The sequence below is a fragment of the Pagrus pagrus genome (genome assembly GCF_965226575.1).
Source record: "Pagrus pagrus genome assembly, contig: HAP1_SCAFFOLD_47, whole genome shotgun sequence".
In the NCBI taxonomy this organism is placed as follows: domain Eukaryota; kingdom Metazoa; phylum Chordata; class Actinopteri; order Spariformes; family Sparidae; genus Pagrus; species Pagrus pagrus.
In genome coordinates this window covers 6,195-77,022 of record NW_028175416.1, presented here as the reverse complement: position 1 = coordinate 77,022, position 70,828 = coordinate 6,195, and the positions used below count along the sequence as shown (strand labels likewise).

The window sequence follows — 70,828 nt, the reverse complement described above, 5'->3', positions numbered from 1 at the left end:
TGGTCTGTGGATGGTGGCCAGAGGAGAGGCTGACTGTGGCCCCGATTCCCTTACAGAAGGCTTGCCACACCTTTGAGACGAATTGGGGACCACGGTCAGACACAATGTCTGAGGGAATTCCATGCAGGCGAACAACATGGAGGGTGAGGAGGTCTGCAGTCTCTACAGCGGAAGGAAGCTTGGGGAGTGGAATAAAGTGGACAGCCTTAGAGAACCGGTCAACCACAGTCAGGATGGTATTATTGCCCTGGGATACCGAGAGCCCTGTAACAAAGTCCATACCTATGTGGGACCATGGCCGAGTGGGGACGGGGAGTGGTTAAAGCAGGCCCGCTGGAGGACGATGGGAAGCCTTGCTCCGGGCGCAGACGGTGCAGGCAGCTACAAACTCCTTAACATCCTTGTTGAGGGAGGGCCACCAGAATCTGCGGCTGATGAATTCTGCTGTTCGGCGTTCCCCTGGGTGGCAGGCAATGTGACTGGAGTGACCCCACTCCAACACTTGTGGGCAGACAGAGGTGGGAACGAACAGTCTGTTTCGGGGTCCATTGCCCGGATCAGGCTGGGTTCGCTGGGCCCGCCTTACCATGGAGTCGATAGGCCAGGTGACTACACCCACGACTCGGGTGGGGGAAAGGATGGTGTTCGGCACCTCTTGGACCTCAGGTAGTTCCCCAGTGACCTGACGGGAGAGAGCATCAGCCCTGATGTTCTTGGAACCCGGGCGGTAACTAAGGGCAAAATCAAACCGGCTGAAAAATAGGGCCCAGCGGGCCTATCTGGAGTTAAGCCTCTTTGCTGTCCTTAAGTAGGTCAGATTCTTGTGGTCTGACCACACTATGAATGGCAGCTTCGCTCCCTCCAACCAGTGTCTCCACTCTTTCAGTGCATCATGGACCGCCAGTAGCTCCTTATTACCCACGTCGTAGTTCCACTCAGCGGGGTTGTAGGCACAAGGATGCACTCTCTGGTCCCCCTCAGACCGTTGAGAGAGAACTGCCCCGATGCCCGTATCCGAGGCATCTACTTCGACGACAAACTGCCTTGTTGGGTTGGGGTAGACCAGCACAGGAGCTGAAACGAACAGGCTCTTAAGCTTACAGAAAGCTGCCTCCGCCTCCGCTGTCCAGGAGAAAGGAGTGAAAGGGGAAGTGAGGGAATTGAGAGGGGCTGCTAGTTGACTGAAACCCTTGATGAACCTGCAGACGAAGCCAGCAAACCCCAGGAAACGCCTTAGCTGAGTTCGGTCGTTGGGACGTGGCCATTCCTCTACTGCCTTGACCTTGGCAGGATCCACCCGGGTCTGTCCATTCTCCAGTACATTGCCCAGGTACGTAACAGAGTCAGAGTGGAACACACATTTTTCAGCCTTGACGTACAGGCAATTCTCCAACAGCCGCTGAAGAACCAGGCGGATATGCTGGTGGTGTTCCTCCAAAGACTTGGAGAAGACGAGGATGTCGTCCAGGTACACCACCGCAAAGATGTTAAGCATGTCTCTCAGCACGTCGTTCACAAGGGCTTGGAAAACGGCCGGGGCATTGGACAGGCCAAACGGCATACTCGAAGTGGCCAAGATGGGTGTTGAAGGCCGTTTTCCATTCGTCGCCCTCCCTGATCCGGACTAAGTGGTAGGCGTTTCGGAGGTCAAGCTTCTTGAAAACTTTGGCATGAGTAAGTGGCTCGAGGGTGGAGCTGATAAGGGGAAGAGGATATTTATTCTTCAAAGTGAGTTTGTTTAGCCCACGGTAATCAATACATGGTCTCAGGCCGCCATCCTTTTTAGCCACAAAGAAAAAGCCTGCTGCAAGGGGGGAAGACGAGGGTCTGATGATGCCTGAATGCAGGGATTCCGCAATGTAGTTGCGCATTGCTTCCTTCTCTGGAAGAGAGATGTTGTAAAGCCGTCCCTTCAGGAAGGGGGTCCCAGGTAGGAGATTGATGGCACAATCATACGGCCGGTGAGGGGGAAGCGACATAGCCCTGTCCTAACTAAACACTGGGGCAAGATCATGATACTCGGGGGGAACACCTGTGAGGTCTGGGGGAGAGGGCACCGCTTGGGAACCACAGGGCGGGGACAGTGCGGAACGCAGGCAGGTTGCATGGCAGGTAGTGCTCTATCCCAGGATCCGGCCGGAGGCCCAGGAGATATGGGGCTCATGCTTCTCCAACCAAGGTCGACCCAACACCAAGGCATGTAGAACAAAGAAACAGATTGACTCGGTGTGATTACCTGAAAGGGTGAGCATGAGGGGCCTGGTAGAATAGGAGATAGCGCCTAATGGACGTCCGTCTATGGCCTGGGGGAACAACGAGTGGTCCAAGGGAACCAAGGGGACACCTGCTTGGCGAGCAAAGGAAACGTCCATGAGGCACTCATCCGCACCAGAATCAATGAGGGCACTGACAGAAAGTGTCTCTGTGCCCCAGGCCAGCGTAGCAGGGAAGAGGCGGTTGGGATTCTTCTTGGGCTGGTGGAAAATAGTCTTGCTCACCAGTATAGCCCCTACCAGCGAGCAGGATCTTTTGGGCGAGTGGGGCAAGAGCGAATGAAATGACCTGACTCACCACAGTAGAGACACAGCCTGTTGTTCAGTCTCTGTTCTCTCTCCTCTGGTGTGAGTCGTGATCAGCCAAAGGAGCTGGGGAACGCAGAGGTGAAGGAGGGGGCTCAGCTCGGCTAGCAGAGAACAGAGTTGGAACCTCCGTAGCTGGGTGGTGGGAGGGTTGGCGAGGAGAGCCTCAATGGGCTCTGTCTGCGCGACGTTCCTGAAGCCGGGAGTCCATTAGGAGGGCCAGGGATATTAAGTCGTTGAGGGTTTCAGGGCAGTCACGGACAACGAGATCCTTGATGGCATCACTCAGCCCCTTGCGATAAACACTGAGAAGGGCATTGGTGTCCCATCGGCTCTCCGCTGCCAGGATTCGGAACTCCAGGGTATACTGAGCCACAGAGCGAGACCCCTGACGGATTACCAGCAAACGACTGGCGGCGTCCTTCCCGTCTACAGGGTGATCGAACACTGCCTGAAACTCCCTCTTAAACTGTGCGTAGTCAGTAGCAAGAGAAAGGTTGCCTTCAACTGCAGCTATAGCCCAACTGAGAGCCTCATCAATCAGAAGAGACATGACCAAGGCAATCCTAGACCCATCGGAAGAATATCTAGACGGCTGATGAGTGAAAAGTAACTCACATTGAGCGAGGAAACCCCGACAGTGGATGAAGTCTCCGTCGAACGGCCTAGGGCTGACCAAGTTGGGCTCAGTTTGGGGGTGCGACTGGGCTGGGGAGGCCGCTGAACCCGCCGCTGCAATGGGAGGGCTGGGACTGGTGTTGGCGATGGGAGCTGGAAGTCCGCTGACCGGTGTTCGGGCTGTAAGGGTATCCAGGGATTTCTGAATGTCGGCCAACGCTCCGGAGATGGCGCTCACTTGGGTGGAAAGGGACGCCACAGTTCCTACTGTGGAACGGGAGGCACTTTCAAGCACTGCTATCTGACTTTGCACAGTGAGAAAGGCCTTCTTCAACTCCTGCTGCAGCTCGGCAAGGTCACGGGCCTGTTTGGCAATCAAACCTCCTAAATCTGCAGGAGTCTGGTTCCCTGCCCCTGGGGACCCGGCTTGGCTCATGGTGACTTGAACGTTCTGTTAGGCTCTAAAGTTACAGTAGCCAAATGTGCCAGGTACCCCAGAGACAAAGACACAGAACCGTGCTTCAAGTTTAACAACTTTATTAAACAACTTTACGTGGGAGTGGAGCAGAGGAGGGAGAGATTGGGTATCCAGGGAGAGGAGAGAGGGTGGAGGGTCCACGTGGTGGTTAGGTGAGGGTGAAGGTGAGGGGCCTGGAAGGCATGGACGGAGCGAGGAGACACTGGTTTTAACGGAGGGAGCCTGGAACAAACAAAGAGGAGAACAGGATTAGCAAAGATATACAATACAGTCTATTCGAAGATTTACGAGTGCTGCTAGTACACAGCCGGCTAACCTGACCACAATAGTCGACGTTCAAGCAACGGGCGCCCCCTCTCAGCCTCCTCTAATACTCAGGCAGAGTAGATGATGATGTGGAACAGCTGGGCTGCTCGTCGTCATCATTGCCAGCACCTGTGCTGGGCTGACTGGCTGCTGGCTGCTGGGCAACAGCATAAGCTGTATTTGACTGAAAAAAGGTCTTTCACTTCTTTTCTAGCCTGAAGTGGTTGAATTTGGATCTTCTTTATGGCAAACGAGGCTTTACCTGGAATTTAATTCATTAAGGGTGAAAACTGGCTCATGTCAATTTTCAGCGTGTCAGACCGAGAAAGTCGCTTTTTTTGCACTTACAGTAGCATAGATGCGCCCACTGGATGCGCCCACTGCTATGGCCCTGCCTGATCGTGGATGCGCCTACTGCTATGGCCCTGCCTGATCGTGGATGCGCCTACTGCCATGACCCTGCCTGACACCCACCACTACTGTCGCTAATATTAGTCACATCTCTGTTACATACGTTCCACTACTATTATTGTAATGCATTACTACATACCATCCTTACCATTAATCACTACTACTGTTATCACTAGTAATCACATTTCCATGTGCATTTCATTATTATTGCTGTAATACATCTTTATGTACTTTCACTCCTGTCAACCATCGCTTATAATTGAATACATTGTGATCTCGTTGATCTGCTCTGTACATGCGACATCTATTGCACGTCTGTCCGTCCTGGGAGAGGGATCCCTCCTCTGTGGCTCTCCCTGAGGTTTCTTCCGCATTTTTTTTGCCTGTTAAAAGGTCCTTTTTTGGGGGGGCAAGTTTTTCCTCACTCGAATCGAGGGTCGAAGGACAGAGGGTGTCGTCTCTGTACAGATTGTAAAGCCCTCTGAGGCAAACTGTGATTTGTGAATTTGGGCTATACAAATAAAATGTTATTTGATTTGATTTTTGATTTGCATAAGCTGTATTTGACTGAAAAAAGGTCTTTCACTTAAGTTTTCTAGCCTGAAGTGGTTGAATTTGGATCTTCTTTATGGCAAACGAGGCTTTGTATTTCTACTGTGTATTTCTATTGTCTGCTCTATATTTCTGAAGTGTATTTCTACTGTGATGTGTATTTCTACTGTGTATTTCTATTGTCTGCTCTGTATTTCTAAAGTGTATTTTGACTCTGCGCTGTGTATTTCTACTGTGTGCTGTGTACTTCTACTGTGTAATTCTATTGTGATGTGTATTTCTACTGTGTATTTAGACTGTGTGCTATGTATTTCTAGTGTATTTGTACTGTGTGTTGTGTATTTGTACCGTGTATTTCTATTGTGATGTGTATTTCTACTGTGATGTGTATTTCTACTGTGTATTTCTATTGTGATGTGTACTTCTACTGTGGTGTGTATTTCTACTGTGTATTTCAACTGTGTGCTATGTATTTCTAGTGTATTTGCACTGTGTGCTGTGTATTTCTACTGTGTATTTGCATTGTGTGCTGTGTATTTCTACTGTGTATTTCTACTGTGTTGTGTATTTCTACTGTGTATTTCTATTGTGATGTGTATTTCTACTGTGATGTGTATTTCTACTGTGTATTTCAACTGTGTGCTATGTATTTCTAGTGTGTATTTGCACTGTGTGCTGTGTATTTCTACTGTGTATTTCTATTGTCTGATCTGTATTTGTACTGTGTGCTGTGTATTTCTACTGTGTATTTCTATTGTGATGTGTATTTCTACTGTAATGTGTATTTCTACTGTGTATTTCTATTGTGATGTGTATTTGTACTGTGATGTCTATTTCTACTGTGTATTTCTATTGTCTGCTCTGTATTTCTTAAGTGTATTTGGACTCTGTGCTGTGTATTTCTACTGTGTACTTCAACTGTGTGCTATGTATTTCTAGTCTATGTGCACTGTGTGCTGTGTATTTCTAAAGTGTATTTCGACTGTGATGTGTATTTCCATTGTGATGTGTATTTCTACTGTGTATTTCTACTGTCTGCTCTGTATTTATACTGTGATGTGTATTTCTACTGTGTATTTCTATTGTCTGCTCTGTATTTCTAAAGTGTATTTCAACTCTGTGCTGTGTATTTCTACTGTTTATTTCTATTGTTGGCTCTGTATTTCTACTGTGTATTTTGACTGTGTGCTATGTATTTCTATAGTATTTGTACTGTGTGCTGTGTATTTCTACTGTGATGTGTATTTCTACTGTGATCTATATTTCTACTGTGTATTTCTACTGTGATGTGTATTTCTACTGTGTATTTCTACAGTATATTTGGACATTGTGATGTGTATTTCTCCAATGTATTTCTACTGTCTGCTATGTATTTCTAGTGTATTTCTACTGTGTGCTGTGTATTTCTACTGTGTATTTCTACTGTGTGCTGTGTATTTCTACTGTGTATTTCTCTTGTCTGCTCTGTATTTCTAATGTGTATTTCGACTGTGTGCTGTGTATTTCTACTGTGTATTTCTACTGTGATGTGTATTTCTACTGTGTATTTTGACTGTGTGCTGTGTATTTCTACTGTGCATTTCTTTTTTCTTGTGATGAAATTTTTATTTTATTTTCCAAACTTTGAAAAAGGCAGTGCATTTTAATAACAAATACAAAACATGATGACAGACATAAGAATGAGAAAACCACAATAGTAAAAAAAAAAAAAAAAAACAACATATAAAATAACCACCCCACCCGCCCACCACCACCACCACCCCTGGGCCCCCCAGAACCAAAAGCTACTAGCAAATTAGGTGGCTAGATCCGCTCCTTTAGTTTCCCTGCCACTGAGACCCACAGCTCAATCTCGGATTCCTTGACTCCAATCACACGAGCAGTGGACAACTCCAGGTAAGTAATATCAAGAAATGTGAGGATCCAATTGTTCACTGATAGCTTATCGGGGTGTTTCTACCTCATAGCTACTAATTTCTTAGCTGCAGTAAGGCCAGCAAAAATAAGTCTTTTCTGCTGTCCAGATGTTGAAAACTGAGATAAATCATTCAGGAGTAAAGTAGTTATTGACACCGGAATTGTCAAAGAAAAAATATTTGATAAGTGAGAAGATACACGGCTCCAAAAACTAGCGACAGGAGGGCATTGCCAGAACATGTGAAGAAATGTACCAGGAGCCCCGAGGGAACACAGGGTGCACCGGGAGTCAGCCACCAGACCCATTAAGTGCAATCTTCGTGGGGTTAGGTAAGTTCTATGAGCATAATTCAGGTGGATTTGTTGGTGATTTGGATTACGTGAAGTCAACAAAATGTCAGACCAAACCGTGTCCCAATCAAAATCACTTCTCCACTGTTTGTCTAAGAGCAGGTCCTTGTAAGAGGACTTCAGTAGAAAAGTATAAAAAGTAGAGACAAAGCCCCGGGAGGTTCCTCTGCTCGTAACAAGTTTGTGAAAGGGGTGTTGTTTCAGTGGCTAACCCCACGGGACTCCATAGGCCTTAAGCAGTGGTGGACAGTAACGAAGTAAATTTACTTGAGTACTGTACTTAAGTACAGTTTTTGAGTATCTGTACTTTACTTGAGTATTATTTTGGGGGGATACTTTTACTTTCACTCCACTACATTTGAAGGACAAATATTGTACTTTTTACTCCACTACATTTCTATTAATGCTCTCGTTACTCGCTACTTTTGATCTTACGTCAGCTGATGATTTTTTTTTTTTTGTGCAAAATTCAGAGAAAATAAACTGTTTCTGCTGATTCGCGTATGGTTTGTCTTAGCTGTATTGCCGTACCTGTACTACGTCATGAGCACCCGTGGCCTTATCTCAAACCCATGTTTCAAAAACACAAAAACTGATTCGTTTCAGTTTAAATGTTGGTTGTGCTTACCGCGGAGCAATTATATCACGGACTACAAAGACTCGTCTTCCAACCGGAAAAAGCACGTCGCGGTATGTAAAGTAGCTACTAACGTTAGCTAACTTAATGTTTGTGAAAGAGAGAGTGTGTGTGTGTGTGTGTATGTGTGTGTGTGCGCGCACGCGCATGTGTGTGTGTGTGTGTGTGTGAGAGAGAGAGAGAGAGAGAGAGAGTGGGTGTGCACGCGTTAGTGAGGTGCGGCTGTCTTTGATGTGGGTTATCCGGCTCATTTTTGGCTGTGATGTATGATATAAGTAAAGTAAACTAGCCAATAAGTTGTTTATCTGTAAATGTCAATATCAGTTCTTGTAGTGCCTACATCTACATCTTTTTTTATGTAGAGAAAGCATGGATGTCAGATGCAAAAATATACTGAACTGACCGCAGCTGTCTGCAATATATTTCATGTGTTGATGAATGCAGCTGAGTCTGTGTTCTGAGGCTTCTTGCCTTTATTTGCTTATTTTTGAGCTATAAACACGTCTGTAGCAGAATCGCATCAGTGTATTGTATAATGACATTAAGCTACTTTCCTTTCCTGTATTTCCTGAGATATTTTTTAAATACTTTTACTTAAGTAATTTTTTAAACAAATACTTTAGTACTTTTACTTAAGTAATATTTTGACTAAGCTACTTTTACTTGTATTGGAGTAATATTTGACAAGGAGTATCTGTACTTTTACTCAAGTAGTGAAGTTGTGTACTCTGTCCACCTCTGGCCTTAAGTGCCGCCCTAAGCTGAAGATAAAAAAAGAAAGATGAGCCTGGCAGGTCATAACAGTCTTTCAGATCCTGAAATGAGCGAAGACCAGTATCATTATAAACATCCCCTAAGGTGTGAATGCCTTTCTTCTCCCACTGAGAAAAAGTAATGGGCCTCTGTCTTATCACAATTTGGTTGTTATTAAATACTGTGTATTTCTACTGTGCATTTCAACTGTGTGCTATGTATTTCTAGTGTATTTGCACTGTGTGCTGTGTATTTCTACTGTGTATTTCTACTGTGATGTGTATTTCCATTGTGATATGTAATTCTACTGTGTATTTTGACTGTGCTATGTATTTCTAGTGTATTTGTACTGTGTGCTGTGTATTTCTACCCTGTATTTCTATTGTGATGTGTATTTCTCTTGTCTGCTCTGTATTTCTACTGTGTATTTCGACTGTGCTGTGTATTTCTAGTGCATTTGTACTGTGTGCTGTGTATTTCTACTGTGTATTTCTACTGTGATGCGTATTTCTACTGTGTATTTCGACTGTGTGCTATGTATTTCTAGTGTATTTCTACTGTTTGCTATGTATTTCTACTGTGTATTTCTATTGTGATGTGTATTTCTACTGTGTATTTCTACTGTGAGTTGTATTTCTCTGTGTATGTCTATTGTCTCCTCCTTTTTTCTACTGTGTATTTTGACTGTGTGCTATGTATTTCTTGTGTATTTGCACTGTGTGCTGTGTATTTCTTCTGTGTGTTTCTACAGTGATGTGTATTTCTACTGTGTATTTCTATTGTGATGTGCATTTCTACTGTGTATTTCTATTGTGATGTGTATTTCTACTGTGACATGTATTTCCACTGTGTATTTCTATTGTCTGCTCTGTATTACTACTGTGATGTGTATTTCTACTGTGTATTTCTATTATCTGCTCTGTATTTCTAAAGTGTATTTCAACTCTGTGCTGTGTATTTCTACTGTTTATTTCTATTGTTGGCTCTGTATTTCTACTGTGTATTTCTCTTGTCTGCTCTGTATTTCTACTGTGTATTTCGACTGTGCTGTGTATTTCTAGTGCATTTGTACTGTGTGCTGTGTATTTCTACTGTGTATTTCTACTGTGATGCGTATTTCTACTGTGTATTTCGACTGTGTGATATGTATTTCTAGTGTATTTCTACTGTTTGCTGTGTATTTCTACTGTGTATTTCTATTGTGATGTGTATTTCTACTATGTATTTCTACTGTGATTTGTATTTCTCTGTGTATGTCTATTGTCTCCTCCTTTTTTCTACTGTGTATTTCTATTGTGATGTGTATTTCTACTGTATATTTCGACTGTGTCCTATGCATTTCTAGTGTATTTGTACTGTGTGCTGTGTATTTCTACTGTGTATTTCTATTGTGATGTGCATTTCTACTGTGTATTTCTATTGTGATGTGTATTTCTACTGTGACGTGTATTTCCACTGTGTATTTCTATTGTCTGCTCTGTATTACTACTGTGATGTGTATTTCTACTGTGTATTTCTATTATCTGCTCTGTATTTCTAAAGTGTATTTCAACTCTGTGCTGTGTATTTCTACTGTGTATTTCTACTGTTTATTTCTATTGTTGGCTCTGTATTTCTACTGTGTATTTCTCTTGTCTGCTCTGTGTATTTCGACTGTGCTGTGTATTTCTAGTGCATTTGTACTGTGTGCTGTGTATTTCTACTGTGTATTTCTACTGTGATGCGTATTTCTACTGTGTATTTCGACTGTGTGCTATGTATTTCTAGTGTATTTCTACTGTTTGCTGTGTATTTCTACTGTGTATTTCTATTGTGATGTGTATTTCTACTGTGTATTTCTACTGTGATTTGTATTTCTCTGTGTATATCTATTGTCTCCTCCTTTTTTCTACTGTGTATTTCGACTGTGTGCTATGTATTTCTTGTGTATTTGCACTGTGTGCTGTGTATTTCTTCTGTGTTTCTACATGATGTGTATTTCTACTGTGTATTTCTATTGTGATGTGTATTTCTACTGTGATGTGTATTTCTACTGTGTATTTCTATTGTGTATTTCTATTGTGATGTGTATTTCTACTGTGATGTGTATTTCCACTGTGTATTTCTATTGTCTGCTGTGTATTTCTACTGTCTGCTGTGTATTTCTACTGTGTATGTCTATTGTGATGTGTATTTCTACTGTATATTTCGACTGTGTCCTATGTATTTCTAGTGTATTTGTACTGTGTGCTGTGTGTTTCTACTGTGTATTTCTATTGTGATGTGTATTTCTACTGTCTATTTCTACTGTGATTTGTATTTCTCTGTGTATATCTATTGTGTCCTCCTTTTTTCTACTGTGTATTTTGACTGTGTGCTATGTATTTCTTGTGTATTTGCGCTGCGTGCTGTGTATTTCTTCTGTGTGTTTCTACAGTGATGTGTATTTCTACTGTGTATTTCTATTGTGATGTGTATTTCTACTGTGATGTGTATTTCTACTGTGTATTTCTATTGTGTATTTCTATTGTGATGTGTATTTCTACTGTGATGTGTATTTCCACTGTGTATTTCTATTGTCTGCTCTGTATTTCTACTGTCTGCTGTGTATTTCTACTGTGTATTTCTATTGTGCTGTGTATTTCTACTGTGTATTTCTATTGTGATATGTATTTCTACTGTGTATTTCTATTGTCTGCTCTGTATTTCTACTGTGTATATTGACTGTGTGCTATGTATTTCTATAGTATTTGTACTGTGTGCTGTGTATTTCTACTGTGATGTGTATTTCTACTGTGATCTATATTTCTACTGTGTATTTCCACTGTGATGTGTATTTCTACTGTGTATTTCTACAGTGTATTTGGACTTTATGATGTGTATTTCTACAATGTATTTCTACCGTCTGCTATGCACTCTAGTGTATTCCTACTGTGTGCTGTGTATTTCTACTGTGTATTTCTCTTGTCTGCTCTGTATTTCTACTGTGTGCTGTGTATTTCTACTGTGTATTTCTCTTGTCTGCTCTGTATTTCTACTGTGTATTTCAACTGTGTGCTATGTATTTCTACTGTGTATTTTGACTGTGTGCTGTGTATTTCTACTGTGCATTTCTATTGTGATGTGTATTTCTACTGCGTATTTCTATTGTCTGCTTTTCATTTCTAAAGTGTATTTCGACTCTGTGCTGTGTATTTCTACTGTGTATTTCTACTGTGTATTTTGACTGTGTGGTATTTCTAGTGTATTTGCACTGTGTGCTGTGTATTTCTACTGTGATGTGTATTTCTACTGTGATGTGTATTTCTACTGTGTATTTCTAGTGTCTGCTCTGTATTTCCACTGTGTTTTTATATTGTGATGTGCATTTCTACTGTGATGTTTATGTCTGCTGTGTATTTTTATTGTCTGCTCTGTATTTCTAAAGTGTATTTCGACTGTGTGCTGTGTACTTCCACTGTGTGATGTGTATTTCTACTGTGCGATGTGTATTTCTACTGTGCATTTCTACTGTGTGCTCTGTATTTCTACAGTGTATTTCTACTGTGATAAGTATTTCTACTGTGCATTTCTATTGTTTGCTCTGTATTTCGACTGAGTATTTCTATTGTGAGGAGTTATTCTGCTGTGATGTGTAATTCTACTGTATATTTATACTGTGTGCTGTGTATTTCTACAGTTTTCTGTATATTTCTACTTTGTTATGTGTATTTGTACTGTGTGCTCTGTGCACTGTACAGTAGCATAAGCTGTATTTGACTGCAAAAAGGTTTCTCAAGCAAGTTTCCTAGCCTGGACTGGCTACTATTGTTCTGAAATGCTAAAAATTGACATAAGCCAGTTTTCACCCTCAATGAATTAAAGATCAGGTAAAACCTTGTTTGTCATGAAATAGATCCACATTCAACCAGTTCAGGCAAGGAAACTTCAGTGAAAGACCTTTTTTCAGTCAAATACAGCTTATGCTACACTGTAAACCCGAACGTTCAAATTAATTAAATAGATTAAGTACTGCATACTCAAAGTTTTAAAAAAGTTCTACTAACTTAATTATGTCAAGTTTGTGTAACATGTTCTTTCTTTTTGAGTAATTTATACTAATAATGTTTGATTAAATTGAAATATTTCTTTATTAAGTAAGCATAAATTAAAAACACAACTTAAGTACAAGTTAATAGAATTAAGGCCTACATATAAGAATGGTAAAGTCTTCTTATTTCTATTATTTCAAATAGGTGGAATTTAATAATAGGCCTTGTACATGCTAAAATGCAATAAAAGGGGGGGAGCACCGAAGACAGGCAGCACGGAGGACTGCAGAAAGTTGGACCTACGTGGCAACAGTCAGCCTCACTGGACTTACTGTAAGTTTTGAATGTTCATATATTGTTAATATACTAACATTTAGTTGTATTTTGGGTGCGTGTCGAAAAAAATAGCAGAAATGGCGGGTCCCTATTTTTTATGTGCTTTGCCACGCTTCCAGAAGGAAACATTGTGCTAGCAAGCCTAGCAGGTGTTCAGTTGTGTGTTACCTGTTTTAATGAGGCAGTTTAAAATGTTGGATACTTGTCCTAGAGGAGGTTGCAGGGCCGGCTCTTGGCATAGGGGGTATAGGCAGTCGACTAGAGCATAAAACAAAGTGTTTTAATCTTTATAAAATGTAATTGAATCCCCCCCTCTCATGTCTCATGGTGCAACCAACCCCGCTGTGCCCGCAGTCACACACACAGCAGAGGTGTGTGCAGTGAGATTGTTTTCAAGCCGTTTTCTTGTTAGAAATGCCAGCCCCACATAGCAAGCGGGTCAGGGCCAGATCCGGCATCAAGCCGGCACCTCTGGCCTACATCTGGCATGGCAATAGTATGTTAGCCAGATGTGGGCCAGGTCTGGCAGTGATGGCACCGTTTATGAAATGGCATGCCAAATGTGGGCCAATTGTGGTTAGGTGTATGTGGCCCAGGTCTGTACAGTAGCAGACAGGTCTGGGCCAGATCTGGCATCAAGCCGGCACTTCTGGCCTATTTCTGACCTGGTAAATAGTATGTTAGCCAGGTGTGGGCCAGGTCTGGCAATGATGGCACCGTTTATGTAATGGCATGCCAAATGTGGGCCATTTGTGGTTAGTTGTATGTGGCCCAGATACGTAGCAGACAGGTCTGGGCCAGATCTGGCATCAAGCCGGCACTTCTTGTCTATTTCTGACAAGGCAAATAGTATGTTAACCAGATGTGGGCCAAGTCTGGCAATGATGATACCGTTTATGTGATGGTACGCGATACATGGGCCAATTGTGTGTGAGTTTATTAGACCCTAGAGTGACTTTGACTAGGGTCAAAGGGGACTATTTGAGGTTAAAAAAAAAAGAGACAGGTTTTACACATTTGAATTGGTTTTTTTTTAAGTATATTTTTGGGGCTTTTATGCCTTTAATTGATAGGACAGTTCAGAGAGTGACAGGAAATGGGAGGCAGAGAGGGGGAATGACAGGCAGGATAGGGCCGCTGAATGTGGGATTCGAACCAGGGCCGCCTGCTCTACACATGGGGCGGGTGCTCTACCAACTGAACTAAACACCGCCCCAACACATTTGAATTTTAAAAAGGCAGGACAGTCCCTTTTCTTTAATAAATGATCAAAGCTTTGTCCGAGAAGGCTGAAATCCTGACATGGCCTCTGCAGTTTGTAAAGTCCCCAGCCCATACAACCTTCAGAAACTTGAAAGGTCATCCTGGTGCATGTGAGGTCTTCAAATAAACCCCTTTATTTTTATAAATGTTCACATTCTAAAAGACTTAAAGAGCATATTGCAGGTTAGACCCCCCCCTTAAACCAATGCTTAGAAATATAATGTAGGAACAAGTTTTTCTTAAAATTATATTTATAAATATAAATTTATAAATAAGACTTCCGTTTTTGGGAGAAAATTTTACTTCCGCATCGAAAAACCCTTAACGGAAGTGACGTAGGCAGAGGGAGAGCGGTCGGTTTGAACAATAGGAAAACAATGGATTGTGGTGCTGGTTCTGACCCCGAGGGAACTTTACATGTGTATAATTACAAATACGACAGACCACAACCGTATAACTAGGAGTCCATTATGCACATTAGAGAGCAGAGAGACACCAGGAGGAGAATTGATGGCCAGAGGAGAGAGAAATTGAGCTGTGGTGTCAGGACAGTCAGTGCAGAGTTGGTCAGAGACTGGTGGCTTAGCTTACTGTATACGCATTAGCTACGGATATGCTTACATCACAACATCGTACAGATTACTACCATGTATCATGCAATAAAAAAACTAGTATTGATTATCTAATACATGTCGGAGTACTGATACTTACCAATGACAGAATATATAGAATATTTAGATTGACTACAGTAACATTATGACACAAGTTTGGTGAGAGAACATACATTTTATTAAAAACTGACTCATGAAAGTCATGACGTCAATTCTTCCCCTCAACAGCCAGCAGATGTCACTATTTTGACTGTATCGAATGCTTCGAAGCAGTGCATCATTTTCCAGGCAACTTTGTCAAAGTGGTTCAGTGCTTCAGAAAGCTTCGGTTTCACCACCACTAGGCAAAAGTTGCAATGATGGCTAAGGTGACCCATTCAATGGGTAAAATAATAATAAATAAAAGTCAGATAGCCAGCTTTACAGTGTCACATTTCATTGATTAATTTGGTGTTCCTGTTCAACCACTAGATGGCAACACCAGACATAAAATATTCATACTATTCAGTATTTTTTGTATAGCTAGGCTATTTAAATGTCTCAAATACAATAAATTTGGTTCCACAATAAAACACACATTAACAGATACATTGTCATCTAATAGTTTGCCCATGAAATCACATTTAGCACAGTCTACAATTTATAGCCATCATGGATGCCATAGCGATAATCAAATCAAATTACACTATCATCAAAACTGTAATTAATCAAAATTTTCCAGAACATATTCAGTTTATATTTGGCTGGCAATATGCAATCAATACAACTATTTACAATTCAACATTTGGAGAGTACAACATAACACAACTCACCATTTAAGAACACACTCACTCATCACTTGTATTGGAATTTAGCTCGCCTCTCTTTCAAGCAAGCAAAGCGATCAATCACCCTCTCATTGAAATCAGGCATGTTCCTGACAAGTTCCCTCTCCATGGAAAGCAGGCCCAATGCATTCAGACGTTCCTGTTCCATTGTATTTCTCAGGAATGTCTTGAACCTCTTTAAGGTGGAGAAACACCTCTCAGCTTCAGCTGTTGTCATTGGAGTGATTATGAGGATGTTCAACAGCGCCACAGTCTCAGAGAAGGTTTCCTGGAGGTTGTAGCTCTGTAGAACCTGGTACAGAGCCAGTGCACTGCAGGAGCCCCTGAAGTCTGGACTTTCGTAGATGAGAGAAAGCTCAGTCCTGAGCCTCTCCTTGTGTAGCATGGGGTATGCCCTCATGGTGGTATTCAGAGCCTCTTCAGGGAATGTTTTCAGATGCCGGTCAAACAGCTCTGCCTCTAGCAGCACGGCACTCACAAGGTAGCTGGTGAAGGAGAACCTGTCTTTGGCATGGCCCAGGATTGTTTCACAGATCTGTTAAAATGATAAAAATGTATAGTCAGTAACACACAATTGTAAAAAAAAAAATTCTACTGGTGTTGGCATGAATGTGGCCATGATCTACTGTATCTACTGTCTCACAGTTCCAAAGTATGCATTTTATTATTCATGCAGACTTATTACTGTATCCTTGTGTGAGTATAATGGACAAGTAATGGGTGAGTAAAACAAATGACTACCATCCATTACTGAATTACTGAAAAAGAGATTGTGACTTTATCACTTGGTTCCAACACTTGAGTATGCCTACATCATTGGTCAGTAGTGAATGCAGATACCTCTTTTGACAGCCTCTGCTACTCTTGTTCATAAGGCTCTCCTTGATCTTGTGGTACCTGGTGCTTCTTGCTGCTGCTGTTGAGAGGAGCTTTGGTCCCTGAAGGGAGACAGATCAAAAGTGTGAGAATATGATGACAGTATGTCAATGCCATTATCAATAATTACTCTCTTTAAAAAAAACAGTAATACTAGTAAGTAATAAAAAATTGCCGCGAAACTCTTTCATTCACCAATATTTTGTTATGATACGCTAGTGCTATTCCCCTCTGAGTCCGGGGGTTAGCGGTTATCAACACCCGGGGTCTGTAGGTTGACCTACTGACCTCTGACCTGGACGATATCATCTCCGACCGCTGCCCGGCTCATTCTGATAATAATCATTCCGCTTCGGCATTCGGGTCCATTTTTAGTGCAACTAGCCAGAGCTTTAGTAAGTCTAGGTTGCGGAGAGGAAGCTGAACTTCGTCCAGCTGCTCATTTTGTTCAGACAAGTCGGACACACGCAGAAACGAACCGTAGCATTAGCGATAGCAACAAGGCGCGCCGCAGTCGGAGATGACATCATCCAGATCAGAGGTTAGTAGGTCAACCTACAGACCAACAGCTAACCCCGGACTCAGAGGGGAATAGCAGTAGCGTATCATAACAAAATATTGGTGAAATTAACGAATTTTGCGGCAGATAATGTGTTATTTAGAGGCTACATTGCACTGCCCTGTGTACTTGCATTATACAGATATACGCGGCTCTCAGCTGGATCTAATTTCGTTGGAACGACTTGTAATGACACCAAAGTTATCTGGGTGAGTAAATGATCGTATTTTATGCTAGAAATAAGGTCCAGATTGTAAAAAACGGTTATTATCCATTAATAATCAAAAGAAATATACCATCTGACCCATTTAAAAAAAAAAAAAACAGTGTTATGAGTATGAAAAGCCTCAGAGTTATCAATGTCCTGTATCAAATCATGAATGCTGGCAGTGAATATGCCAACAGCTTCCTCCTTGTTGATCTTCTGGAGGGATCTGGAAAGGGGAGCCGCAGCAGACGAGGACAGGACAGTGCTGCACTCTCGCACTCTCAGAGAATCCATGAGGAGCCAAAAATGCTGACAGAGATGAAAGACATATGTGAAAGGCAGAAGATTACAGTACATAAATAACACAAGATATACAAACTGAAATACAAGTTATGATACTTTTTCATCAGAAATCACAAGAAGACCCTTACCTGCTTTATTTTTGCACAAGTTCCCTCCTGCGTCTCAATGTTTCTTTCCGTTGGAGTTACTTACTTCAGTTTCTCCACAACAGGCTGAGCAGTTAGTAAATAGAGACATAAGCTGGCTTTGGCACACAATGAACTTGTCAGTAGCCCTGAAAAAAGAAAATTACCTATTAATTTGCACCATGACACATCTTGGGCTGTGCCTGGAAAGCTAGGATAATAAGAGGTCAATCTTTATACAAATATGTAACTTAATACATTCAATGGTTGGTTTACTACATATACCCTTGTCCAACCTGCAATCCCATACAACAGCTCTGTCACAGAATGTGTTCAAGTGTGTTAAAAATGGAGGTCAGATAGTGTTGGAGTTGTACCGCCTGTATGCATATAGATAGCATATATAACTCGAAAAATTGTATTTCCTGCGAAAATACAGCGTGAATGCTGACGGCTGAAGTGATTTCGGAAATCTGCTGAATGTGCTGGAAAACACTTGCCTAATGCATAAAAAATGCATACAACTATGAGAATGAATGGTCAAGAATTTGCAGAAAAAGCTGTCTTTTTTCAAAAGCTGAAAAGTCAAAGGCGGAAAAGTAATAGGTTCAAAGAGCTTAAAAAGCTGAACATTTTGATAATTGGATGGTTTCTCTAGCTGAACATGAAGCTGAATATTTGAAAAGGATGAAAAGGCTGAAAAGCTGAAAAGTAATAGGCTGAAAGAGCTTAAAAAGCTGAACAGTTTGACAGCCAAACAGTTTCTGTAGCTGCATATGCTGGAGCAATAGCAGAACCAAAGTTGAAAATGTCCCCATAAGAATGAATGGGAAAACACCTCCCAAACTCCTGCAGGTTTAGAAAAAAGTGTAATGGTTATGGCCAAAATATGTATACAGTGCAGGAGACATTGCTGAACCATGTGATGTCTTTTTTATTTCTGTAAAGTGAAAAATGAGGGAGCCAGAGCGAGAGACAAAACCGGTACCGTCTGCTCCACTCCAGAAATTTAGGCTCAAAGTTAACACTGCAGCTTATGGGGGAGTTGCTGGAGTGCTTGTCGCTCGAGGGCTTCTACAGCCAAAAGTTTAAGTCCTACATCTGAAATAAGAACATCACCTGAAAGCCAACAAGATTTCCTACATTTCTATGTATATATTGTCTATGTGAAGTAAAAGCTGTGGGACCCAAATCAAGATGAAGAGAGTTTTTTCTCAAGTTTTTGCAGCTGCTCTCCACTCTAGCGATGATGTCACCCACTCTAGCTCACGCAAATGTTATAAAACAAGACTTACAAGTGGCTGTTCACGTTCAGCTGAGTCTCTGTCTGATCCGTTACTGTCTCCTGCCGGGGCGGCAGCACCAGCAGCTGCTGACAGACAGCGGTCCGGATGAGGCTGTCGGCACCGAAGGCACCGCACCGCACCGGGGGTTGGAGGGGAGAGGGGGGCGGGGGGTCGCACAGTTCTTGCTTCGGAATCCCAGTTGAACTCCATCAGATCGCTGGAGTGATAATCCTCTGGTTTAAACTGAGCGACACACAACCGAGTTTTTCGTAGCTGACGCAGAGGTCAAGCCCCGTCTCTTCAGCTGCACAACACGCACCCAGGCACGGAAGATAGCACCGTTTTTTTTCTGGTGGACCGGTGGACTCGATGTCGTGACAGGCTGGAGTTTGTGAAACCACCACAAACTGAATAATTTACCATGTCTATGATAACGCAATCCAAACCTGCTGTAAACACACTGACTCACGATAAGACGACCGCTCTGACAAATAGCCATCTGCTCCCACACTAAGCTATGGCAGCTGCTAGCATACAACTCCCTCTTGTGACGTAATATGACGCGATGTTGGAAAAAAAAAAAGAGAGAGACAGAGAGAGTTTTTAGGCGCTGTGCTCACTTTTTCGGTTAAATTTGTGCTCTTGTGTCTTGAAAAAACATTTCAAATCCTCACTCAACTTTTCAAATGGTATTTTTCACACATTACATTTATTTTGTAAACCAGTATAACCTGCAATATGAAAAATCCTTAGGCACACTTGTATTGGGGGGTCAACCACCGTGCAAAATTTAGGGTCTCTAGGGTCAAAGGGGGCCATTTAAGGCCAAAAAAGACATGTAAAACTGTTTAACAAAAATATCAAAACTTTATTCTAAATGAATACGATTTGAGTATGTTGCTCAGCTAAAATTGTAATACAAGAACATTTTGGTCCCATAATTGGAGCGTTCTTCGCTTTCCTAGTGGCCAGCAGTTGTGAGCTTTTGGAATAGATAACAAGTTTCAAGTCATTCAGTTTGTTGGAATGGTGAGCCTCATTTGGTTTAAAAATGTGAAAGTTTGAAGGCCCGCCTACCAAAAAGTAGATGTTTAATCAAAGCCAAACCAATGCTTATCTACTCATCTGGGGCTACAGAACAACATATCAAAAGCTCAGACTTCCACGACCTCTATAAAAAAAATGCTATAAATTTGTCAGTATGTCAGAGGGTGTAACACCCTTGGGTTTTTGAAAAGGACCTTTTTTCTAAATGACTTATATTTTGCTTTCGTATTCTTGTGTAGGGGCCCCAAGACAACCTCCATGCAAATTTTGGGGTCTCTAAGGTGAAAGGGGGCTGCATGGCAGCCAAAGAGACAGGGGGTATTAAAGGTGAAAAAACAGGATTGAAGGGATTTAGCCAGATTTTTATGTTGCTCACTTATAAGTGTCATACAAAAATATTTTTGTCCCATAATGATTAGAGCTTTCTAAAGCTACTTAGCTTTCCTATTCAAAACACTCTGTACACATTCAGGATGACAAACTCTGTTATTCCTCTTAATCTGCACACAAATGCACCAGTCTGCTTCGAGTCGGATTATGCTGACCACTGGGGCATACCTTTTATGCAAGAGTGTTACTGTTCTGTGCATGTTTAAAATACTTTTATTAAAACATGTTACTGTATATCCTACTGTATAGCCTCCCCTTTCACCCCCTCCATGCCCCCGGCTTTACTGTGCGGTCCCGGCCGGTGGAGCCCCCGCTGCACCATCCACCGGGCCGCCGGTAATGCTCCACTGTCACACCAACTGGGGTAAAAGTCCTCGCAGACATTTCATGGGACACAAATAATCAAAGTGCACGTGCAGCTAGTGGAAACGAGCCAGGAAAGAGCATGCATGACAGCGTGACGTGAGCATTTCCTCAGAATGATTGACATGTTGGAGGACAAATAAGATGATCCACCCGGGGTGCTGCATTTGCAATGTTATAAAAGGTTGGCCACCAGAAAAATATCTATGACCCAGTAGGATTACAACCTATATGGACAAGCAAGTTAATTTTTTGCTGGAAATCCAATATGGCCACCACAATATTAGCCCCTGTATAATTGAGGTGAATAGGGCAAAAATTTAAACTAAGAGATATATCCATGAAACTTCACAGGTTGATCACTGACATGAATAAGAACATCCTTTGTATTGGAGGTTTCCATGAATATATATTTAAATATGCAAATAGGGCATTATTTGATTACATTTGCCTTAGCCTAACCCTAACACTGTAAAGTAACTCGGATTAATGGGTAGTCGGACTTTTGGGTGGTCGGACTGACGTATGCTCCCCCAATTCTGTATGGAGGCAATTTCCCGAGCAGCATCAGAAATCTCTCTAGTGAGAGGGAGAAGACAGACTTCAAAGCTAAGGCTGTTAAGAGAGGACTCAGGGTGGGGGAGGGGATGCCACCATAGGATGCCACTCAACAGGCTTAGAAACTGACCTTCAGTGTCACTACAATGAGCTGCCAGAGCTAAAATATCAGTCTTTCCTAAATATTGTCTCAATATTCAGCCTTCCATGATAAGTCATTTCTTACAAGTTACAAAATTTAATAGAAAAGAAAAATTCTAATTGTATTTTTTATTTTATTTTCAATAGTAATTTAAATATACATATCTGGTATAAAATATGTGAAAATCCCTATTAAAGATAAACAGCATTTAAAAAGTTCAGACTTGTGCTGCTCTGTATCTCAGATTGAATAAGTGCCATACTACATGCTCCTCTGAAAGTTCACAGTCAGGTCAGGTGCAAGTCAGGGTGGGGGAGGGGAGCTTTCAATGCACCTGCACCTCCAAACTCCCTCCAAAAACACTGCTGCGTTCAAGGCAGGCAGGAATTACTGATTTCCTGGAACTGAATAAATAATGATTATTAATACATGTTTAACTTCTTAATCCCTTTATGATTTGAAATTATTTGAAGATAAAAAAATATTTTAACTCATTTTTACTAATCAAAACCATCCCATGGCTTGCATGACTGAGAATATTAAGATTATTTCATTTTTAATAGGCAGTTTTCGTAGTATTCACTCTGCTTAAAACTATATTTGAAGTAATTATTTAATATGGGAGTAATTACCTCAATCTGTAGTATTTTTGCATTGAAACATTTGATAAAAGTTTCCTTTCAATTTGAGGCCATAACAGTAGTGAAGTTTCCCACTGCCTGTGAATGCAATCGGAGAAGCGGATCGTGCAGAGAAGTTGACTGAGGACTGGAGGTATGTTTGCGATACTATTTTTTTTAAATTAATTTTTGCATGTTATCTTGTCGACATTCAAATTACCCCATTTACTAAATGTTTGAAACCTTAATTACTATCGTCTATTGTATCCTCGTAGCATGAAGTCCGCGAATAAAGCCAAGCCGTATTAGGTCGATTGTAAAGTTACAAAATACATAAATTACGAGATTGAAACAAACAGTGAAAGTGATTCAGATTTTAATGATTAACATCTGTGATAGACTGCCATGAGCTGTTCTCATGGCACAATCCTTTGTGCATATGGTGGCATGCAAGGTTAGCCACAACCACTAGCCACAGCTGTAGTCACCATGGATTTTATTTCAACCAGTATGTAACAAATTACATTTCCATGCTCAACGCTTTTTTTTTTAATGTCGACTTACTCGATTGTGATTTTATACAAAGACGTATTGAAAATGTCAAGATTAAACTCTGCAGGGGACGTCAGCGCCGTTTTGGGAGGAACGCGCATAGTCAAAAATGACCTCCTAGTGTTTACCAAACCACACCTTGACCTTGTTGGAAAGCGTCATGAGGTCAAAGAAAGATGTGAATGAGAATTCAAAAGGACTGAACTGTCTGCGGTGCTCAGAGAATCCGACTACACTATGTCTTCGGGTGTTATTGACATGGTCTGCGAAGGAACAGAAGCACATGGCTAATTCATATGCAAAATAATGTCATCAGACTGTTCGGACCTTCTCTTGAATTATAAACTGTAATTATAAACTTGAGAGGCAGAAGAAACTTTCCTGGAGAAATATACCTAACCATGGGCGAAACTTTAGTTTCAGAAGTGGGGGGGATACAAGTAGGAACGGCAAATTTGTGTACGCATAGCGCGTGTTGTGTTCTGTAACGCTGTTACGTTGGAGTGTCACTAGATGGCACCACTGAATAAGACAGGACTATGTATGTAGGTGAAGAGAAGAAGAAGGAGCTGTTGTTATGAAGCTGTACTTCCTGCTGAAGATGTTGAGTAAAGTCCCTTGAGCTTACAAGTTGGTTTTCATTCTTCACTACACCACAGTGCGCTCGATTTCTGCCTGCGTAGAGCTTAAATCATGCCATTTCTATTTAACCCTAGCCTACTATTTTGTCATTAGCCATACTGCCAGTGGCGGAGCGTGGGTCTCAGCACAGAGAGGGAGGAGCATTCTCGATGGGCCCTTGTGATAGTTATTTAAACATTGCATTTATTCCATTATTTAAACATGCTAGTCACACTAAATATTTCTGCAGAAGACAATGCCACAGATCACCCCCTCTGACACACACACACACACAGGTCACTGTCTGAGTCAGTGGCTACCATGTCTAAGCCATGTAGCTACCATGTTAATTGTAAACTGTCTGTGTCCATTTAATGTTTGTGTTGTACCAAAGACATGGTAGCTACTGACTCAGCCAGACATCAACCTGCTTGAGCTTTCAGCACCATAGACAGTGTTGGTCACAGACTGACAGTCAGACACAAATCAACTCAACTCAGTAACCAATCACACAAGCAGCTCCATGGCTCCATGTTGTCCCTGTGTGATGTTCAGGACAGGTGAGGACAGTCTGAGGACAGAGAGCTCTGAGGTTGAAGTTTATAATTATGAAATGCACCGTGAGACTGTGACAGGTCTGTACGTCTTGACCACATGTCAGCTGTTCAGCTGTAGTAGAGGAAACTCCGCTGTTCTCAGCTCCACCGCAAGGAGCGCTTTTATTTTTATTTTTATTTATTTTTTTAATTTAGCTCCGGTAGCGACCCGGCTGAAATGCATGAGGATGCGCGGATCCGGTGTATTTATCAAGGCTTGGTCATCCTGCTGAGGCACCGGGTTGGTTTGAGCTGCGTTCATGAAGCCAGTCTTTAATCTCGCGTCTCCAACTTGTTCAGAACGCTGCTGCCCGATTTTTAACAGGCACGTCCAGGTGTGAACACATTACCCCTGTGCTGTCGTCACTCCACTGGCTTCCAGTTCGTTTTAGAATTGATTTTAAACTTTTATTGTTTGTTTTTTACTCCATTAATGGCCTGGCTCCCTCCTACCTGTCAGAGATTTTAACTGTCCGCGATCATGGCAGGGCCCTCCGTTCTTCCGGCCAGCTCCTGTTAGAGGTACCAAGGTCAAGACTTAAACAGTGGGGCGATCGTTCTTTTGCTGTCACAGCTCCCAGGCTGTGGAACAGACTGCCCCCTGACATTCGCACCACTACTGACCTCAGCCTTTTTAAATCGAAGCTGAAGACACACTTTTTTAGATTGGCATTTAACTCTGACTAGGGTAGTCCTGCTCTTAGGTGTACTTATTTTGCCTGTTTTTTACTTAATGCACTTTTGGAGGGCCTTTAACACCCTGCAGCACTAGTAGTACTTTCTTGTGTTTTCTTGCAGCACTGTAGCACTTTCCTGTGTTTTTTATGTATTGCTTTTATGTATTATTTTATTGTTTTGATGTAAAGCACTTTGGGTACCGTCTGGCTATTGTAAAGTGCTATACAAATAAAATGTGATTGATTGATTGATTGATTAAGTTAGAGGCTACTTTCAAACTCGTTACTCACTGGTCGTCAGCGTTTTAGCGATCGTACAGCCTGAGGCCAGTATACAACAGGTAACGGTGTTGTTGTCTCTTTTCACCTCCTCTCTTCCTTGTGTGATCAGTGCGCTGCATACACGTTTTAAACAGAGATGGCTAAGCGCCTGGTTTAACATATTAGTTAGCTAACGTTAGCTACAATAGTGTATAGAGTAAAGTTAGAAATACCAGTAATGACTAATCAACTCACATTTTCTTTCTTCCTTTTTAGTCCCGTTCCAAATAAGGACTTTAAGTTGAGCTGTCGGCTCCTTTTCATCTTTTTGCTGCTGTGCCGCGTCCTGTCTGTGTCTTTGATTGAGCACGTAGTGTGAGGGGGGCTTCCGAGCGGTCAGTTTACGCAGGGTTTCTTGTTGTTTTGCAATTACAGCCTGTGCCTACTGTTAGTTTTCAAAGTGTAAAAAGTGGGGGGGACAAAAACATGATTTTGAAAAGTGGGGCGGACATGTCCCCCCTGTCCCCAGTGGAAATTGCGCCCTTGTCTTCATAGCAAACAAGTTTTTACCTGGAATTTAATTCATTAAGGGTGAAAACTGGCTTATGTCAAAAATGAGCCTTTCAGAGCGAGAGGAGCCTATTTTTGTCTAAGCTGCATTTCACTGAAAAAAGGTCTTTCAAAGAAGTTTTCTAGCCTGAACAGGTTGAATTTGGATCTTCTTCATGGCAAAGGAGTTTTTACCTGGAATTTAATAGATTAAGGGTGAAAACTGACTTATGTCAAAAATGAGCATTTCAGAGCGAGAGGAGCCTGTTTCTGCACTGTACAGTAGCCTAAGCTGCATTTCACTGAAAAAAGGTCTTTCAAACAAGTTTTCTAGCCTGAACTGGTTGAATTTGGATCTTCTTCATGGCAAAGGAGTTTTTACCTGGAATTAAATTCATTAAGACTGAAAAGTGGCTTATGTCAAAAATGAGCGTTTCAGAGCGAGAGGAGCCTGTTTTTGCACTAAGCTGCATTTCACTGAAAAACGGTCTTTCAAACAGGTTTTCTAGCCTGAACTGGTTGAATTTGGATCTTCTTCATGGCAAAGGAGTTTTTACCTGGAATTTCATTCATTAAGGCTGAAAAGTGGCTTATGTGAAAAATGAGCGTTTCAGAGCGAGAGGAGCCTGTTTTTGCACTGTACAGTCGCCTAAGGCTGAAAAGTGGCTTATGTGAAAAATGAGCGTTTCAGAGCGAGAGGAGCCTGTTTTTGCACTAAACTGCATTTCACTTAAAAAAGGTCTTTCAAACAGGTTTTCTAGCCTGAACTGGTTGAATTTGGATCTTCTTCATGGCAAAGGAGTTTTTACCTGGAATTTAATTCATTAAGGGTGAAAACTGGCTTATGTCAAAAATGAGCATTTCAGAGCGAGAGGAGCCTGTTTCTGCACTGTACAGTAGCCTAAGCTGCATTTCACTGAAAAAAGGTCTTTCAAACAAGTTTTCTAGCCTGAACTGGTTGAATTTGGATCTTCTTCATGGCAAAGGAGTTTTTACCTGGAATTTAATTCATTAAGGGTGAAAACTGGCTTATGTCAAAAATGAGCATTTCAGAGCGAGAGGAGCCTGTTTCTGCACTGTACAGTAGCCTAAGCTGCATTTCACTGAAAAAAGGTCTTTCAAACAGGTTTTCTAGCCTGAACTGGTTGAATTTGGATCTTCTTCATGGCAAAGGAGTTTTTACCTGGAATTTAATTCATTAAGACTGAAAAGTGGCTTATGTCAAAAATGAGCGTTTCAGAGCGAGAGGAGCCTGTTTTTGCGCTGAAAAGTGGCTTATGTGAAAAATGAGCGTTTCAGAGCGATAGGAGCCTGTTTTTGCACTGTACAGTCGCCTAAGGCTGAAAAGTGGCTTATGTGAAAAATTAGCGTTTCAGAGCGAGAGGAGCCTGTTTTTGCACTAAACTGCATTTCACTTAAAAAAGGTCTTTCAAACAGGTTTTCTAGCCTGAACTGGTTGAATTTGGATCTTCTTCATGGCAAAGGAGTTTTTACCTGGAATTTCATTCATTAAGGGTGAAAACTGGCTTATGTCAAAAATGAGCATTTCAGAGCGAGAGGAGCCTGTTTCTGCACTGTACAGTAGCCTAAGCTGCATTCCACTGAAAAAAGGTCTTTCAAACAAGTTTTCTAGCCTGAACTGGTTGAATTTGGATCTTCTTCATGGCAAAGGAGTTTTTACCTGGAATTTAATTCATTAAGACTGAAAAGTGGCTTAAGTCAAAAATGAGCGTTTCAGAGCGAGAGGAACCTGTTTTTGCACTAAGCTGCATTTCACTGAAAAAAGGTCTTTCAAACAGGTTTTCTAGCCTGAACTGGTTGAATTTGGATCTTCTTCATGGCAAAGGAGTTTTTACCTGGAATTTAATTCATTAAGGCTGAAAACTGGCTTATGTCAAAAATAGACGTTTCAGAGCGAGAGGAGCCTGTTTTTGCGCTGTACAGTAGCCTAAGCTGCATTTCACTGAAAAAAGGTCTTTCAAACAGGTTTTCTATCCTGAACTGGTTGAATTTGGATCTTCTTCATGGCAAAGGAGTTTTTACCTGGAATTTAATTCATTAAGGGTGAAAAGTGGCTTATGTGAAAAATGAGCGTTTCAGAGCAAGAGGAGCCTGTTTTTGCACTGTACAGTCGCCTAAGCTGCATTTCACTGAAAAAAGATCTTTCAAACAGGTTTTCTAGCCTGAACTGGTTGAATTTGTGTGGCGGAGCGCTGTTGAACGCCCGTCATTTCCTGACCGGCGCGCTCTCTCTCTCAGAGAGTGCCGGTGGGGCGCCTCATTGTTCCGGCAGAGCCAAGCTCCTTATCACCTGTTTCCCCGCCGGCCGCATGTCGCGGTCCAGCAGTGAAATAAACTTTTTACCCTGAACTCTGTTCTCCCCTCCGTGGGTTGTCGAGGGTGCACACTCGGCGCCTACGCGACACGTACACACACACACACACACACACACACACACACCTACACACATGCTCACCTGCTGTTGCTGCGGAGGTCTGTCTCGGGTTCACGGGCCGAACCGAGGCAGTTCCGGGCCACGTCATAAGTAGCGCACTGTGGCGTGCTTCCATGGGTCAGGTGACCATGGACTAAACTATGTGTGTTAATTTGTTTTGAAATATTGTTAATGTATGTGTTCTGTGGGAAAAGTGGCACAGCCATATGAGGGGTTATTAGTGCCACAGTACTGGGGTTATATTTAAAGGGGTTCTGTTAGTTTTGTGCTTTGTTTCCCAGTTTATGTTTCTTAACCCCTGTGTTTTGTTAATTGGTTTGCCCGGGGGAGGGGCCAAGGGGGTTTTTAAAGAGAGCTCGGCTCACTTGAAGGAAGGATTCGGCTGAGTGGCATGTGGATAACAGTTGCTGCCTGTTCCTTGTAAATATTTTTTTTACTCTGTCATATTGTAAATATTCCTGCGTTTTTTTTGTTGCTTTGCCACCTGTGGGTATTTTTGTCTTTGGGTTTTTGGTGTAATAAAAAGAAAATCACCAAACTAAAGTTTGCCGACTGGGCCATCATCTTTCCAAACCAGCGTTTCAAAGTATCGAACCCCGACATTTGGTGTCAGAAGTGGGATGGCCAGTCGCCGAGGGCGCATCCGGTACACAGGAAGACGGGTACTGGGTTGCGCTCACAAAAGGAGGAACCAGTGCAGGACAAAGATGGCGAGGAGGGAGCCTGGTCCACAGCCGAGGAGGACGAAGGGGGTGCGGCGGCCCCAGTCCGGCAGGCCGGCCCTGGAGCTCCAAGTCCAGGAGAGGAGCTGGTGGCGGTCATGAGGACCTTCCTGGAGGGACAGCAGAGAAGAGAGGAGGGGTTCCTGGCAGAGCTCAGGGGACTCCAGGCTTCGTGGCCAGCCCCGCAACTGGATCAGGCAGTGGCAGGGCCGAGGCCGGTAGCACCTGTCCCTGCACCTGGGTCCCTATCACCATCTGAGAGGTCGCTGATGAGCCTTAGAATGGACTTACCTACACCTGCTGCACCGCGCCGCAGTTCACCCTTAAGGGCGGCAAGGTTTGGGGTGAGCAGTGGGACAGAACCTCCGAGGCCGGAGAGCAGACCCTTTGGTGACCCCAAGATTCCCCAGTACCTGGCTGGGGAGGACATTGGAAATTACCTGCTTCGCTTCGAGCGGATTGCCAGAACGTGTGGTTGGCCAGATGGTGAGTGGGCGTGTCGCCTGGTGCCGCTACTCACTGGGAAGGCGCTAGAGGCGTACACCGCTATGGACGAGGAGAGGGCTCATTCATACCCGGACCTGAAGGCGGCACTCCTGACCAAGTTTGACGTCTCACCGGAGACGTATCGCCAGCAGTTCCGGGCCATGGCAGTTCCACCGGGAGAGAACCCAACAGAAACTTACCACCGCTTAAAGGGTCTCTACCGTCGATGGATTCGGCCAGAGCAGCATACCAAGGAGCAGATCGGTGAGCAGGTCATCTTGGAGCAGCTGCTGCGAGTCTTCCCAACAGACATCCGCACCTGGGTGAAGGAGCACAAGCCAACGGATGGGTTAGCTGCAGGCAAGCTAGCGCTGCAGTACCTCAACGCACGGAGGGGAGGCCCGCCTGCTTATCACGGTGGTCCCAGTCGCCAGGTTTCGTCGCAGCCCAGACCAGCAGCCAGAGCCAGCCAGCATCCGCCTGGAGAATCCCGGCCCACACCTCGCCAGCGCAGCCCCGGTAAGGAGTTCATCTGTTTCTACCGCCAGCAAGCAGGGCACAAGGCTTCGTTGTGCCCCATCAGAAAAGCTAAGCTTAGCGGGGCATGCTACACTCCTCGGGCTGAGGTTGCAAGTGCTGGGGGAGGGCAACAGCGTTTTAAGGACGTTACCATTAATGGTGAGTCTGTGACTGCTCTGGTTGACTCGGGGAGCTTCCTGACGCTGGTCCGAAGGGAGTTGGTGCCAACGGGCGTGGTGGATTATAGCAGACAGGAAGACATTTTGTGTGTGCACGGGGACAGCCATTCCTACCCCACAGCTGAGGTGACGGTGGTGGTGGATGAGCAACCTTACCTGCTGACGGTCGGGCTGGTGGAAAGGTTACCTGTTGCTGCTATCCTGGGGTGGGACTTACCTGTGCTGCTGGACGTGCTGCTGGAGGCCGGCCCCAAAGACAGTGACCTGGGGAAGGGTTTGTCCGGTTATGTGATCACCCGCACCCAGGCCAGGGCGGGGGTGACAGCCGACCCAGGGCCGAAAAAGGGGCCCGATCCAGAACTCTTTTCAACCCTGGACAGCAGTTTGTTTGAGGGGCCCATGAAGGGGCCCAGGAAGTCTCGCCGCCAGCGGCGGTTTGAAAAGGGGCTGAAGTCCCGGGAGCCGGACTGTGCAAAGGGACTGGCAAAGGGCATGTGGGAGGTGCCAGAGGACATTGGGGCCCTGCAAAGGGAGGATGGGACTCTGAAGTCCTTGTTCGCCAAGGTGGTTGGGGGGCTGGATATGTCAAAAGGGGAGAAAGAATGTTTTGTTGTTGACAGTGATGTTTTGTATGCAGTGGCGGAGGGGGTCAAACGCCTTGTGGTTCCTGTGTCATGCCGGCCGATGATAATGCACCTGGCACACACCTTGCCTTGGGCAGGTCATCTTGGCCGCAACAAAACCTATTTGCGCATATCCCCCAGGTTCTATTGGCCTTCCATGTATGTTGATGTGCAAACCTTCTGCAAAACCTGTCCCACCTGTCAGAAAACTTGCTATGTCTGCCAGTCCGACCGAGCCTACCTACAACCCCTGCCCATGATCTCCACTCCGTTTAGGCGTGTGGCCATGGACATTGTGGGCCCATTGGTGAAGAGCAGTGGGGGGCACCAGTACATCCTGGTGCTCTGTGACTACGCCACACGGTTCCCAGAGGCTTTCCCCCTGCGCACGGTCACTGCTCCTGCTGTTCTGCGTTGTCTTGTTCAGTTGTTTTCCAGGGTTGGTGTACCGGACGAGATCATCACAGACCAGGGGACCAACTTCACCTCCAGACTCCTGCAGCTCTTCCACCGGCACTGGGGATTTCGGCGATCAAGACCACCCCGTACCACCCTCAGACGGACGGCCTGGTCGAGCGCTTCATTCAGACCCTGAAGAAGATGCTGCAGAAGTTTGTGGCCGACACTGGGAGAGACTGGGACCAGTGGCTGCCCTACCTGCTTTTCGCCTACCGGGAGGTTCCCCAAGCGCCCACAGGGTTTTCCCCGTTTGAGCTTCAGTATGGCTGGGAGGTACAGGGGCCATTGGATCTGCTGCGGAAGACCTGGGAGTCTCCCGCAACCGGCACCAGTGACCGTGGTGTGGTCCAGTTCGTGCTGGAGATGAGGGACCGGTTGGCAAGGTACCGAGACGAGGCCGAGGTCAACCTTCGTGAGGCCAAGCAGACCCAGAAGGCGTGGTACGACCGACAGGCCAGGCACAGAGAGTTCCAGCCTGGCCAGAAGGTCCTACTCCTCCTGCCATCCTCCAACAGCAAGCTGCTGGCCAAATGGCAGGGCCCGTACACCGTCCTCAGGAAGATGGGCCCGGTGACCTACAAGATCCACCACCCGGACAAGAAAAGGGCAAAGCAGGTTTACCACGTCAACCTGCTGAAGGAGTGGTGGGAGGCTCGGGTTCCCGTGGCGTCTCTGCTGGTGACGGCGGTGGACAGCGCGGGGGAGGAGGAGTCTACCCTCGCCGACCTGAGCCAGTCTGCGGAGCCTGCTCTCGGGCACCTCTCTGCCGCCCAGTCCAGCCAGCTGTGCCAGGTGTTCCAGCGGGTCGCCAAGCTCTTCGCGGCCAACCCGGGGAAGACTGACCTCGTGGAGCATGTGGTCCGGCTGAAAGACAAGGGGCCGGTTCGTCAGAGGGCCTACCGGGTGCCCCAGCACCTGGTGGCCAAACTTCAGAAGGAGGTGGAGGAGATGCAGCGCTTGGGGGTGATCGAGCCGTCGCAGTCTGAGTGGTGTAGCCCGGTGGTCATTGTGGGGAAGAAGGACGGTTCCCTGCGCATCTGCATGGACTTCAGGAAGGTCAACGCCATGTCAGAGTTCGACGCCTACCCGATGCCCCGGATCGACGACCTGCTGGAGAGGATTGGTCGGGCTAGGTTCATCACCACCCTGGACCTCTGTAAAGGGTACTGGCAGGTACCCCTGGAAGCGTCCAGTCGTCCCTGCACAGCGTTCCAGACACCTGCTGGCCTCTTCCAGTTCACGGTGATGCCCTTCGGCCTACATGGAGCACCAGCAACTTTCCAGAGGCTGATGGACCGTGTCCTGCGGAGGTGTGAGGACTGCAGTGCTACCTACCTCGATGACGTGGTCATCTTCAGTGCCACCTGGGAGCAGCACCTGCATGATCTGGAGCGAGTCCTGGGCCAGATCCAGCAGGCAGGCCTGACGCTGAATCCAGCCAAGTGTCAATGGGCCTGGGAGGAGGCGAAGTACTTGGGGTACCGGCTTGGACGAGGGGAGGTCCGACCACAGGTGGACAAGGTCGAGGCCATCCGTAGCTGCCCACGCCCTCGCACGAAGAAGGAGGTGAGGTCCTTCTTGGGCTTGGCCGGCTGGTACAGGAGGTTCGTCCCACAGTTCGCCACCCTCGCAGCACCTCTGACAGCACTGACGGCGAAGGACCAGAGGAACCCGGTCATCTGGAACGAGGACTGCGAGGCGGCGTTCCAAGCTCTCAAGGCCTGTTTGTGCTCTTCGCCAGTTCTGAGGAGCCCTGACTTCAGCCAGCGGTTCCTGGTTCAGACCGATGCCTCAGCGGTGGGACTGGGGGCAGTCCTGGCCCAAGGTGAGCCTGGTGACGAGCGACCGGTGCTGTACCTGAGCCGGAAGCTGCTGCCACGGGAGACCAGGTACTCCACTGTGGAGAAGGAGGGCCTGGCCATCAAATGGGCCCTGGAGAGTTTGAGGTACTACCTGCTGGGGAGAGAGTTTGACTTAGAGACTGATCACAGGGCTCTGACCTGGATTAACTCCATGAAAGACCACAACAGTCGTCTCACCCGCTGGTACCTCTCTCTCCAGCCGTTCCAGTTCCAGATCCGACACCGAGCGGGCAAGACCAATGTTGTGGCAGACTATCTCTCCAGGTTGCCGCACATCGTCAACCTCGGGGAGGAGGGGGATAATGTGGCGGAGCGCTGTTGAACGCCCGTCATTTCCTGACCGGCGCGCTCTCTCTGTCAGAGAGTGCCGGTGGGGCGCGCTGCGCCCTCATTGTTCCGGCGGAGCCAAGCTCCTTATCACCTGTTTCCCCGCCGGCCGCATCTCGCGGTCCAGCAGTGACATAAACTTTTTACCCTGAACTCTGTTCTCCCCTCCGTGGGTCGTCGAGGGTGCACACTCGGCGCCTACGCGACACGTACACACACACACACACACGCTCACCTGCTGTTGCTGCAGAGGTCTGTCTCGGGTTCACGGGCCAAACCGAGGCAGTTCCGGGCCACGTCATAAGTAGCGCACTGTGGCGCGCTTCCATGGGTCAGGTGACCATGGACTAAACTATGTGTGTTAATTGTTTTGAAATATTGTTAATGTATGTGTTCTGTGGGAAAAGTGGCACAGCTATATGAGGGGTTATTAGTGCCACAGTACTGGGGTTAGATTTAAAGGGGTTCTGTTAGTTTTGTGCTTTCCCAGATAGCATACGGATGTGGGCCACTTCAGGCAACAATCCGGCACTGTAGGCATTCTTCTGGCCCGCACAAAACAGATGTGAGCCTAAACTGGCCCATGTGGTAAATGCTACATTCGGCCCTTATATCACAAAACAGATATGGCCCATCTTTGGCAAATACGTGGCAGAGTAGGGAATGGTTATTCCTTAAGTGAACCAAGGCTGGGCCACATATGGTTCAGCACACGTGGCCCACCTTTGCTGAAACACATTTGGGCCAGTTTTGGGCAAAAGACGGCAAATTAGCATCGACTAATCTGGATGTGAGCCTAAAGTGGCCAACATATGAGAAAATACAAGTGGCCCACCTTTGCTGAAACACAATTGGGCCAGTTTTGGCCGAAAGACGGCAAGTAAGCATCGCCTAATCTGGATGTGAGCCTAAAGTGGCCCACATGTGGTTTAGCACACGTGGCCCACCTTTGTTGAAACACATTTGGGCCAGTTTTGGCCGAAAGACGGCAAATTAGCATCGACTAATCTGGATGTGAGCCTAAAGTGGCCCACATATGAGAAAACACAAGTGGCCCACCTTTGTTGAAACACATTTGGGCCAGTTTTGGCCGAAAGACGGCAAATTAGCATCGACTAATCTAGATGTGAGCCTAAAGTGGCCCACATATGGTTTAGCACACGTGGCCCACCTTTGTTGAAACACATTTGGGCCAGTTTTGGCCGAAAGACGGCAAATTAGCATCGACTAATCTGGATGTGAGCCTAAAGTGGCCCACATATGACAAAACGCAAGTGGCCCACCTTTGTTGAAACACATTTGGGCCAGTTTTGGCCGAAAGACGGCAAATTAGCATCGACTAATCTGGATGTGAGCCTAAAGTGGCCCACATATGGTTTAGCACACGTGGCCCACCTTTGTTGAAACACATTTGGGCCAGTTTTGGCCGAAAGACGGCAAATTAGCATCGACTAATCTGGATGTGAGCCTAAAGTGGCCCACATATGACAAAACGCAAGTGGCCCACCTTTGCTGAAACACAATTGGGCCAGTTTTGGCCGAAAGACAGCAAATTAGCATCGACTAATCTGGATGTGAGCCTATGTGGCCCACTTATGAGAAAACGCATGTGGCCCACCTTTGCTCAAACACAATTGGGCCAGTTTTGGCCAAAAGACGGTAAGTAAGCATCGACTAATCTGGATGTGAGCCTAAAGTGGCCCACTTATGGCTCCACACACGTGGCCCACCTTTATTGAAACACATTTGGGCCAGTTTTGGCTGAAAGACGACAAGTTAGCATCGACTAATCTGGATGTGAGCCTAAAGTGGCCCACATATGGTTCCACACAGGTGGCCCACCTTTGTTGAAACACATTTGGGCCATTTTTGGCCGAAAGAAGGCAAGTTAGCATCGACTAATCTGGATGTGAGCCTAAAGTGGCCCACATATGGTTCAGTAACATTGTGGGGTCCATACTTTGTGAAGTACAAATGTGCCAGGACAAGAAAAGACAAGACAAGTTAAGTTAAGTTAGTTTGCTTCTCTCATTGAACCGCTGTCCACTATTCAGGGTATAGGGGATAACAGGACCCAAATGCAGACTCAAATGGAACAGTTTATTATTTTAGAAAGAGGTAAATAAACAGGTAATCAAAGTCCAACAGAAATAAAGTAGCAACAAAAGAGTCAACGAGCCTAAGTCTCGGACAGGGGAAAAAACAAGGAATCCAAAGTGCAAAGTGCAAGTAGATATTCCTTTTTCGGTGGAAATGTTCCATGATGGGCATGATTGGCAATGTTGCAGCATGAACGACCTGCAATATTGATCCTTCACTCATTCTGGAAGAAGCTCGCCACTAATGGAGCCCCCGTCCAGCTTCTTTGCTGGAGCTTGAAGCAGTTAGAGGACTGAAGACCTTTAGGCCTGAACTGCCTTAATGGTGTTCTCCACTATGGAGGTGAGAATTTTATCCAAGCTAATGTCTATCATGAACAACACATCCCCATGGCAAGCCCGGATGTTGCACCCATGATACAAAGAGAAACAAAACCGTTCATAAAAATCTGAGAGAAAAAAGTTAACACAACAAGCGGATGGTGAATTCTGAGAGTTGTTATCCGTCTGATACCAGCAGGAATTACATACAGTAGGCATAGTCAAGTTTAACTTGTTCTTCTCTTAGTGCAATATTATCTGTCAGTATAAATAATATGCTGACTGTGATGAATTTGTTGTTTGTTGATGAAAGTTAATTTATAAAAATATATATATATTGACCAACAATTCTGTGTTTTCTCTGATTTGAGTATATGCATTTTCATGTGTGGCCAATGGAATGTCCTTCCAGAACTTATTCTATGTACAAATCCCTACATGTTCTCATGCTTGTCAAAGCGCTGGTTACTGAGGAAGCGAGTTTGCACACATTGTTGAGTTACATGTGTGTATACGTGTCTGGTTATTAATATGTGTATGAATGTGGTTATTAGAGGAGGATAGTTGGACTGTTATCTGTTTGAATGTGTGATAAGAGTAAGAGAGAGTATGTGCTGTTGTGCACTTCATGATTTGGTACTCTTGTTCCCTGCTTTTACTAGTGTATTCTGTCTATTTTTAAAATATTATGGTCATCATGTCACTCATATTTCAATGATTTTAATACTGTATCTGCTTTAACTTTACCTGCCCAGGGACTACAGGCGGAACTATAACCTGGCTCAAAGCATCTCTTTTTGTCTTACAAGATTAATGTTTTTTTGTGCATTGTCCCTGTTTTAAATAAATAAATTCAATTCAATTCATTAAATTCACAACATACTGTACATTCCTTGACCGAGTGTGCCAATAAGAGCATAGCCTAGGCCAAGAGTGACAGTTCATTTGTGAACAGAAACCGCTCCCACCTGCTCTCTGTGTCACATAGAAAATGACTGGCAGGTCGACATTGGAAAATGTATTGACCTACATTTACCTGAACATATCACCCACAGTGACAGTGTTTTTTTTTTTTTTTTTTTTTTTTTATTAAGTCAACGCTATTAAGTCTGTAAGGATCGTATCTTTATTCAAACTCTACTTTCCGTTATGTTTTTTTCCGCTTTAAGTTGGAGTTTTCCAAATTACGAGTCTTTTGAATGCATCATATTCGAATTGACGAAAGGGAGCAAGGGAGCAAAAAGTGCGCGAGCCGGAGATCGAGGAGAGAAGTCACGGTGAGGTGAGTCCCTGAACGAAAAATAAATGAATGAATTTCTGTGGGAAACATTCAGCTCTTATTGTTGGAACTTCACATTGTTTTGTCAGGTTGCCAGTGCTGCGAAAAATGTTAGCTAGTTAACATTCAGTTTTTATACAAGGTTAATATGACCAGGCAGCAGGGCTCGAAATTAACGATGTCCCGGCGGGGACCATAAAAATTCCTGCTGGGACACACTTATATTTTGTCCGGGACAATTACGGGACAGTGAAAAAAAAATGTCAAACGCTCACTCTCAAACAAAATGCTCAATTCCCTCCTCCGTATATCATTGCATTTCCCTGAGGTTGAGGACTATAATGCAGAGCAGGCAGTTGAGAAGTGGTGGCAAAGTGGTCAGAGAACATGCCGACCCATGTTCAACGACTCTGTGTGAGACAAGAAAAATAAATCTCTGTGGCAGTGAACTTTCCCTCCAGAAAACAGCATCCCCAGCGTCCTGTTTACTGATGGTGATTATGTAATTTTGTACGAAAAACGTAACTTTGTCACTTTCCAGGATGTTTGGTGGGTCAGGATCTCAATCACAACACATTATAACAGCATCCATATGATTATAACAGTCAGAGGGTACATGTTTAAACACATGCCGCTGAAAGCCCCACTAGGATTCAGAGAAGCACAGTACAGAAGCACAGAATGTGTTGCTGCCGTTATTACTGGTACCGGTGCCGCGTCGAGTCTCCCTGATCCTCTCCCCAACACACAGCCGCTTCTAGCCGCAGCGGCAACCTGAGCGGGGTCGCTCTGCGAACTACGGCGCCGCGGAGCTACAGGCCCCGGTCTTCCTACTCCTCTCCCCCACATACAGCACCCTGTGCTGGGTCGCCCAGAGCGACGAGTCTCCCTCCAGCTCTGGAGCTCTCCACGGTGCTGCTAATGGCGGCTTCTCATCGTCTTTCAGACCTTAGACCATAGCTTTAAGTAATACAATTAATTAAAAATGCTGATAGTCTAATACTCGTTATAAAATACTTATAATACAACAACATATACACCCAATCACATTTTATAAGGCACCAGTTTAAAGCTGCCATTCTTAAATTGCTCTGTTTGCTTTGAAGAAGACATACTCTGTGCCGAAATGTCAGCAACCTGCACCATAATAAAAATATCTAAAACTATGTGCTTCACCATCTTCTCCAGCTATTTATCTGCCCCCTGCTCTAAGATGCACCAGTCTGCAATCAGTTCGTCAGCTGAAGGCGAGAGTTTTCCTCCTACAATTTTAGTAATTGGCTGGTCATGGCTAGACTGTTTTCAAACTACATTCATTGCTGCCCAACTATGGGCAGGATATAGCATGTCATGCAGTTAGCCATTTCTCACCATTGTGTGCAATCTATCCAAAGCTTTACAGTTTTCTCAATTTTTAGGAACGGTCAGAAACAATCAATTGACGGCCACTGCAACAGACCAGGAGGTGGAGGCTTATATAAAAAGGTGGCTTCATCTCGCTGGAGACAGGGATGGTGGGAGGAGAGAGAGAGAGGAGAAAAGGCGTGCCACACAGCTCGCACGTAAGTCAGCTACAATACCTATTTTGCAATATATGTGTGATACTGTTCTACAGCAGAAATCAAGATGAAGCTGTCAGCATATGTAAAAAAAAAACGAGCGCAAAGTACAGAACAAATCTCCCCAATTCTAAATGAGCAAATACAATTAAAAAAGGCAGTGTTGTGATTTTTGCCATTTTTTCCGCTATGGTCACTTAGGAATTAGAAGCTTGTTCAGCCACCATGCAGCAAGCATAGCCATTTTCTTGTAAATGTAAAGATTTCACTTGGCAGTGGTGGGACAGTAATGTAAACTGTAACTGGAATTGTCACCCATTGCCTTTCTTAAAAGCCAGTACATGGGTCTGAAAAGTAGGGAAATCACATTTCAGTTAGAAACACATCTTTAATGAAAACTGTATTTGACTTTAGTATAATATTCTATCTACAAAATAAATTAATGAATATGAAGCAACAGCTGAAATATATTTTTAAATATATTAATATTACATGCCATCTCCCTGCTAAATTGAACTGGAATGAAAGAACCCCCTATCAAACACAAAAACATACTTCTAATGTTAACATGAGTGGATGAAGTTTTGAGTTGTGGTCTTATCTAACCTCAAACTTTTCCCTTTACTGCTGCATTCATGGTCTTCAGCTCCACCATGTGGGCAGGTCTGATGTAACTACACAGCGATTGTGTGAGTGAGGCTAGCTGACTCATTGTCATCTCAGACTTGATATGTGATAGGTTTAATATGTAGGATGGAGTTGCTTCCAACTGAGAGCCTCAGCCATGTTGCAATGGAATATAATACTTACCTTGGCATAATATATAAAGAATAAACCAGGACAGAGAGACCTCACCTCAACTTTTATCCCAACTCTCTCCTCTTGTGAGGGCTTTTAGATCTGAGTATGGCCCCAGTGTTCCGCCAGAGCACCGTGCCATAGCACACAGACCTCTGGTCCAGTAAATGTCCAGTTTTGTGGATACCTATTACGCACCACCAGACTGACAGCTATCTTGGGGGTCCCCATGGAGAGTCATTAAAGAGGAAATATTCAAGATTTTTACCTACTTTTTACTTAAAGCAGAAGTAAGCGATCCGGTCGTTTTGGCTAACTTCCTGTCAGCGGATGGAGTTAGCAGTCCCCGCCCTCTTCCCTACGTCAACACATGCGCATGCATCCCTTGGCTGCACACACAGAGAGGACCGCCCCTTTATGCCGTTCTCTCTCCTCATTGGATAAAGGTTGTAGGATACAAGGAAAGTTTTCTCCTCGGCTTACAGCAGAGCAGGGTGACTGACAGACCCGTGTTTCGGACCAAACACTCTATATAAGTGATTGCTGTCGGAAGATATAACTATATAAGACTTATATTAACACAAACATTCCGCTTACTTATGCTTTAATGAAACAGCTTCAGAGTAATGTTGCTGGCTTGTTCCAGGGAGAATGGAGGCTCTCTGCCTTCCACCTAGCGTCACTTGGCTGAAAACCAACCTTGTAAGATCAGACCCTCCGACCCAGTATCCCAGCTCTCGTGCTGGCAGCATCATGACACACCAAAACACCCTGTATCCATTATCTTTTTATGAAAGGATAGAACCACACAAATACACACATTGCAACATGTATATGATATGCTCCATTAATTGCATTATGGCTGGCTTCAGTGAACCAACAAATGCTGAGGAAAGGTTAGCAAAATAGCAAAAAATCAAATGGCTGTGCACTATTCCCCTTTAACATGAAGACAAACTCAAATATACATTATGTTTTATTACTGTAACTTCAGGTTAAATGTGAAGTTTGTCAGAGTGTTTGATGAACACAATATTGTATAACTTTATATCACTTTACAGGGCCTTTTTTGTTTGGTCTCCTGATAAGGTTTTGTGTTTTGCACTGCAACCATATACAGTAACCACAGTACTGCTTTACTGAGTCAACAAAATATGTTCTTTTGTGCATTTCTTAAAGGGCCAGATGAAGAGGAGACAATGGTGGGGCCATGAGTGAGCGTGTTCCGCAACAGTGTTCCGCAGTCAGAATTTTCATGTTCATCTTCATGTTTGTTTTGTTTGTGTTGTGTTGTTGTTTGTGGCACATGTTAAAAAAATAAAATAGTTCTCTACTGTTCACAAGTTGTTTCTCGTGTCTGGTTTTTTCTTCAATTCTTCAGTAGGTATCTTCATCTTTGACTGAGACCAACAAGACTGGACCATTGCCACCATTTAACACAGTATCTGGAGGTACCATAATGACATGTACAGTAGCCACAAATTCAGACCAGTTCTGGTTTATTTATATGATGTGTTCATATTTGACATAGAACTTTGTCATGGTTTGGTTGTGACTCCAATGTGTACAGGCTAGACAAGATCATAGACTGTAAACCAGTTCTGATGTATTCAGCTCTTGGTTAATATGTAGCATTATGACTAGGCTGTGGGTCATATGTGAGAAACAAGTGTGGACCACTCATGTCATTCCATGTGGTAGGTGGGTCAGAATAAAAATGCATAGTGGCCCAAATTTGGGTGAGTGCTGGTTTATTTGGTCTATTTTTGGCTGACACTTGGCACTGTGTTGGTTTGGTTGTGGCCCACTTCTGGCAAACAACTGTGGACCACATTTGTGCCATCATTCCAAGTGGTATATGGGCCAGAATAAAAATGTACAGTGGTGGCCCACATTTGGGTGAGTGCTGGTTTATTTGGTCATGGCTGACATTTGGCACTGTGTTGGTTTGGTTGTGGCCCACTTCTAGCAAACAGCTGTGGACCACTCATGTGCCATCATTCCATGTGGGATGTGGGCCAGAATAAAAATGTACAGTGGTGGCCCACATTTGGGGGAGTGCTGGTTTATTGCGTGTCGGCTGACATTTGGCACTGTGTTGGTTTGGTTGTGGCCCACTTCTGGCAAACAACTGTGGACCACCCTTGTGCCATCTTCCCATGCCGTACTTGGGCCAGAATAAAAGTGTACAGTGGCCCACATTCGGTTGATTGCTGGTTTATTTGGCCTGTTTTTGGTTGACATCTGGCATTGTGATGGCTTGGTTGTGGCCCACTTTTGGCAAACAGGAGCGGACCTCCCAAGTGACATCATTCCATGCGGTATGTGGACCGGATGAACATGTCAGGTGTGGGCCAGATATGGGCCAAAAGAATTTTGCTATCTGGGTTGTTTCCCAGTTTATGTTTCTTAACCCCTGTGTTTTGTTAATTGGTTTGCCCGGGGGAGGGGCCAAGGGGGTATTTAAAGAGAGCTCGGCTCACTTGAAGGAAGGATTCGGCTGAGTGGCATGTGGATGACAGTTGCTGCCTGTTCCTTGTAAATTTTTTTTTACTCTGTCATATTGTAAATATTCCTGCGTTTTTTTTGTTGCTTTGCCACCTGTGGGTATTTTTGTCTTTGGGTTTTTGGTGTAATAAAAAGAAAATCACCAAACTAAAGTTTGCCGACTGGGCCATCATCTTTCCAAACCAGCGTTTCAAAGTATCGAACCCCGACAATTTGGATCTTCTTCATGGCAAAGGAGTTTTTACCTGGAATTTAATTCATTAAGGGTGAAAAGTGGCTTATGTCAAAAATGAGCGTTTCAGAGCGAGAGGAGCCTGTTTTAGCACTGTACAGTCGCCTAAGCTGCATTTCACTGAAAAAAGGTCTTTCAAACAGGTTTTCTAGCCTGAACTGGTTGAATTTGGATCTTCTTCATGGCAAAGGAGTTTTTACCTGGAATTTCATTCATTAAGGGTGAAAAGTGGCTTATGTCAAAAATAAGCGTTTCAGAGCGATAGGAGGCTGTTTTAGCACTGTACAGTCGCCTAAGGCTGAAAAGTGGCTTATGTGAAAAATGAGCGTTTCAGAGCGAGAGCAGCCTGTTTTTGCACTAAGCTGCATTTCACTGAAAAAAGGTCTTTCAAACAGGTTTACTAGCCTGAACTGGTTGAATTTGTATCTTCTTCATGGCAAAGGAGTTTTTACCTGGAATTTCATTCATTAAGGCTGAAAAGTGGCTTATGTGAAAAATGACCGTTTCAGAGCGATAGGAGGCTGTTTTAGCACTGTACAGTCGCCTAAGGCTGAAAAGTGGCTTATGTGAAAAATGAGCGTTTCAGAGCGAGAGCAGCCTGTTTTTGCTGCATTTCACTGAAAAAAGGTCTTTCAAACAGGTTTACTAGCCTGAACTTGTTGAATTTGGATCTTCTTCATGGCAAAGGAGTTTTTACCTGGAATTTAATTCATTAAGGCTGAAAAGTGGGTTGTGTAAAAAATGAGCGTTTCAGAGCGATAGGAGGCTGTTTTAGCACTGTACAGTCGCCTAAGCTGCATTTCACTGAAAAAAGGTCTTTCAAACAGGTTTACTAGCCTGAACTGGTTGAATTTGGATCTTCTTCATGGCAAAGGAGTTTTTACCTGGAATTTCATTCATTAAGGCTGAAAAGTGGCTTATGTCAAAAATGAGCGTTTCAGAGCGATAGGAGGCTGTTTTAGCACTGTACAGTCGCCTAAGCTGCATTTCACTGAAAAAAGGTCTTTCAAACAGGTTTACTAGCCTGAACTGGTTGAATTTGGATCTTCTTCATGGCAAAGGAGTTTTTACCTGGAATTTCATTCATTAAGGGTGAAAAGTGGCTTATGTCAAAAATGAGCGTTTCAGAGCGATAGGAGGCTGTTTTAGCACTGTACAGTCGCCTAAGGCTGAAAAGTGGCTTATGTGAAAAATGAGCGTTTCAGAGCGAGAGCAGCCTGTTTTTGCACTAAGCTGCATTTCACTGAAAAAAGGTCTTTCAAACAGGTTTACTAGCCTGAACTGGTTGAATTTGGATCTTCTTCATGGCAAAGGAGTTTTTACCTGGAATTTCATTCATTAAGGCTGAAAAGTGGCTTATGTCAAAAATGAGCGTTTCAGAGCGATAGGAGGCTGTTTTAGCACTGTACAGTCGCCTAAGCTGCATTTCACTGAAAAAAGGTCTTTCAAACAGGTTTACTAGCCTGAACTGGTTGAATTTGGATCTTCTTCATGGCAAAGGAGTTTTTACCTGGAATTTCATTCATTAAGGCTGAAAAGTGGGTTATGTCAAAAATGAACGTTTCAGAGCGATAGGAGGCTGTTTTAGCACTGTACAGTCGCCTAAGCTGCATTTCACTGAAAAAAGGTCTTTCAAACAGGTTTACTAGCCTGAACTGGTTGAATTTGGATCTTCTTCATGGCAAAGGAGTTTTTACCTGGAATTTCATTCATTAAGGGTGAAAAGTGGCTTATGTCAAAAATGAGCGTTTCAGAGCGATAGGAGGCTGTTTTAGCACTGTACAGTCGCCTAAGGCTGAAAAGTGGCTTATGTGAAAAATGAGCGTTTCAGAGCGAGAGCAGCCTGTTTTTGCACTAAGCTGCATTTCACTGAAAAAAGGTCTTTCAAACAGGTTTACTAGCCTGAACTGGTTGAATTTGGATCTTCTTCATGGCAAAGGAGTTTTTACCTGGAATTTCATTCATTAAGGCTGAAAAGTGGCTTATGTGAAAAATTAGCGTTTCAGAGCGATAGCAGGCTGTTTTACCACTGTACAGTCGCCTAAGGCTGAAAAGTGGCTTATGTGAAAAATGAGCGTTTCAGAGCGAGAGCAGCCTGTTTTTGCACTAAGCTGCATTTCACTGAAAAAAGGTCTTTCAAACAGGTTTACTAGCCTGAACTGGTTGAATTTGGATCTTCTTCATGGCAAAGGAGTTTTTACCTGGAATTTAATTCATTAAGGGTGAAAAGTGGCTTATGTCAAAAATGAGCGTTTCAGAGCGAGAGCAGCCTGTTTTTGCACTAAGCTGCATTTCACTGAAAAAAGGTCTTTCAAACAGGTTTACTAGCCTGAACTGGTTGAATTTGGATCTTCTTCATGGCAAAGGAGTTTTTACCTGGTATTTAATTCATTAAGGCTGAAAAGTGGCTTGTGTGAAAAATGAGCGTTTCAGAGCGATAGGAGGCTGTTTTAGCACTGTACAGTCGCCTAAGCTGCATTTCACTGAAAAAAGGTCTTTCAAACAGGTTTACTAGCCTGAACTGGTTGAATTTGTATCTTCTTCATGGCAAAGGAGTTTTTACCTGGAAAACTTCATTAAGGGTGAAAAGGGTGAAAAGTGGCTTATGTGAAAAATGAGCGTTTCAGAGCGATAGCAGGCTGTTTTAGCACTGTACTGTCGCCTAAGGCTGAAAAGTGGCTTATGTGAAAAATGAGCGTTTCAGAGCGAGAGCAGCCTGTTTTTGCACTAAGCTGCATTTCACTGAAAAAAGGTCTTTCAAACAGGTTTACTAGCCTGAACTGGTTGAATTTGGATCTTCTTCATGGCAAAGGAGTTTTTACCTGGAATTTCATTCATAAAGGCTGAAAAGTGGCTTATGTCAAAAATGAGCGTTTCAGAGCGAGAGCAGCCTGTTTTTGCACTAAGCTGCATTTCACTGAAAAAAGGTCTTTCAAACAGGTTTACTAGCCTGAACTGGTTGAATTTGGATCTTCTTCATGGCAAAGGAGTTTTTACCTGGAATTTCATTCATTAAGGCTGAAAAGTGGCTTATGTCAAAAATGAGCGTTTCAGAGCGATAGGAGGCTGTTTTAGCACTGTACAGTCGCCTAAGCTGCATTTCACTGAAAAAAGGTCTTTCAAACAGGTTTACTAGCCTGAACTGGTTGAATTTGGATCTTCTTCATGGCAAAGGAGTTTTTACCTGGAATTTCATTCATTAAGGCTGAAAAGTGGGTTATGTCAAAAATGAACGTTTCAGAGCGATAGGAGGCTGTTTTAGCACTGTACAGTCGCCTAAGCTGCATTTCACTGAAAAAAGGTCTTTCAAACAGGTTTACTAGCCTGAACTGGTTGAATTTGGATCTTCTTCATGGCAAAGGAGTTTTTACCTGGAATTTCATTCATTAAGGCTGAAAAGTGGCTTATGTGAAAAATTAGCGTTTCAGAGCGATAGCAGGCTGTTTTACCACTGTACAGTCGCCTAAGGCTGAAAAGTGGCTTATGTGAAAAATGAGCGTTTCAGAGCGAGAGCAGCCTGTTTTTGCACTAAGCTGCATTTCACTGAAAAAAGGTCTTTCAAACAGGTTTACTAGCCTGAACTGGTTGAATTTGGATCTTCTTCATGGCAAAGGAGTTTTTACCTGGAATTTAATTCATTAAGGGTGAAAAGTGGCTTATGTCAAAAATGAGCGTTTCAGAGCGAGAGCAGCCTGTTTTTGCACTAAGCTGCATTTCACTGAAAAAAGGTCTTTCAAACAGGTTTACTAGCCTGAACTGGTTGAATTTGGATCTTCTTCATGGCAAAGGAGTTTTTACCTGGTATTTAATTCATTAAGGCTGAAAAGTGGCTTGTGTGAAAAATGAGCGTTTCAGAGCGATAGGAGGCTGTTTTAGCACTGTACAGTCGCCTAAGCTGCATTTCACTGAAAAAAGGTCTTTCAAACAGGTTTACTAGCCTGAACTGGTTGAATTTGTATCTTCTTCATGGCAAAGGAGTTTTTACCTGGAAAACTTCATTAAGGGTGAAAAGGGTGAAAAGTGGCTTATGTGAAAAATGAGCGTTTCAGAGCGATAGCAGGCTGTTTTAGCACTGTACTGTCGCCTAAGGCTGAAAAGTGGCTTATGTGAAAAATGAGCGTTTCAGAGCGAGAGCAGCCTGTTTTTGCACTAAGCTGCATTTCACTGAAAAAAGGTCTTTCAAACAGGTTTACTAGCCTGAACTGGTTGAATTTGGATCTTCTTCATGGCAAAGGAGTTTTTACCTGGAATTTCATTCATTAAGGCTGAAAAGTGGCTTATGTCAAAAATGAGCGTTTCAGAGCGAGAGCAGCCTGTTTTTGCACTAAGCTGCATTTCACTGAAAAAAGGTCTTTCAAACAGGTTTACTAGCCTGAACTGGTTGAATTTGGATCTTCTTCATGGCAAAGGAGTTTTTACCTGGAATTTCATTCATTAAGGCTGAAAAGTGGCTTATGTCAAAAATGAGCGTTTCAGAGCGATAGGAGGCTGTTTTAGCACTGTACAGTCGCCTAAGGCTGAAAAGTGGCTTATGTGAAAAATGAGCGTTTCAGAGCAAGAGCAGCCTGTTTTTGCACTAAGCTGCATTTCACTGAAAAAAGGTCTTTCAAACAGGTTTACTAGCCTGAACTGGTTGAATTTGGATCTTCTTCATGGCAAAGGAGTTTTTACCTGGAATTTCATTCATTAAGGCTGAAAAGTGGCTTATGTGAAAAATTAGCGTTTCAGAGCGATAGCAGGCTGTTTTACCACTGTACAGTCGCCTAAGGCTGAAAAGTGGCTTATGTGAAAAATGAGCGTTTCAGAGCGAGAGCAGCCTGTTTTTGCACTAAGCTGCATTTCACTGAAAAAAGGTCTTTCAAACAGGTTTACTAGCCTGAACTGGTTGAATTTGGATCTTCTTCATGGCAAAGGAGTTTTTACCTGGAATTTCATTCATTAAGGGTGAAAAGTGGCTTATGTGAAAAATGAGCGTTTCAGAGCGAGAGCAGCCTGTTTTTGCACTAAGCTGCATTTCACTGAAAAAAGGTCTTTCAAACAGGTTTACTAGCCTGAACTGGTTGAATTTGGATCTTCTTCATGGCAAAGGAGTTTTTACCTGGAATTTCATTCATTAAAGGTGAAAACTGGCTTATGTCAAAAATGAGCGTTTCAGAGCGATTGGAGGCTGTTTTAGCGCTGAAAAGTGGCTTATGTGAAAAATGAGCGTTTCAGAGCGAGAGCAGCCTGTTTTTGCACTAAGCTGCATTTCATTGAAAAAAGGTCTTTCAAACAGGTTTACTAGCCTGAACTGGTTGAATTTGGATCTTCTTCATGGCAAAGGAGTTTTTACCTGGAATTTCATTCATTAAAGGTGAAAAGTGGCTTATGTCAAAAATGAGCGTTTCAGAGCGATTGGAGGCTGTTTTAGCACTGTACAGTCGCCTAAGGCTGAAAAGTGGCTTATGTGAAAAATTAGCGTTTCAGAGCGAGAGCAGCCTGTTTTTGCACTAAGCTGCATTTCACTGAAAAAAGGTCTTTCAAACAGGTTTACTAGCCTGAACTGGTTGAATGTGGATCTTCTTCATGGCAAAGGAGTTTTTACCTGGAATTTCATTCATTAAAGGTGAAAAGTGGCTTATGTCAAAAATGAGCGTTTCAGAGCGATTGGAGGCTGTTTTAGCGCTGAAAAGTGGCTTATGTGAAAAATGAGCGTTTCAGAGCGAGAGCAGCCTGTTTTTGCACTAAGCTGCATTTCACTGAAAAAAGGTCTTTCAAACAGGTTTACTAGCCTGAACTGGTTGAATTTGGATCTTCTTCATGGCAAAGGAGTTTTTACCTGGAATTTCATTCATTAAAGGTGAAAAGTGGCTTATGTCAAAAATGAGCGTTTCAGAGCGATTGGAGGCTGTTTTAGCACTGTACAGTCGCCTAAGGCTGAAAAGTGGCTTATGTGAAAAATGAGCGTTTCAGAGCAAGAGCAGCCTGTTTTTGCACTAAGCTGCATTTCACTGAAAAAAGGTCTTTCAAACAGGTTTACTAGCCTGAACTGGTTGAATTTGGATCTTCTTCATGGCAAAGGAGTTTTTACCTGGAATTTCATTCATTAAAGGTGAAAAGTGGCTTATGTCAAAAATGAGCGTTTCAGAGCGATTGGAGGCTGTTTTAGCGCTGAAAAGTGGCTTATGTGAAAAATGAGCGTTTCAGAGCGAGAGCAGCCTGTTTTTGCACTAAGCTGCATTTCACTGAAAAAAGGTCTTTCAAACAGGTTTACTAGCCTGAACTGGTTGAATTTGGATCTTCTTCATGGCAAAGGAGTTTTTACCTGGAATTTCATTCATTAAAGGTGAAAAGTGGATTATGTCAAAAATGAGCGTTTCAGAGCGATTGGAGGCTGTTTTAGCACTGTACAGTCGCCTAAGGCTGAAAAGTGGCTTATGTGAAAAATGAGCGTTTCAGAGCGAGAGCAGCCTGTTTTTGCACTAAGCTGCATTTCACTGAAAAAAGGTCTTTCAAACAGGTTTACTAGCCTGAACTGGTTGGATTTGGATCTTCTTCATGGCAAAGGAGTTTTTACCTGGAATTTCATTCATTAAAGGTGAAAAGTGGCTTATGTGAAAAATGAGCGTTTCAGAGCGAGAGCAGCCTGTTTTTGCACTAAGCTGCATTTCACTGAAAAAAGGTCTTTCAAACAGGTTTACTAGCCTGAACTGGTTGAATTTGGATCTTCTTCATGGCAAAGGAGTTTTTACCTGGAATTTCATTCATTAAAGGTGAAAAGTGGCTTATGTCAAAAATGAGCGTTTCAGAGCGATTGGAGGCTGTTTTAGCGCTGAAAAGTGGCTTATGTGAAAAATGAGCGTTTCAGAGCGAGAGCAGCCTGTTTTTGCACTAAGCTGCATTTCACTGAAAAAAGGTCTTTCAAACAGGTTTACTAGCCTGAACTGGTTGAATTTGGATCTTCTTCATGGCAAAGGAGTTTTTACCTGGAATTTCATTCATTAAAGGTGAAAAGTGGATTATGTCAAAAATGAGCGTTTCAGAGCGATTGGAGGCTGTTTTAGCACTGTACAGTCGCCTAAGGCTGAAAAGTGGCTTATGTGAAAAATGAGCGTTTCAGAGCGAGAGCAGCCTGTTTTTGCACTAAGCTGCATTTCACTGAAAAAAGGTCTTTCAAACAGGTTTACTAGCCTGAACTGGTTGAATTTGGATCTTCTTCATGGCAAAGGAGTTTTTACCTGGAATTTCATTCATTAAAGGTGAAAAGTGGCTTATGTCAAAAATGAGCGTTTCAGAGCGATTGGAGGCTGTTTTAGCGCTGAAAAGTGGCTTATGTGAAAAATGAGCGTTTCAGAGCGAGAGCAGCCTGTTTTTGCACTAAGCTGCATTTCACTGAAAAAAGGTCTTTCAAACAGGTTTACTAGCCTGAACTGGTTGAATTTGGATCTTCTTCATGGCAAAGGAGTTTTTACCTGGAATTTCATTCATTAAAGGTGAAAAGTGGATTATGTCAAAAATGAGCGTTTCAGAGCGATTGGAGGCTGTTTTAGCACTGTACAGTCGCCTAAGGCTGAAAAGTGGCTTATGTGAAAAATGAGCGTTTCAGAGCGAGAGCAGCCTGTTTTTGCACTAAGCTGCATTTCACTGAAAAAAGGTCTTTTCAAACAGGTTTACTAGCCTGAACTGGTTGAATTTGGATCTTCTTCATGGCAAAGGAGTTTTTACCTGGAATTTCATTCATTAAAGGTGAAAAGTGGCTTATGTCAAAAATGAGCGTTTCAGAGCGATTGGAGGCTGTTTTAGCACTGTACAGTCGCCTAAGGCTGAAAAGTGGCTTATGTGAAAAATGAGCGTTTCAGAGCGAGAGCAGCCTGTTTTTGCACTAAGCTGCATTTCACTGAAAAAAGGTCTTTCAAACAGGTTTACTAGCCTGAACTGGTTGAATTTGGATCTTCTTCATGGCAAAGGAGTTTTTACCTGGAATTTCTTTCATTAAGGGTGAAAAGTGGCTTATGTCAAAAATGAGCGTTTCAGAGCGATTGGAGGCTGTTTTAGCACTGTACAGTCGCCTAAGGCTGAAAAGTGGCTTATGTGAAAAATGAGCGTTTCAGAGCGAGAGCAGCCTGTTTTTGCACTAAGCTGCATTTCACTGAAAAAAGGTCTTTCAAACAGGTTTACTAGCCTGAACTGGTTGAATTTGGATCTTCTTCATGGCAAAGGAGTTTTTACCTGGAATTTCATTCATTAAAGGTGAAAAGTGGCTTATGTCAAAAATGAGCGTTTCAGAGCGATTGGAGGCTGTTTTAGCGCTGAAAAGTGGCTTATGTGAAAAATGAGCGTTTCAGAGCGAGAGCAGCCTGTTTTTGCACTAAGCTGCATTTCACTGAAAAAAGGTCTTTCAAACAGGTTTACTAGCCTGAACTGGTTGAATTTGGATCTTCTTCATGGCAAAGGAGTTTTTACCTGGAATTTCATTCATTAAAGGTGAAAAGTGGATTATGTCAAAAATTAGCGTTTCAGAGCGATTGGAGGCTGTTTTAGCACTGTACAGTCGCCTAAGGCTGAAAAGTGGCTTATGTGAAAAATGAGCGTTTCAGAGCGAGAGCAGCCTGTTTTTGCACTAAGCTGCATTTCACTGAAAAAAGGTCTTTCAAACAGGTTTACTAGCCTGAACTGGTTGAATTTGGATCTTCTTCATGGCAAAGGAGTTTTTACCTGGAATTTCATTCATTAAAGGTGAAAAGTGGCTTATGTCAAAAATGAGCGTTTCAGAGCGATTGGAGGCTGTTTTAGCGCTGAAAAGTGGCTTATGTGAAAAATGAGCGTTTCAGAGCGAGAGCAGCCTGTTTTTGCACTAAGCTGCATTTCACTGAAAAAAGGTCTTTCAAACAGGTTTACTAGCCTGAACTGGTTGAATTTGGATCTTCTTCATGGCAAAGGAGTTTTTACCTGGAATTTCATTCATTAAAGGTGAAAAGTGGATTATGTCAAAAATGAGCGTTTCAGAGCGATTGGAGGCTGTTTTAGCACTGTACAGTCGCCTAAGGCTGAAAAGTGGCTTATGTGAAAAATGAGCGTTTCAGAGCGAGAGCAGCCTGTTTTTGCACTAAGCTGCATTTCACTGAAAAAAGGTCTTTCAAACAGGTTTACTAGCCTGAACTGGTTGGATTTGGATCTTCTTCATGGCAAAGGAGTTTTTACCTGGAATTTCATTCATTAAAGGTGAAAAGTGGCTTATGTGAAAAATGAGCGTTTCAGAGCGAGAGCAGCCTGTTTTTGCACTAAGCTGCATTTCACTGAAAAAAGGTCTTTCAAACAGGTTTACTAGCCTGAACTGGTTGAATTTGGATCTTCTTCATGGCAAAGGAGTTTTTACCTGGAATTTCATTCATTAAAGGTGAAAAGTGGCTTATGTCAAAAATGAGCGTTTCAGAGCGATTGGAGGCTGTTTTAGCGCTGAAAAGTGGCTTATGTGAAAAATGAGCGTTTCAGAGCGAGAGCAGCCTGTTTTTGCACTAAGCTGCATTTCACTGAAAAAAGGTCTTTCAAACAGGTTTACTAGCCTGAACTGGTTGAATTTGGATCTTCTTCATGGCAAAGGAGTTTTTACCTGGAATTTCATTCATTAAAGGTGAAAAGTGGATTATGTCAAAAATGAGCGTTTCAGAGCGATTGGAGGCTGTTTTAGCACTGTACAGTCGCCTAAGGCTGAAAAGTGGCTTATGTGAAAAATGAGCGTTTCAGAGCGAGAGCAGCCTGTTTTTGCACTAAGCTGCATTTCACTGAAAAAAGGTCTTTCAAACAGGTTTACTAGCCTGAACTGGTTGAATTTGGATCTTCTTCATGGCAAAGGAGTTTTTACCTGGAATTTCATTCATTAAGGCTGAAAAGTGGCTTATGTCAAAAATGAGCGTTTCAGAGCGATTGGAGGCTGTTTTAGCGCTGAAAAGTGGCTTATGTGAAAAATGAGCGTTTCAGAGCGAGAGCAGCCTGTTTTTGCACTAAGCTGCATTTCACTGAAAAAAGGTCTTTCAAACAGGTTTACTAGCCTGAACTGGTTGAATTTGGATCTTCTTCATGGCAAAGGAGTTTTTACCTGGAATTTCATTCATTAAAGGTGAAAAGTGGATTATGTCAAAAATGAGCGTTTCAGAGCGATTGGAGGCTGTTTTAGCACTGTACAGTCGCCTAAGGCTGAAAAGTGGCTTATGTGAAAAATGAGCGTTTCAGAGCGAGAGCAGCCTGTTTTTGCACTAAGCTGCATTTCACTGAAAAAAGGTCTTTCAAACAGGTTTACTAGCCTGAACTGGTTGAATTTGGATCTTCTTCATGGCAAAGGAGTTTTTACCTGGAATTTCATTCATTAAAGGTGAAAAGTGGATTATGTCAAAAATGAGCGTTTCAGAGCGATTGGAGGCTGTTTTAGCGCTGAAAAGTGGCTTATGTGAAAAATGAGCGTTTCAGAGCGAGAGCAGCCTGTTTTTGCACTAAGCTGCATTTCACTGAAAAAAGGTCTTTCAAACAGGTTTACTAGCCTGAACTGGTTGAATTTGGATCTTCTTCATGGCAAAGGAGTTTTTGCCTGGAATTTCATTCATTAAAGGTGAAAAGTGGATTATGTCAAAAATGAGCGTTTCAGAGCGATTGGAGGCTGTTTTAGCACTGTACAGTCGCCTAAGGCTGAAAAGTGGCTTATGTGAAAAATGAGCGTTTCAGAGCGAGAGCAGCCTGTTTTTGCACTAAGCTGCATTTCACTGAAAAAAGGTCTTTTCAAACAGGTTTACTAGCCTGAACTGGTTGAATTTGGATCTTCTTCATGGCAAAGGAGTTTTTACCTGGAATTTCATTCATTAAAGGTGAAAAGTGGCTTATGTCAAAAATGAGCGTTTCAGAGCGATTGGAGGCTGTTTTAGCACTGTACAGTCGCCTAAGGCTGAAAAGTGGCTTATGTGAAAAATGAGCGTTTCAGAGCGAGAGCAGCCTGTTTTTGCACTAAGCTGCATTTCACTGAAAAAAGGTCTTTCAAACAGGTTTACTAGCCTGAACTGGTTGAATTTGGATCTTCTTCATGGCAAAGGAGTTTTTACCTGGAATTTCATTCATTAAAGGTGAAAAGTGGCTTATGTCAAAAATGAGCGTTTCAGAGCGATTGGAGGCTGTTTTAGCACTGTACAGTCGCCTAAGGCTGAAAAGTGGCTTATGTGAAAAATGAGCGTTTCAGAGCGAGAGCAGCCTGTTTTTGCACTAAGCTGCATTTCACTGAAAAAAGGTCTTTCAAACAGGTTTACTAGCCTGAACTGGTTGAATTTGGATCTTCTTCATGGCAAAGGAGTTTTTACCTGGAATTTCATTCATTAAAGGTGAAAAGTGGCTTATGTCAAAAATGAGCGTTTCAGAGCGATTGGAGGCTGTTTTAGCGCTGAAAAGTGGCTTATGTGAAAAATGAGCGTTTCAGAGCGAGAGCAGCCTGTTTTTGCACTAAGCTGCATTTCACTGAAAAAAGGTCTTTCAAACAGGTTTACTAGCCTGAACTGGTTGAATTTGGATCTTCTTCATGGCAAAGGAGTTTTTACCTGGAATTTCATTCATTAAAGGTGAAAAGTGGCTTATGTCAAAAATGAGCGTTTCAGAGCGATTGGAGGCTGTTTTAGCGCTGAAAAGTGGCTTATGTGAAAAATGAGCGTTTCAGAGCGAGAGCAGCCTGTTTTTGCACTAAGCTGCATTTCACTGAAAAAAGGTCTTTCAAACAGGTTTACTAGCCTGAACTGGTTGAATTTGGATCTTCTTCATGGCAAATGAGTTTTTACCTGGAATTTCATTCATTAAAGGTGAAAAGTGGCTTATGTCAAAAATGAGCGTTTCAGAGCGATTGGAGGCTGTTTTAGCACTGTACAGTCGCCTAAGGCTGAAAAGTGGCTTATGTGAAAAATGAGCGTTTCAGAGCGAGAGCAGCCTGTTTTTGCACTAAGCTGCATTTCACTGAAAAAAGGTCTTTTCAAACAGGTTTACTAGCCTGAACTGGTTGAATTTGGATCTTCTTCATGGCAAAGGAGTTTTTACCTGGAATTTCATTCATTAAAGGTGAAAAGTGGCTTATGTCAAAAATGAGCGTTTCAGAGCGATTGGAGGCTGTTTTAGCACTGTACAGTCGCCTAAGGCTGAAAAGTGGCTTATGTGAAAAATGAGCGTTTCAGAGCGAGAGCAGCCTGTTTTTGCACTAAGCTGCATTTCACTGAAAAAAGGTCTTTCAAACAGGTTTACTAGCCTGAACTGGTTGAATTTGGATCTTCTTCATGGCAAAGGAGTTTTTACCTGGAATTTCATTCATTAAAGGTGAAAAGTGGCTTATGTCAAAAATGAGCGTTTCAGAGCGATTGGAGGCTGTTTTAGCACTGTACAGTCGCCTAAGGCTGAAAAGTGGCTTATGTGAAAAATGAGCGTTTCAGAGCGAGAGCAGCCTGTTTTTGCACTAAGCTGCATTTCACTGAAAAAAGGTCTTTCAAACAGGTTTACTAGCCTGAACTGGTTGAATTTGGATCTTCTTCATGGCAAAGGAGTTTTTACCTGGAATTTCATTCATTAAAGGTGAAAAGTGGATTATGTCAAAAATGAGCGTTTCAGAGCGATTGGAGGCTGTTTTAGCGCTGAAAAGTGGCTTATGTGAAAAATGAGCGTTTCAGAGCGAGAGCAGCCTGTTTTTGCACTAAGCTGCATTTCACTGAAAAAAGGTCTTTCAAACAGGTTTACTAGCCTGAACTGGTTGAATTTGGATCTTCTTCATGGCAAAGGAGTTTTTACCTGGAATTTCATTCATTAAAGGTGAAAAGTGGCTTATGTCAAAAATGAGCGTTTCAGAGCGATTGGAGGCTGTTTTAGCACTGTACAGTCGCCTAAGGCTGAAAAGTGGCTTATGTGAAAAATGAGCGTTTCAGAGCGAGAGCAGCCTGTTTTTGCACTAAGCTGCATTTCACTGAAAAAAGGTCTTTCAAACAGGTTTACTAGCCTGAACTGGTTGAATTTGGATCTTCTTCATGGCAAAGGAGTTTTTACCTGGAATTTCATTCATTAAAGGTGAAAAGTGGCTTATGTCAAAAATGAGCGTTTCAGAGCGATTGGAGGCTGTTTTAGCGCTGAAAAGTGGCTTATGTGAAAAATGAGCGTTTCAGAGCGAGAGCAGCCTGTTTTTGCACTAAGCTGCATTTCACTGAAAAAAGGTCTTTCAAACAGGTTTACTAGCCTGAACTGGTTGAATTTGGATCTTCTTCATGGCAAAGGAGTTTTTACCTGGAATTTCATTCATTAAAGGTGAAAAGTGGCTTATGTCAAAAATGAGCGTTTCAGAGCGATTGGAGGCTGTTTTAGCGCTGAAAAGTGGCTTTTGTGAAAAATGAGCGTTTCAGAGCGAGAGCAGGCTGTTTTAGCACTGTACAGTCGCCTAAGGCTGAAAAGTGGCTTATGTGAAAAATGAGCGTTTCAGAGCGAGAGCAGCCTGTTTTTGCACTAAGCTGCATTTCACTGAAAAAAGGTCTTTTCAAACAGGTTTACTAGCCTGAACTGGTTGAATTTGGATCTTCTTCATGGCAAAGGAGTTTTTACCTGGAATTTCATTCATTAAAGGTGAAAAGTGGCTTATGTCAAAAATGAGCGTTTCAGAGCGATTGGAGGCTGTTTTAGCACTGTACAGTCGCCTAAGGCTGAAAAGTGGCTTATGTGAAAAATGAGCGTTTCAGAGCGAGAGCAGCCTGTTTTTGCACTAAGCTGCATTTCACTGAAAAAAGGTCTTTCAAACAGGTTTACTAGCCTGAACTGGTTGAATTTGGATCTTCTTCATGGCAAAGGAGTTTTTACCTGGAATTTCATTCATTAAAGGTGAAAAGTGGCTTATGTCAAAAATGAGCGTTTCAGAGCGATTGGAGGCTGTTTTAGCACTGTACAGTCGCCTAAGGCTGAAAAGTGGCTTATGTGAAAAATGAGCGTTTCAGAGCGAGAGCAGCCTGTTTTTGCACTAAGCTGCATTTCACTGAAAAAAGGTCTTTCAAACAGGTTTACTAGCCTGAACTGGTTGAATTTGGATCTTCTTCATGGCAAAGGAGTTTTTACCTGGAATTTCATTCATTAAAGGTGAAAAGTGGCTTATGTCAAAAATGAGCGTTTCAGAGCGATTGGAGGCTGTTTTAGCACTGTACAGTCGCCTAAGGCTGAAAAGTGGCTTATGTGAAAAATGAGCGTTTCAGAGCGAGAGCAGCCTGTTTTTGCACTAAGCTGCATTTCACTGAAAAAAGGTCTTTCAAACAGGTTTACTAGCCTGAACTGGTTGAATTTGGATCTTCTTCATGGCAAAGGAGTTTTTACCTGGAATTTCATTCATTAAAGGTGAAAAGTGGCTTATGTCAAAAATGAGCGTTTCAGAGCGATTGGAGGCTGTTTTAGCGCTGAAAAGTGGCTTATGTGAAAAATGAGCGTTTCAGAGCGAGAGCAGCCTGTTTTTGCACTAAGCTGCATTTCACTGAAAAAAGGTCTTTCAAACAGGTTTACTAGCCTGAACTGGTTGAATTTGGATCTTCTTCATGGCAAAGGAGTTTTTACCTGGAATTTCATTCATTAAAGGTGAAAAGTGGCTTATGTCAAAAATGAGCGTTTCAGAGCGATTGGAGGCTGTTTTAGCGCTGAAAAGTGGCTTATGTGAAAAATGAGCGTTTCAGAGCGAGAGCAGCCTGTTTTTGCACTAAGCTGCATTTCACTGAAAAAAGGTCTTTCAAACAGGTTTACTAGCCTGAACTGGTTGAATTTGGATCTTCTTCATGGCAAATGAGTTTTTACCTGGAATTTCATTCATTAAAGGTGAAAAGTGGCTTATGTCAAAAATGAGCGTTTCAGAGCGATTGGAGGCTGTTTTAGCACTGTACAGTCGCCTAAGGCTGAAAAGTGGCTTATGTGAAAAATGAGCGTTTCAGAGCGAGAGCAGCCTGTTTTTGCACTAAGCTGCATTTCACTGAAAAAAGGTCTTTTCAAACAGGTTTACTAGCCTGAACTGGTTGAATTTGGATCTTCTTCATGGCAAAGGAGTTTTTACCTGGAATTTCATTCATTAAAGGTGAAAAGTGGCTTATGTCAAAAATGAGCGTTTCAGAGCGATTGGAGGCTGTTTTAGCACTGTACAGTCGCCTAAGGCTGAAAAGTGGCTTATGTGAAAAATGAGCGTTTCAGAGCGAGAGCAGCCTGTTTTTGCACTAAGCTGCATTTCACTGAAAAAAGGTCTTTCAAACAGGTTTACTAGCCTGAACTGGTTGAATTTGGATCTTCTTCATGGCAAAGGAGTTTTTACCTGGAATTTCATTCATTAAAGGTGAAAAGTGGCTTATGTCAAAAATGAGCGTTTCAGAGCGATTGGAGGCTGTTTTAGCACTGTACAGTCGCCTAAGGCTGAAAAGTGGCTTATGTGAAAAATGAGCGTTTCAGAGCGAGAGCAGCCTGTTTTTGCACTAAGCTGCATTTCACTGAAAAAAGGTCTTTCAAACAGGTTTACTAGCCTGAACTGGTTGAATTTGGATCTTCTTCATGGCAAAGGAGTTTTTACCTGGAATTTCATTCATTAAAGGTGAAAAGTGGATTATGTCAAAAATGAGCGTTTCAGAGCGATTGGAGGCTGTTTTAGCGCTGAAAAGTGGCTTATGTGAAAAATGAGCGTTTCAGAGCGAGAGCAGCCTGTTTTTGCACTAAGCTGCATTTCACTGAAAAAAGGTCTTTCAAACAGGTTTACTAGCCTGAACTGGTTGAATTTGGATCTTCTTCATGGCAAAGGAGTTTTTACCTGGAATTTCATTCATTAAAGGTGAAAAGTGGCTTATGTCAAAAATGAGCGTTTCAGAGCGATTGGAGGCTGTTTTAGCACTGTACAGTCGCCTAAGGCTGAAAAGTGGCTTATGTGAAAAATGAGCGTTTCAGAGCGAGAGCAGCCTGTTTTTGCACTAAGCTGCATTTCACTGAAAAAAGGTCTTTCAAACAGGTTTACTAGCCTGAACTGGTTGAATTTGGATCTTCTTCATGGCAAAGGAGTTTTTACCTGGAATTTCATTCATTAAAGGTGAAAAGTGGCTTATGTCAAAAATGAGCGTTTCAGAGCGATTGGAGGCTGTTTTAGCGCTGAAAAGTGGCTTATGTGAAAAATGAGCGTTTCAGAGCGAGAGCAGCCTGTTTTTGCACTAAGCTGCATTTCACTGAAAAAAGGTCTTTCAAACAGGTTTACTAGCCTGAACTGGTTGAATTTGGATCTTCTTCATGGCAAAGGAGTTTTTACCTGGAATTTCATTCATTAAAGGTGAAAAGTGGCTTATGTCAAAAATGAGCGTTTCAGAGCGATTGGAGGCTGTTTTAGCGCTGAAAAGTGGCTTTTGTGAAAAATGAGCGTTTCAGAGCGAGAGCAGGCTGTTTTAGCACTGTACAGTCGCCTAAGGCTGAAAAGTGGCTTATGTGAAAAATGAGCGTTTCAGAGCGAGAGCAGCCTGTTTTTGCACTAAGCTGCATTTCACTGAAAAAAGGTCTTTCAAACAGGTTTACTAGCCTGAACTGGTTGAATTTGGATCTTCTTCATGGCAAAGGAGTTTTTACCTGGAATTTCATTCATTAAAGGTGAAAAGTGGCTTATGTCAAAAATGAGCGTTTCAGAGCGATTGGAGGCTGTTTTAGCACTGTACAGTCGCCTAAGGCTGAAAAGTGGCTTATGTGAAAAATGAGCGTTTCAGAGCGAGAGCAGCCTGTTTTTGCACTAAGCTGCATTTCACTGAAAAAAGGTCTTTCAAACAGGTTTACTAGCCTGAACTGGTTGAATTTGGATCTTCTTCATGGCAAAGGAGTTTTTACCTGGAATTTCATTCATTAAAGGTGAAAAGTGGATTATGTCAAAAATGAGCGTTTCAGAGCGATTGGAGGCTGTTTTAGCGCTGAAAAGTGGCTTATGTGAAAAATGAGCGTTTCAGAGCGAGAGCAGCCTGTTTTTGCACTAAGCTGCATTTCACTGAAAAAAGGTCTTTCAAACAGGTTTACTAGCCTGAACTGGTTGAATTTGGATCTTCTTCATGGCAAAGGAGTTTTTACCTGGAATTTCATTCATTAAAGGTGAAAAGTGGCTTATGTCAAAAATGAGCGTTTCAGAGCGATTGGAGGCTGTTTTAGCACTGTACAGTCGCCTAAGGCTGAAAAGTGGCTTATGTGAAAAATGAGCGTTTCAGAGCGAGAGCAGCCTGTTTTTGCACTAAGCTGCATTTCACTGAAAAAAGGTCTTTCAAACAGGTTTACTAGCCTGAACTGGTTGAATTTGGATCTTCTTCATGGCAAAGGAGTTTTTACCTGGAATTTCATTCATTAAAGGTGAAAAGTGGCTTATGTCAAAAATGAGCGTTTCAGAGCGATTGGAGGCTGTTTTAGCGCTGAAAAGTGGCTTATGTGAAAAATGAGCGTTTCAGAGCGAGAGCAGCCTGTTTTTGCACTAAGCTGCATTTCACTGAAAAAAGGTCTTTCAAACAGGTTTACTAGCCTGAACTGGTTGAATTTGGATCTTCTTCATGGCAAAGGAGTTTTTACCTGGAATTTCATTCATTAAAGGTGAAAAGTGGATTATGTCAAAAATGAGCGTTTCAGAGCGATTGGAGGCTGTTTTAGCACTGTACAGTCGCCTAAGGCTGAAAAGTGGCTTATGTGAAAAATGAGCGTTTCAGAGCGAGAGCAGCCTGTTTTTGCACTAAGCTGCATTTCACTGAAAAAAGGTCTTTCAAACAGGTTTACTAGCCTGAACTGGTTGAATTTGGATCTTCTTCATGGCAAAGGAGTTTTTACCTGGAATTTCATTCATTAAAGGTGAAAAGTGGCTTATGTGAAAAATGAGCGTTTCAGAGCGAGAGCAGCCTGTTTTTGCACTAAGCTGCATTTCACTGAAAAAAGGTCTTTCAAACAGGTTTACTAGCCTGAACTGGTTGAATTTGGATCTTCTTCATGGCAAAGGACTTTTTACCTGGAATTTCATTCATTAAAGGTGAAAAGTGGATTATGTCAAAAATGAGCGTTTCAGAGCGATTGGAGGCTGTTTTAGCACTGTACAGTCGCCTAAGGCTGAAAAGTGGCTTATGTGAAAAATGAGCGTTTCAGAGCGAGAGCAGCCTGTTTTTGCACTAAGCTGCATTTCACTGAAAAAAGGTCTTTCAAACAGGTTTACTAGCCTGAACTGGTTGAATTTGGATCTTCTTCATGGCAAAGGAGTTTTTACCTGGAATTTCATTCATTAAAGGTGAAAAGTGGCTTATGTCAAAAATGAGCGTTTCAGAGCGATTGGAGGCTGTTTTAGCGCTGAAAAGTGGCTTATGTGAAAAATGAGCGTTTCAGAGCGAGAGCAGCCTGTTTTTGCACTAAGCTGCATTTCACTGAAAAAAGGTCTTTCAAACAGGTTTACTAGCCTGAACTGGTTGAATTTGGATCTTCTTCATGGCAAAGGAGTTTTTACCTGGAATTTCATTCATTAAAGGTGAAAAGTGGCTTATGTCAAAAATGAGCGTTTCAGAGCGATTGGAGGCTGTTTTAGCGCTGAAAAGTGGCTTATGTGAAAAATGAGCGTTTCAGAGCGAGAGCAGCCTGTTTTTGCACTAAGCTGCATTTCACTGAAAAAAGGTCTTTCAAACAGGTTTACTAGCCTGAACTGGTTGAATTTGGATCTTCTTCATGGCAAAGGAGTTTTTACCTGGAATTTCATTCATTAAAGGTGAAAAGTGGATTATGTCATAAATGAGCGTTTCAGAGCGATTGGAGGCTGTTTTAGCACTGTACAGTCGCCTAAGGCTGAAAAGTGGCTTATGTGAAAAATGAGCGTTTCAGAGCGAGAGCAGCCTGTTTTTGCACTAAGCTGCATTTCACTGAAAAAAGGTCTTTTCAAACAGGTTTACTAGCCTGAACTGGTTGAATTTGGATCTTCTTCATGGCAAAGGAGTTTTTACCTGGAATTTCATTCATTAAAGGTGAAAAGTGGATTATGTCAAAAATGAGCGTTTCAGAGCGATTGGAGGCTGTTTTAGCGCTGAAAAGTGGCTTATGTGAAAAATGAGCGTTTCAGAGCGAGAGCAGCCTGTTTTTGCACTAAGCTGCATTTCACTGAAAAAAGGTCTTTCAAACAGGTTTACTAGCCTGAACTGGTTGAATTTGGATCTTCTTCATGGCAAAGGAGTTTTTACCTGGAATTTCATTCATTAAAGGTGAAAAGTGGATTATGTCAAAAATGAGCGTTTCAGAGCGATTGGAGGCTGTTTTAGCGCTGAAAAGTGGCTTTTGTGAAAAATGAGCGTTTCAGAGCGAGAGCAGGCTGTTTTAGCACTGTACAGTCGCCTAAGGCTGAAAAGTGGCTTATGTGAAAAATGAGCGTTTCAGAGCGAGAGCAGCCTGTTTTTGCACTAAGCTGCATTTCACTGAAAAAAGGTCTTTCAAACAGGTTTACTAGCCTGAACTGGTTGAATTTGGATCTTCTTCATGGCAAAGGAGTTTTTACCTGGAATTTCATTCATTAAAGGTGAAAAGTGGATTATGTCAAAAATGAGCGTTTCAGAGCGATTGGAGGCTGTTTTAGCACTGTACAGTCGCCTAAGGCTGAAAAGTGGCTTATGTGAAAAATGAGCGTTTCAGAGCGAGAGCAGCCTGTTTTTGCACTAAGCTGCATTTCACTGAAAAAAGGTCTTTCAAACAGGTTTACTAGCCTGAACTGGTTGAATTTGGATCTTCTTCATGGCAAAGGAGTTTTTACCTGGAATTTCATTCATTAAAGGTGAAAAGTGGCTTATGTGAAAAATGAGCGTTTCAGAGCGAGAGCAGCCTGTTTTTGCACTAAGCTGCATTTCACTGAAAAAAGGTCTTTCAAACAGGTTTACTAGCCTGAACTGGTTGAATTTGGATCTTCTTCATGGCAAAGGAGTTTTTACCTGGAATTTCATTCATTAAAGGTGAAAAGTGGATTATGTCAAAAATGAGCGTTTCAGAGCGATTGGAGGCTGTTTTAGCACTGTACAGTCGCCTAAGGCTGAAAAGTGGCTTATGTGAAAAATGAGCGTTTCAGAGCGAGAGCAGCCTGTTTTTGCACTAAGCTGCATTTCACTGAAAAAAGGTCTTTCAAACAGGTTTACTAGCCTGAACTGGTTGAATTTGGATCTTCTTCATGGCAAAGGAGTTTTTACCTGGAATTTCATTCATTAAAGGTGAAAAGTGGCTTATGTCAAAAATGAGCGTTTCAGAGCGATTGGAGGCTGTTTTAGCACTGTACAGTCGCCTAAGGCTGAAAAGTGGCTTATGTGAAAAATGAGCGTTTCAGAGCGAGAGCAGCCTGTTTTTGCACTAAGCTGCATTTCACTGAAAAAAGGTCTTTCAAACAGGTTTACTAGCCTGAACTGGTTGAATTTGGATCTTCTTCATGGCAAAGGAGTTTTTACCTGGAATTTCATTCATTAAAGGTGAAATGTGGATTATGTCAAAAATGAGCGTTTCAGAGCGATTGGAGGCTGTTTTAGCGCTGAAAAGTGGCTTATGTGAAAAATGAGCGTTTCAGAGCGAGAGCAGCCTGTTTTTGCACTAAGCTGCATTTCACTGAAAAAAGGTCTTTCAAACAGGTTTACTAGCCTGAACTGGTTGAATTTGGATCTTCTTCATGGCAAAGGAGTTTTTACCTGGAATTTCATTCATTAAAGGTGAAAAGTGGCTTATGTCAAAAATGAGCGTTTCAGAGCGATTGGAGGCTGTTTTAGCGCTGAAAAGTGGCTTATGTGAAAAATGAGCGTTTCAGAGCGAGAGCAGCCTGTTTTTGCACTAAGCTGCATTTCACTGAAAAAAGGTCTTTCAAACAGGTTTACTAGCCTGAACTGGTTGAATTTGGATCTTCTTCATGGCAAAGGAGTTTTTACCTGGAATTTCATTCATTAAAGGTGAAAAGTGGCTTATGTCAAAAATGAGCGTTTCAGAGCGATTGGAGGCTGTTTTAGCGCTGAAAAGTGGCTTATGTGAAAAATGAGCGTTTCAGAGCGAGAGCAGCCTGTTTTTGCACTAAGCTGCATTTCACTGAAAAAAGGTCTTTCAAACAGGTTTACTAGCCTGAACTGGTTGAATTTGGATCTTCTTCATGGCAAAGGAGTTTTTACCTGGAATTTCATTCATTAAAGGTGAAAAGTGGCTTATGTCAAAAATGAGCGTTTCAGAGCGAGAGCAGCCTGTTTTTGCACTAAGCTGCATTTCACTGAAAAAAGGTCTTTCAAACAGGTTTACTAGCCTGAACTGGTTGAATTTGGATCTTCTTCATGGCAAAGGAGTTTTTACCTGGAATTTCATTCATTAAAGGTGAAAAGTGGATTATGTCAAAAATGAGCGTTTCAGAGCGATTGGAGGCTGTTTTAGCACTGTACAGTCGCCTAAGGCTGAAAAGTGGCTTATGTGAAAAATGAGCGTTTCAGAGCGAGAGCAGCCTGTTTTTGCACTAAGCTGCATTTCACTGAAAAAAGGTCTTTCAAACAGGTTTACTAGCCTGAACTGGTTGAATTTGGATCTTCTTCATGGCAAAGGAGTTTTTACCTGGAATTTCATTCATTAAAGGTGAAAAGTGGCTTATGTCAAAAATGAGCGTTTCAGAGCGATTGGAGGCTGTTTTAGCACTGTACAGTCGCCTAAGGCTGAAAAGTGGCTTATGTGAAAAATGAGCGTTTCAGAGCGAGAGCAGCCTGTTTTTGCACTAAGCTGCATTTCACTGAAAAAAGGTCTTTCAAACAGGTTTACTAGCCTGAACTGGTTGAATTTGGATCTTCTTCATGGCAAAGGAGTTTTTACCTGGAATTTCATTCATTAAAGGTGAAATGTGGATTATGTCAAAAATGAGCGTTTCAGAGCGATTGGAGGCTGTTTTAGCGCTGAAAAGTGGCTTATGTGAAAAATGAGCGTTTCAGAGCGAGAGCAGCCTGTTTTTGCACTAAGCTGCATTTCACTGAAAAAAGGTCTTTCAAACAGGTTTACTAGCCTGAACTGGTTGAATTTGGATCTTCTTCATGGCAAAGGAGTTTTTACCTGGAATTTCATTCATTAAAGGTGAAAAGTGGCTTATGTCAAAAATGAGCGTTTCAGAGCGATTGGAGGCTGTTTTAGCGCTGAAAAGTGGCTTATGTGAAAAATGAGCGTTTCAGAGCGAGAGCAGCCTGTTTTTGCACTAAGCTGCATTTCACTGAAAAAAGGTCTTTCAAACAGGTTTACTAGCCTGAACTGGTTGAATTTGGATCTTCTTCATGGCAAAGGAGTTTTTACCTGGAATTTCATTCATTAAAGGTGAAAAGTGGCTTATGTCAAAAATGAGCGTTTCAGAGCGATTGGAGGCTGTTTTAGCGCTGAAAAGTGGCTTATGTGAAAAATGAGCGTTTCAGAGCGAGAGCAGCCTGTTTTTGCACTAAGCTGCATTTCACTGAAAAAAGGTCTTTCAAACAGGTTTACTAGCCTGAACTGGTTGAATTTGGATCTTCTTCATGGCAAAGGAGTTTTTACCTGGAATTTCATTCATTAAAGGTGAAAAGTGGATTATGTCATAAATGAGCGTTTCAGAGCGATTGGAGGCTGTTTTAGCACTGTACAGTCGCCTAAGGCTGAAAAGTGGCTTATGTGAAAAATGAGCGTTTCAGAGCGAGAGCAGCCTGTTTTTGCACTAAGCTGCATTTCACTGAAAAAAGGTCTTTTCAAACAGGTTTACTAGCCTGAACTGGTTGAATTTGGATCTTCTTCATGGCAAAGGAGTTTTTACCTGGAATTTCATTCATTAAAGGTGAAAAGTGGATTATGTCAAAAATGAGCGTTTCAGAGCGATTGGAGGCTGTTTTAGCGCTGAAAAGTGGCTTATGTGAAAAATGAGCGTTTCAGAGCGAGAGCAGCCTGTTTTTGCACTAAGCTGCATTTCACTGAAAAAAGGTCTTTCAAACAGGTTTACTAGCCTGAACTGGTTGAATTTGGATCTTCTTCATGGCAAAGGAGTTTTTACCTGGAATTTCATTCATTAAAGGTGAAAAGTGGATTATGTCAAAAATGAGCGTTTCAGAGCGATTGGAGGCTGTTTTAGCGCTGAAAAGTGGCTTTTGTGAAAAATGAGCGTTTCAGAGCGAGAGCAGGCTGTTTTAGCACTGTACAGTCGCCTAAGGCTGAAAAGTGGCTTATGTGAAAAATGAGCGTTTCAGAGCGAGAGCAGCCTGTTTTTGCACTAAGCTGCATTTCACTGAAAAAAGGTCTTTCAAACAGGTTTACTAGCCTGAACTGGTTGAATTTGGATCTTCTTCATGGCAAAGGAGTTTTTACCTGGAATTTCATTCATTAAAGGTGAAAAGTGGATTATGTCAAAAATGAGCGTTTCAGAGCGATTGGAGGCTGTTTTAGCACTGTACAGTCGCCTAAGGCTGAAAAGTGGCTTATGTGAAAAATGAGCGTTTCAGAGCGAGAGCAGCCTGTTTTTGCACTAAGCTGCATTTCACTGAAAAAAGGTCTTTCAAACAGGTTTACTAGCCTGAACTGGTTGAATTTGGATCTTCTTCATGGCAAAGGAGTTTTTACCTGGAATTTCATTCATTAAAGGTGAAAAGTGGCTTATGTGAAAAATGAGCGTTTCAGAGCGAGAGCAGCCTGTTTTTGCACTAAGCTGCATTTCACTGAAAAAAGGTCTTTCAAACAGGTTTACTAGCCTGAACTGGTTGAATTTGGATCTTCTTCATGGCAAAGGAGTTTTTACCTGGAATTTCATTCATTAAAGGTGAAAAGTGGATTATGTCAAAAATGAGCGTTTCAGAGCGATTGGAGGCTGTTTTAGCACTGTACAGTCGCCTAAGGCTGAAAAGTGGCTTATGTGAAAAATGAGCGTTTCAGAGCGAGAGCAGCCTGTTTTTGCACTAAGCTGCATTTCACTGAAAAAAGGTCTTTCAAACAGGTTTACTAGCCTGAACTGGTTGAATTTGGATCTTCTTCATGGCAAAGGAGTTTTTACCTGGAATTTCATTCATTAAAGGTGAAAAGTGGCTTATGTCAAAAATGAGCGTTTCAGAGCGATTGGAGGCTGTTTTAGCGCTGAAAAGTGGCTTATGTGAAAAATGAGCGTTTCAGAGCGAGAGCAGCCTGTTTTTGCACTAAGCTGCATTTCACTGAAAAAAGGTCTTTCAAACAGGTTTACTAGCCTGAACTGGTTGAATTTGGATCTTCTTCATGGCAAAGGAGTTTTTACCTGGAATTTCATTCATTAAAGGTGAAAAGTGGCTTATGTCAAAAATGAGCGTTTCAGAGCGATTGGAGGCTGTTTTAGCACTGTACAGTCGCCTAAGGCTGAAAAGTGGCTTATGTGAAAAATGAGCGTTTCAGAGCGAGAGCAGCCTGTTTTTGCACTAAGCTGCATTTCACTGAAAAAAGGTCTTTCAAACAGGTTTACTAGCCTGAACTGGTTGAATTTGGATCTTCTTCATGGCAAAGGAGTTTTTACCTGGAATTTCATTCATTAAAGGTGAAATGTGGATTATGTCAAAAATGAGCGTTTCAGAGCGATTGGAGGCTGTTTTAGCGCTGAAAAGTGGCTTATGTGAAAAATGAGCGTTTCAGAGCGAGAGCAGCCTGTTTTTGCACTAAGCTGCATTTCACTGAAAAAAGGTCTTTCAAACAGGTTTACTAGCCTGAACTGGTTGAATTTGGATCTTCTTCATGGCAAAGGAGTTTTTACCTGGAATTTCATTCATTAAAGGTGAAAAGTGGCTTATGTCAAAAATGAGCGTTTCAGAGCGATTGGAGGCTGTTTTAGCGCTGAAAAGTGGCTTATGTGAAAAATGAGCGTTTCAGAGCGAGAGCAGCCTGTTTTTGCACTAAGCTGCATTTCACTGAAAAAAGGTCTTTCAAACAGGTTTACTAGCCTGAACTGGTTGAATTTGGATCTTCTTCATGGCAAAGGAGTTTTTACCTGGAATTTCATTCATTAAAGGTGAAAAGTGGCTTATGTCAAAAATGAGCGTTTCAGAGCGATTGGAGGCTGTTTTAGCGCTGAAAAGTGGCTTATGTGAAAAATGAGCGTTTCAGAGCGAGAGCAGCCTGTTTTTGCACTAAGCTGCATTTCACTGAAAAAAGGTCTTTCAAACAGGTTTACTAGCCTGAACTGGTTGAATTTGGATCTTCTTCATGGCAAAGGAGTTTTTACCTGGAATTTCATTCATTAAAGGTGAAAAGTGGATTATGTCATAAATGAGCGTTTCAGAGCGATTGGAGGCTGTTTTAGCACTGTACAGTCGCCTAAGGCTGAAAAGTGGCTTATGTGAAAAATGAGCGTTTCAGAGCGAGAGCAGCCTGTTTTTGCACTAAGCTGCATTTCACTGAAAAAAGGTCTTTCAAACAGGTTTACTAGCCTGAACTGGTTGAATTTGGATCTTCTTCATGGCAAAGGAGTTTTTACCTGGAATTTCATTCATTAAAGGTGAAAAGTGGATTATGTCAAAAATGAGCGTTTCAGAGCGATTGGAGGCTGTTTTAGCGCTGAAAAGTGGCTTTTGTGAAAAATGAGCGTTTCAGAGCGAGAGCAGGCTGTTTTAGCACTGTACAGTCGCCTAAGGCTGAAAAGTGGCTTATGTGAAAAATGAGCGTTTCAGAGCGATTGGAGGCTGTTTTAGCACTGTACAGTCGCCGAAGGCTGAAAAGTGGCTTATGTGAAAAATGAGCGTTTCAGAGCGAGAGCAGCCTGTTTTTGCACTAAGCTGCATTTCACTGAAAAAAGGTCTTTCAAACAGGTTTACTAGCCTGAACTGGTTGAATTTGGATCTTCTTCATGGCAAAGGAGTTTTTACCTGGAATTTCATTCATTAAAGGTGAAAAGTGGATTATGTCAAAAATGAGCGTTTCAGAGCGATTGGAGGCTGTTTTAGCACTGTACAGTCGCCTAAGGCTGAAAAGTGGCTTATGTGAAAAATGAGCGTTTCAGAGCGAGAGCAGCCTGTTTTTGCACTAAGCTGCATTTCACTGAAAAAAGGTCTTTCAAACAGGTTTACTAGCCTGAACTGGTTGAATTTGGATCTTCTTCATGGCAAAGGAGTTTTTACCTGGAATTTCATTCATTAAAGGTGAAAAGTGGATTATGTCATAAATGAGCGTTTCAGAGCGATTGGAGGCTGTTTTAGCACTGTACAGTCGCCTAAGGCTGAAAAGTGGCTTATGTGAAAAATGAGCGTTTCAGAGCGAGAGCAGCCTGTTTTTGCACTAAGCTGCATTTCACTGAAAAAAGGTCTTTTCAAACAGGTTTACTAGCCTGAACTGGTTGAATTTGGATCTTCTTCATGGCAAAGGAGTTTTTACCTGGAATTTCATTCATTAAAGGTGAAAAGTGGATTATGTCAAAAATGAGCGTTTCAGAGCGATTGGAGGCTGTTTTAGCGCTGAAAAGTGGCTTATGTGAAAAATGAGCGTTTCAGAGCGAGAGCAGCCTGTTTTTGCACTAAGCTGCATTTCACTGAAAAAAGGTCTTTCAAACAGGTTTACTAGCCTGAACTGGTTGAATTTGGATCTTCTTCATGGCAAAGGAGTTTTTACCTGGAATTTCATTCATTAAAGGTGAAAAGTGGATTATGTCAAAAATGAGCGTTTCAGAGCGATTGGAGGCTGTTTTAGCGCTGAAAAGTGGCTTTTGTGAAAAATGAGCGTTTCAGAGCGAGAGCAGGCTGTTTTAGCACTGTACAGTCGCCTAAGGCTGAAAAGTGGCTTATGTGAAAAATGAGCGTTTCAGAGCGAGAGCAGCCTGTTTTTGCACTAAGCTGCATTTCACTGAAAAAAGGTCTTTCAAACAGGTTTACTAGCCTGAACTGGTTGAATTTGGATCTTCTTCATGGCAAAGGAGTTTTTACCTGGAATTTCATTCATTAAAGGTGAAAAGTGGATTATGTCAAAAATGAGCGTTTCAGAGCGATTGGAGGCTGTTTTAGCACTGTACAGTCGCCTAAGGCTGAAAAGTGGCTTATGTGAAAAATGAGCGTTTCAGAGCGAGAGCAGCCTGTTTTTGCACTAAGCTGCATTTCACTGAAAAAAGGTCTTTCAAACAGGTTTACTAGCCTGAACTGGTTGAATTTGGATCTTCTTCATGGCAAAGGAGTTTTTACCTGGAATTTCATTCATTAAAGGTGAAAAGTGGCTTATGTGAAAAATGAGCGTTTCAGAGCGAGAGCAGCCTGTTTTTGCACTAAGCTGCATTTCACTGAAAAAAGGTCTTTCAAACAGGTTTACTAGCCTGAACTGGTTGAATTTGGATCTTCTTCATGGCAAAGGAGTTTTTACCTGGAATTTCATTCATTAAAGGTGAAAAGTGGATTATGTCAAAAATGAGCGTTTCAGAGCGATTGGAGGCTGTTTTAGCACTGTACAGTCGCCTAAGGCTGAAAAGTGGCTTATGTGAAAAATGAGCGTTTCAGAGCGAGAGCAGCCTGTTTTTGCACTAAGCTGCATTTCACTGAAAAAAGGTCTTTCAAACAGGTTTACTAGCCTGAACTGGTTGAATTTGGATCTTCTTCATGGCAAAGGAGTTTTTACCTGGAATTTCATTCATTAAAGGTGAAAAGTGGCTTATGTCAAAAATGAGCGTTTCAGAGCGATTGGAGGCTGTTTTAGCGCTGAAAAGTGGCTTATGTGAAAAATGAGCGTTTCAGAGCGAGAGCAGCCTGTTTTTGCACTAAGCTGCATTTCACTGAAAAAAGGTCTTTCAAACAGGTTTACTAGCCTGAACTGGTTGAATTTGGATCTTCTTCATGGCAAAGGAGTTTTTACCTGGAATTTCATTCATTAAAGGTGAAAAGTGGCTTATGTCAAAAATGAGCGTTTCAGAGCGATTGGAGGCTGTTTTAGCACTGTACAGTCGCCTAAGGCTGAAAAGTGGCTTATGTGAAAAATGAGCGTTTCAGAGCGAGAGCAGCCTGTTTTTGCACTAAGCTGCATTTCACTGAAAAAAGGTCTTTCAAACAGGTTTACTAGCCTGAACTGGTTGAATTTGGATCTTCTTCATGGCAAAGGAGTTTTTACCTGGAATTTCATTCATTAAAGGTGAAATGTGGATTATGTCAAAAATGAGCGTTTCAGAGCGATTGGAGGCTGTTTTAGCGCTGAAAAGTGGCTTATGTGAAAAATGAGCGTTTCAGAGCGAGAGCAGCCTGTTTTTGCACTAAGCTGCATTTCACTGAAAAAAGGTCTTTCAAACAGGTTTACTAGCCTGAACTGGTTGAATTTGGATCTTCTTCATGGCAAAGGAGTTTTTACCTGGAATTTCATTCATTAAAGGTGAAAAGTGGCTTATGTCAAAAATGAGCGTTTCAGAGCGATTGGAGGCTGTTTTAGCGCTGAAAAGTGGCTTATGTGAAAAATGAGCGTTTCAGAGCGAGAGCAGCCTGTTTTTGCACTAAGCTGCATTTCACTGAAAAAAGGTCTTTCAAACAGGTTTACTAGCCTGAACTGGTTGAATTTGGATCTTCTTCATGGCAAAGGAGTTTTTACCTGGAATTTCATTCATTAAAGGTGAAAAGTGGCTTATGTCAAAAATGAGCGTTTCAGAGCGATTGGAGGCTGTTTTAGCGCTGAAAAGTGGCTTATGTGAAAAATGAGCGTTTCAGAGCGAGAGCAGCCTGTTTTTGCACTAAGCTGCATTTCACTGAAAAAAGGTCTTTCAAACAGGTTTACTAGCCTGAACTGGTTGAATTTGGATCTTCTTCATGGCAAAGGAGTTTTTACCTGGAATTTCATTCATTAAAGGTGAAAAGTGGATTATGTCATAAATGAGCGTTTCAGAGCGATTGGAGGCTGTTTTAGCACTGTACAGTCGCCTAAGGCTGAAAAGTGGCTTATGTGAAAAATGAGCGTTTCAGAGCGAGAGCAGCCTGTTTTTGCACTAAGCTGCATTTCACTGAAAAAAGGTCTTTCAAACAGGTTTACTAGCCTGAACTGGTTGAATTTGGATCTTCTTCATGGCAAAGGAGTTTTTACCTGGAATTTCATTCATTAAAGGTGAA

At 42.7% G+C, this 70,828-nt stretch overlaps 1 protein-coding gene and 1 long non-coding RNA gene across 4 annotated transcripts; one reads left to right on the top strand and one right to left on the bottom strand.

Moving 5' to 3' along the window:
• Positions 1–14,983: 14,983 nt before the first annotated feature.
• On the bottom strand, positions 14,984–37,434 carry LOC311253806 (uncharacterized protein). Of its 3 annotated transcripts, none has more exons than XR_014621924.1 (4): positions 19,016–19,410; positions 17,724–17,869; positions 16,490–17,601; positions 14,984–16,184 (listed from the first exon to the last, which is right to left on the bottom strand). XR_014621924.1 is itself a non-coding variant. In XM_084384277.1 (4 exons), exons 3-4 carry the CDS (start codon positions 16,640–16,642, stop codon positions 15,657–15,659), a joined length of 624 nt encoding a protein of 207 aa, XP_084240403.1. In that variant the 5' UTR covers positions 16,643–17,601; positions 17,724–17,869; positions 37,422–37,434; the 3' UTR covers positions 14,984–15,656. The 3 variants fall into 3 exon arrangements, 2 of the variants coding, with proteins under 2 accessions (XP_084240403.1, XP_084240402.1); XM_084384277.1 differs by lacking the exon at positions 19,016–19,410 and adding an exon at positions 37,422–37,434 and having other exon boundaries at positions 16,547–17,601; XM_084384276.1 differs by having other exon boundaries at positions 16,547–17,601.
• Positions 36,645–40,407, top strand: LOC311253807. The gene is made up of 3 exons (XR_014621925.1): positions 36,645–36,716; positions 38,132–38,275; positions 40,250–40,407. It is a non-coding gene; the product is annotated as an uncharacterized lncRNA (long non-coding RNA).
• The last annotated feature ends 30,421 nt before the right edge of the window (positions 40,408–70,828 follow it).

Coding starts and splice junctions, on each gene's coding strand:
- LOC311253806 (XM_084384277.1), bottom strand. CDS start 16,642: ATGGCATTGACATACTGTCATCATATTCTCACACTTTTGATCTGTCTC. Junction 16,185..16,546: donor GCAGCAGCAAGAAGCACCAG/GTACCACAAGAT, acceptor TCATTTTAACAG/ATCTGTGAAACAATCCTGGG.